Source organism: Panthera pardus, unplaced genomic scaffold (assembly GCF_024362965.1).
Source record: "Panthera pardus isolate Hobbes unplaced genomic scaffold, ASM2436296v1 HiC_scaffold_22, whole genome shotgun sequence".
NCBI lineage: Eukaryota > Metazoa > Chordata > Mammalia > Carnivora > Felidae > Panthera > Panthera pardus.
Window position 1 is genome coordinate 61,503,743 of NW_026526788.1, and position 70,750 is coordinate 61,574,492.

At 48.1% G+C, this 70,750-nt stretch overlaps 1 protein-coding gene and 1 non-coding gene across 2 annotated transcripts; both read right to left on the reverse strand.

The window, feature by feature from the left end:
• Positions 1-895: 895 nt before the first annotated feature.
• Positions 896-52,743, reverse strand: COL17A1 (collagen type XVII alpha 1 chain). The gene is made up of 57 exons (XM_019459353.2): positions 52,504-52,743; positions 47,640-47,702; positions 45,485-45,529; positions 43,988-44,092; positions 42,855-42,986; positions 40,132-40,179; positions 38,975-39,010; positions 37,283-37,330; positions 35,724-35,867; positions 33,460-33,618; positions 32,789-32,860; positions 31,582-31,653; positions 30,746-30,817; positions 29,222-29,383; positions 28,766-28,846; positions 27,399-27,443; positions 26,260-26,457; positions 25,393-25,614; positions 25,044-25,073; positions 24,666-24,692; positions 23,251-23,277; positions 23,088-23,150; positions 22,436-22,540; positions 21,608-21,670; positions 20,949-20,984; positions 20,068-20,121; positions 19,828-19,863; positions 19,306-19,341; positions 18,600-18,662; positions 17,442-17,477; positions 17,126-17,197; positions 16,287-16,313; positions 15,369-15,404; positions 13,318-13,353; positions 12,987-13,067; positions 11,396-11,431; positions 10,784-10,861; positions 9,833-9,886; positions 9,654-9,695; positions 9,443-9,496; positions 8,999-9,058; positions 8,644-8,670; positions 8,366-8,398; positions 8,215-8,280; positions 7,857-7,907; positions 7,251-7,376; positions 6,362-6,499; positions 5,810-5,875; positions 5,397-5,498; positions 4,838-4,927; positions 4,626-4,736; positions 4,036-4,182; positions 3,429-3,782; positions 2,712-2,849; positions 2,403-2,465; positions 2,167-2,247; positions 896-1,811 (listed from the first exon to the last, which is right to left on the reverse strand). The coding sequence occupies exons 2-57, from the start codon at positions 47,689-47,691 to the stop codon at positions 1,759-1,761; spliced, it is 4,491 nt and encodes a 1,496-aa protein (XP_019314898.2). The 5' UTR covers positions 47,692-47,702; positions 52,504-52,743; the 3' UTR covers positions 896-1,758.
• Positions 52,744-54,921: 2,178 nt separating this feature from the next.
• LOC128772548 (U6 spliceosomal RNA) lies at positions 54,922-55,025 on the reverse strand. Its single transcript, XR_008416729.1, has one exon. It is a non-coding gene; the product is annotated as a U6 spliceosomal RNA (small nuclear RNA).
• Between the last annotated feature and the right edge of the window lie 15,725 nt (positions 55,026-70,750).

The following is a 70,750-nucleotide window of genomic DNA, read 5'->3' on the forward strand; positions in this document are numbered from 1 at the left end:
GAGGTACTCAGAAGAGACCACATAGAAAGTAAACTATCCAGACTTTTTTAGAAGGTGGAGGTAGAGAAGTAGATTTATTTTAATCCCATTTTTAATCTAGCAATTGAGAGTCATGGCTTGTAACATTTCACAAGTTGGCCAAGTGTAGCCTCTTCTGAAGTTGAGTGATTTTACTGTGCATTTCTGTGGGACATTTGATATTTGTGCAGTTTTCCTGTTAGTTTCGGGCTTCTACAATCATAACTCCTTTGTGCTGGGATGAATTATTGCATTAATTGCAGATAATCTTGTCGCTCATCTGTTGCATAGGTGTTCATTTCAAATAATTTATGTTCAGGGAAAACCTTTAGATGCTTTGTAACCTGTCCACATTAATAGTTGTAGATCGAGGTCTGCCTATAAAAATCTTCATGATTAAACAAAATGCCAGAGGCTGTGTTCCAAGTACACCTAGTTTTGTTTTCTTGTGTTTATAGTAGTGTTATTATATAGGGCTCACACAGACTTTTTTTTTTTTTTTTACCTTTCTCTCCCCTTTTCTCTTTTCATCTCTCTCCCCTACTTTTTCATTCTATTTCCTTGCATCTCTTTCTCCCTCTCCCTCTCTTCACATCTGCTTTTCTCTTCCTCTTTATCTCTCTTCCCTCTCTCTCTTGCTTTGTCTCTTTCCTCTTTCCCTTTTTCATTTTTATTCCCTCTCTTTCTTTCCTGTTCTTTCTTGTCTCTATTTCCCTCTTTTTCTCCCCACCTGGCCCCCAGTTTTTCTCTCCCCATTTCCCTTCCCTGCTTTGTCTCTCTCTCTCTCTCCCCAACCCCGTACCACCACCTTCCCTCTTCCCTTCTTTTTCATTCTGTCGCTCTCACTTTGATTAGATGGATCACAGTAAACATAATATTTAGAAAAACTCTTTAATTGGAAATTTTGTATCTGAAATGACTTTTCATCTAACAGACCACATACATATTTTAGGTACTGAAAAGTGCTTAAAAACCAACCATGCCCAGTGCCCCATGCCATTTCCCATGTGCAGAACAGAGTGACATCTTTCCTAGCATCGAGTTTCCTATTTTCCCTCCTTCCCCGTTGCCCTTCTCCTCCCCCTTACTGTGATCAAGTTCAGTAGAACCCATCTCTAAAGGCCAGCATGGTGCCGCGGAAACCACAGCTACAATCAGTCAGACGATCTAAGCAAGTGGGAACGAGGTCTGTGGCCAGAAAGGACTATTAGAAACCCCGTCACCATCTTCAGCGGAAGTGAGTTTCTTAATTTTTTCAGTTACAAGAGTTGCTTCTTAGCCAAGTCTTTTCTATGACTAGAGAATGCGAAATGAACGGAGGAAGGAGCAGACGGTGCAGCCTTGCAGCGACAGAACCAGAACACTCCCCATTCCCGTCCTCCCTTTTCTGGTCATTCTCAGGCAAAGCTCAAGGACTCCTGAGCCCGCAGGTATGCACCTGGCTTTCCTGGGTTGCAGCTAGATCTAAGAGCTAAGGAAACCAAGGAGCTCAGGTTGAGCCAGTAGCCAGTCTCGCTCGCCAGCGGAGCAGGTTCAGGTTGGGGGCCTTTGGATACTATATCTATATAGAGAGATGTAGATCTATATAGAGACTGTTCCAGACTAAAACAGGGGTTCTATTTGGCTGTGCTGGCTCGGTAGGAAGTGAGCCTCCAGCTTCTGCCCTCTGGAGAGAGTTTGACAGGAGCATCATAAGCCATCGCATGAACTGGTGCCAGGGGCTGTTTCGCCAAGGGGAGCTCACGGCTTGATGGCGATGCTTCTCTTTCTCCGCCTGCCATAGACTTGGTCACCTAGAAGTTAGAGGAGGAAGTTAAACCTCCGGTGGCCTGTGGGCCTTTAGGTCAGCCAATTATAGCGACTGTTACAACTGCAGAATGGGCTTGTGAAATAAACTCGCTTGTAAGACTCAGTTTCTTGACATGGTTTACCCTATTTCATCAGAGCGGTCCTCTTGTTCTCCACACACGGGCAGTCTTTCTCCCTAGCGGCTCATTGCACTGCCATGCCAACGGTGGTTGGGGCAGCATCTGCCTTCAGTAATTGGCATTCGCCTTCAGTTTTCAGGGTTGCCCCGGAACAAATCCCCTACTTCTCTGAGCATCAGCCAGCCTCCCAGCCCTGCCTGAACTGGCAGCCACGGCTTACCTGGGTCTCCTTTCTCTCCCTTGTGCCCTTGAGGGCCGGGTGGCCCAGGCCGACCTGGTGGTCCTGCAGGGCCCCTCTCACCTGGGAGGACAGAGTGGGGTGTGCTCAGTCAAGTGGGAGCGCAGGACCCGGAGGAGCCACACGGGTCCCTGGATAGCATTGTCAAGGGGTGGCTTCCCAGCCAGAGTGGGTAGTCACAACGGGATCCCGGTAGCTGTCTCCCTGCCACCACTTACCTTTGGGTCCTGGGGTGCCCACCTCTCCTTTCTGCCCTGGGGGACCTGGAATGGTTCCATAAGCTGCAGGGAGACAAGAGTGGTCTCAGACAAGAGGTCACCCTGGAGTTTGGGAGGTAAAGGGCTTTGTTCAGAGAAGCACAGAAGGGAGAGGTACAGCTGGGACCCACAGGAAGAAAACAGAGTTCAGAATTTATCAGACTGTCAGCCTTTCAAGCGTTAATAACTGAAGTTTTTCAGGAGACTTTCTCCCACTTGAGACCAGGCTGCAAGGTAAGTGTTGGGAAAGCGATCACGGGCTGCCCTTACTTCGGAAAAAGTCCATGAGGTCCTCGGTCACATTGCTGTAGGCAGAGAAGACCTTGCTGATGCCGGGGGGACCCTGCGGCCCTGGCCGGCCTGGTGGGCCCTGGATGGTGTAGGCCATCCCCTGCAGCAGACCCTGACCTGTGAAGCACCAGATTGTGGGCACAGGAAGCAGGGTCTCTCGGCCCCTCTTTGCAGGACAAGAGCCCTCGGGTTGCCGAACTCCCGTGCCGTTAACCTAGATGAGGCAGCAGCAAGGGAGAAACCCTGCTGGCTTCCTGTGTCCCTCCCTGCGGACTGGCCCAGGCCTCTGCTGCCGTGGCCTTTCCTCAGAGGCTTTCTGGCGGCAGAGCTGTGCTGGTAGCTACCGGGAGAAAGGACTTCTTAACCAACCTCCCCTCCCCCCCCACCAGTAACCATCATCATCATCAAAACTTCTCACAAGACCAGGTAGCAGGAGTAGCAAAAGTCCAAAGACCAACACGCCCTGTTCCCGGCCGCACTGATCCCGTTCTGACTGGGGCTTCTGAACTAAGCTGGCTGAGAGAACTCGCCCTGGACCACCTGCCTTCCGTCCCCCCACCGCCATCTGATGCCCGAAGTGCCGTCCCCGTAGCCTGGGTGCTCCGTAAATGAGAGGGGGAGTTTCTGGAGCTTGAAATTCAAGCTGCACAAGGGCTCCCACCCAACCTCCCGGCTGCGCTAAGGGTCATGACTTACGCTGCAAGCTCTCAGACACCCGAACAGCCAGCTCGTTGTAGTCCAGACTTCCGGCAAAGCCAGCCCCGAATGGTCCACCTTCGCCACCATACATGCCACCTTCTGCCCCGTAGCCTCGGCCCAGGCCCATGTCCATACCAAAGGCCCCCCCTTCACCCAGGGAGCCTCCGCTGGCTCCTCCTACGCCCATGGAAGAGCTGTAGGAGGTGCCCCGACTGACTGACGAGCTGTGAGAGGAGGAGCCGCTACTCCGACTGTAGGAGCCGTCCATGGACACCAGGCGGCTGTCTCCCGGTGGCCCTTGTGGCCCTGGAGGGCCCGGTGGGCCCACGATGAAGCTGCGTACATCCGGGCCTGTGGGGAGGAGGCCACGTTAGGTGGAGCTCAGGTTTGGGGGTGAGAGAAAGGGAGTCTTGAGGCCTCTCCCAGGGTCTCACGGCCCCAAAACAGAACGCAAATGTCAAGGCACTTGCACGGGAGCAGGCGTGCCGGCTGGGAAGAAGCTGGGCTCTCCTCACTGGAGCTCACACATTTGGCCTCCCGGTGCCTTCCAAGCACCAGCTGCCCTCTCACAGGGAGGAGCAAGGTCTGGAAAAGGGGCACCTACTGGTGAGGTAGCTGATCAGTTCGCTCCGGAAGCTGTCGCTGTTTTCGGCAGCATAAGTCGCCAGGGCTCCAGAGACACCTGGGGGCCCTCGAGGGCCTGGGGGACCAGGAGGGCCTGGAGGGCCAGGGATGGATGACAGGCCGGCAGCTGGAGGGGAAGCCAGAGAGAGGTCAGGGATTGCCCTGCTGGCGCACTGAATTCCCAGCCTGTGCTCAGGGGTGCGGTTCCTGGGAAGGAGGGGGGGTAGGGGAGGAGGGGATACTGGGAGCCCAGCTCCTGCCATCACTCCAGAGCCACTGCTCTGCCTGCCCTCACTCGGTCCAAATCCTGTCCCTTCCCCTGCGCCCTCCTGCCACACGATCATGCACTGCTTGTGAACTTCTCTAAGGGCTGCACTTGGGATCACCGTCTCTCCCACCAGTCCCCCTGTCACGGCTGAAAGCACCTCAAAAGCAAGCGTGTTCCTCTCCAGGCTCAGCCCGGTGTGTGCATCGGGAGGACTGCATTTAACTCTCCATGGCTGCCCTTGCTAAACCATGGGGGCCCCGGAGGCCAGGCTCTGGTCCCCTGCTCTCCTCCCTGAGCCTTACTGTGCAGGTAAGAGGAGAGGTCCTCCACGCTGATGCTGGACCACGCATTGCCTGGGATCCCTGGAGGCCCAGGGGGACCTGGGGGCCCAACGATGCCTCTGTATTCAGACCCTGAGACAGCAAAGGAGCACGGAGTCAGTGGAGGGGCCTGGGCCAAGGCCTGTGCCTTCTACCCCAGGCCACGTGGACCAGTGGCCCCTGTCCAGCCTTACCTTGGAGCAAGGAGAGGAGTTCCTCATAGGATGTTCCTGGCAAGCCGGGAGGCCCCGGGGGGCCAGGAAGCCCAATGCTGATTCCAGAGCCTGAGGAACAAAAGCCCAAGCTGTGATGGATTCTGATCAGACAGGGCAAAGCAGAGGGAAATGCCTTGTCAGAGAGGAAGCCAGGCACAGGAGTGATTTGGACAGAAGTGGGATCCCAGCAGGGGAAGAGGGGCAGCAGGAAGAAACAGGCCGAAAGAGGAACTCAGACTACGGTTGCCATCGACACTGAGGAGCTAGGGCTGTAGGTCCTGGGACAAGTGCAGGTCAGCGTGCAGGGGTGTGTCGGAGGTTTGCATGGGCACAAGTGGGGTGTGTGCAAACTGCCTGTGGCACGGCATCCCAGACACTCCTGGCTTCCCGGGCCAGGCTCGGGGCCTGCTCTTTCCCACAGACCAGGCCCTCTGGACTTGGTCTCTGGACTCTGGACACAGCTCAGCGCCCACCTCCTCCCTGGACCACCCCACTGACCGCCTGCCACAGCGGACAAGCTGGAAGGGTGGGCACTCACTGGACATGTAGCTGAGGATACGAGTGCTCAGCTCGGTGTAGTCCAGAGACTGCAGGGACCAATCCGTCAGGTACTGCCGCAGGGACTGTCTCACGTCCTCCCCTGGAAGGACAGGCTGCGCTGGCGTGGGCCCCACCCCGGGCTCCTGCACACCCACAGACTGGCCCCGAGCTGTGGGTTCTCAGTCCCCCGGGAAGCGGCAAGCCTGCAGGTCCCCAACAAGGCACCCGCGTGGTTACCCGGCACTGGGGACCCTGAGACTTCCGCCCCCTCCCCAGTCAGTGCCGACCCACGGAGGCTCAGAGGCTGGGAGCGAGGAGGAGCAGCACCCCGCCCGCAGCTCTCTCGGAGCTCAGGTGGGGGCGAGCTGGGCCTGCAGAGCTCCCGCCCTCCTGCCCGGGGCGGCCACTCACGCTGCAGGGCCGCCAGGATGTCCGCAGAGGAGATGGAGGCCGAGGAGCTGATGCCGGCCCCCGAGGCTGTCGGGAAGGAAACCTCAGGTTACCTGCTTCCTAGCAAAACCGAAGCAACACCCTCGTTGCTCCAGAACCCCGAAGACCCGGCCAGCTAGCTGTTCCATTTGGGGAAAATGAACGAACGGCGGCATTAGGAGGCTGTTGTGAATGCACGTGAAAGTCAACAGTGGGGCTGTGTTTGTGTTCGTTCGGTAAGAAATGCCGTTTGTTTTCCAGAGTAGGCTTTAGCCTCACTCCTCCCAGATCCTGCCAGTCTCGATCCCTCTTCACATACTCAGGACACTTCTGTCAACCGCAAGAAGTCTTGCTACACGTGGCTGTGCAGGTGGCCTCTGTTCTCGAAGCCGGATCCCAGTGGCCGAGAGCCCCGAGTTCCGAACTGAGCTTCACATCCCGAAGGGCGAAGCAAACAGCAAAGTAAGCAAGGAGGCTCTGGAGCAAAGTGACCACGGGAGGAGGGGGTCCTTGTGGGGGTGGGGACGGGCTTACTCTGTAAGTAGCTCCCGACACGGCTTGCCAGCTCCGAGTAGTCGAAAGTCTCCCCGGCAATGGTGGTGACAGGTCCTGGGGGACCAGGTGGGCCTGGGGGACCCTGAACTCCGGACAGGTAAGACCTAATGCTGTCGCCTGCCAACAAAGAAAGCAAAGTCGTGCCTGTCCCCAAGAGGGCATGACTTCCCCCCCCCCCCCAGAGATGGCCGGAAGCACCTCACCCCATCCATGGCCCAAGGTGGGGCCAGCAGGGAGCCTAGACTCTTAGTTACAGAGAAAAGTTGAGGCCAAGGCCTGTGCTGGATCAGATGCTACTTGAAGACTGAGGACCCACGAGGCTCCAGTCGGCCGCCATTTGGCAAAGTCTGTATGCACATTCTTAGAAATCACACCCAGACGTGCAGCGGGAGTATGGGATGGGGGGTGCACACTTGTGTGAAAGTGTGTGTGTGGCTGTGTTCCTATGGATGAGTGTGTGGGTGAGGACGCACCTGTGTGGGCTGCCATGAGAAGGTGGGTGTTGAGGGAGTCCACGGACATGTGGTCCTGGCTCCCGGGGTGGGTTTCTGACCTAGGCCTGGCCCACAGGCTGCTGTATCCCGCCGTGCGTGCACACACACGCGCACGCACACAGGCAAGCACACACGCGTGTGCACACACAAGCACACCTCTTTGGTAGCCTCCTGGCTCCCACCCACTCCCAGAGCCTCCCCCGCCTTGCCACACTGGTACGGGCAATGGGATCTGTCATGTCTATTCACCTGGGCGGGGAGGAGACTGGAGGCTTCCCGAAATAGCCAGGCTCCACAGAGCACCGGAGATGCCCGGCCGAGCAGACACGTCGGCACACGCACCCACACAAACTCACTCAGATCCCGGGACTCACTCTGCATGTACTCAGCGATGTACTGCTGGACCTCCCGGCCCGAGCTGCTGATAGAGCCTGGAGGCCCCGGCGGGCCTGGCGGGCCTGGCGGACCCGGCACGAACATGGTGCCCGACGACGATCCCCCTGTAGGAGAGAAAGCCTTCCGAGTCTGCCAGGAAAAGCCCACCTTAGGATCAAAGAAGGGCCCAGACACAGCTTCCACAGCACGAGGAGGGAGAAATAGATGGTGGCAAAGAGAAGGAAAGGAGGAGGGGAGTGCCTATAAGCAGCCACTGTCTGGAAAGGGCACAGAGTTGGGATTTCGCTGGACCGGACCCTCCCTTCAGCACCCCACTTCAGCAACTCAGCCCCAGAGGCCTCCTCAACTCCAAACGCCCCTAGCTCCCAGGTCGGTCCTGTTCATCATTCGGCATCGCCAGCCACCTTCACTGTACTGTCCTTCCCTCCCATCTCCACCAACTTGTAACCTCCTTAAAGGCAGTGCAGAGGCCCTAGCACATGGAGACGCGACCTGATCAACACCGAATCATGGGTGTGGGAGGTGGACAGGTGAATGAATCAGCGTCCTTTCTTGAGGAAGGGGAGAAGACCTTTGGTTCTTACCTTGAGAGAGACCACCAGGAATGCCAGGAGCCCCTGGGATACCAGGATCGCCTAGAATCCAACACAAGAAGACCTGTTTGTATCACCTGCTCTAGGAAGCCTTCCCTGGTTGGGCCCAACCAAGTTTATCAGCATGTGACTCAACAACTGTCCCAGGTCTCTCAGTCTTATTTCTGCAACGCTACCACAAGCCCCCTTCAGGCAGAGACTGGACTCACGTCCTCATCCCTCTCTCCCTCCAGCCTCTCCTTCCTCCCAAGCCTTTAACACCAGTGAGTACTCGCTGCCTTCTATTCAGACTCTGCGGGCCATCCTTGCTCTCACGCCCCCTGCCTTCTTGGCTGCTCCCCTCACTGACCTTTGTCACCCTTGGGTCCCCGAGGGCCAGGCGGTCCCTGCAGGTTGAGTCCAAGAGAGCTGGAGCCTGGGAACCAACAACACAGTACAGTCACCCAGGGCTGAGGGGCTCTGGACAGAGCCAGCGGCAGGGGTGGGGGCTCAGCACTTACCTGAGGCTGAGAACCCTGGGAGGCCTTGCTCGCCTGAGGGACACACCCAAGGGGGGACAGTCAGTGGCGCGCTCCTCCCTAGGCCCAGCCCAACGCCACCTCCCTCCCGAGCCTCCCCAGCCCTTACACACACATTCCCAACCCTTCCCAGAGACACCCACTCGGATCCACCCTCATTCATTTGTATCAAACTCATTCATGGGAAGCTCAAGGCTTGGGAGGTCAGCCTTGGCCACCTCACCCCACCCCACATTTTGTTTGATGTCAGCTCTACTGACCTTGGTGTCCTCGAGGGCCTGGGGGGCCTGATGGAAGGAGGCAGACACAGTTGTGAGATGCATACCTACCAGGTGCTGTGGCTGCAAGGGGCCCGTAGGGGAAGAGATGGGGCTCCTGCCGGAGTGTGGGGTCGAGCCACGGCCTGGGGTGCCAGCAGGCCAGCACAGCGGTGGGGAGTCTTTCTGGAGCTTCTAGCCACTGTGCCTCCCGCCATGCTCCAGACCGCCAGGTTCCTCCCGGGGTACGGCAGGAGGATGCACAGATGCCCCGGGTGACCCAACCTCGTCCAGACTCTCCTGGCCACCCCGAGCAAGCAGGGGCACACGGGCTTCTGTGCCCCAAGACGCTACTCACCTTGGTCTCCCTTGGGGCCCGGGGGTCCAGGGGGGCCTGGGGGGCCAGAGAAGAAGGTCTCTGCAGAGGAGAGAAGGACTTCTGAGTGTGAGCACAGTGGTATTTGTAAGGGAGCAGCTGCTAGCATGGAGCCTGGCATCCTGCGGGTGCTCAATTGGTATGTGGCAGATGGGTGGATCGATGGATGGGTGGATAGCGGGAAGGTTGGACCGAAGGATAAAGGAAATAACAAATGGTGGATGAATAAATAGATGGGTGGGTGGGTGGATCTTCCACAAGGGACAAGTTTTCCCGTTCTACGGAGTCTATGCAAACACACCCTGGCGGCAGGGCTGAAGGAGGAACATGGTGAGTCTGTCAGGAAGACCGCAAGCCTGTGACCACAGCGTGTCCCGGAGCTGGGGCTGGGGTGGAGAGCGAGGGGACTGGACTCTGTAACATTACCTGAGTTAGTCAGGAAAGATCCTGGTGGGCCTGGTGGGCCTGGCAGGCCTTCCCCTAATAGGAGAACCACCAAGACTTAGTAAAGCCAAGCTATGGGCCATGAACCCTCTGCCCAGGAGAAGTGACCAGGCAGCCCTTTCCTGAGAGCCAGCCCAGAAGAGGCCGTGGGCGCCATGGTCTCGTATCTCTCACCAGGGAGCTCAGCTCTCACCTGCTGGGCCTCGGGGTCCTGGTGGGCCCGGAATGGAAGGGCCTGCAGAAAAGAGTGAGCAAGAGGCCATGCTGAACTCAGGGAGCTGATCCTGCCCCTGTGATGAGGACCCCGGCTTCCTCACTAAGTGCCCTGTCCCCCACGATTCCCCACCTTCCAGTGATCCCTGAGATGCTCACCTGGAGGCCCAGGTGGGCCAGGTGGGCCGGGGGGACCCCGTAAATCAAGACCTTCTGTGGAGAGAAAAAAACCAGAAATGAGCAAAAGCTCTCATGAAGCTGTTCCCCACCAGCCCTCATTAGGCTCATCAGCGCCAGGCGCCCGGGCTACACCCACACCCCAGAGGCCAGCTCTGCGTCACGGCACAGGGCCCTCCGGGACCCCCTCTGCTAGGGGTGCTCCTCGCTCACAGGCGAGGCAGGACAGAGCTGCCATCAAATGCCCTGATGGCCAAGTATGTGGCTTTGTGTCAGCCCGAGTTCACAATCCTGCTCTGCTACTTCTGGCTGGTGACCGGGCAAGCTCTTGATTTCTTTCAGCCTCAGCTCACTCTACTCTAAACGGCAAGTCTAAGACCTATGTCCCAGGAGCACTGTGAAGTCCCAGAGAGGTCCCAGGACAGAATGTCTAGCACACGGCAGCTGCTGGGCCACGGCTGACTGCTGTCTTTGCCGTCAGGTGTCTAAGTGGGAGACCCAGTGGCATGTCTGCTTGGGCTCCTTAAAGGACTCTGGAAACAGAAAAACCCAGAAGTCACCCTCCCAGGCCGGGGCTGTAGCTGAGAACCCATAGACCCTCGTCATTGCTCCCCGTGGGGGAGGCAGTTCTCTCGCCAGTCATTCTCCCAGCGCCCAGCTCCCTTCAGAGGCCCCACTTGACCCCGGTCCTCCGAGAATCCCAAGAACCTCTCCAACAGCTGCCCCATCCCTGTGACTCACCCCCCCAGGGCCAACAAAAGGCCTGCTGTTCCTTGGAGGCTGGCATGGCCTTTCAGAGGAACCAGTCACCCTTGCTCACATGAGGGCTCAGGATGACTCACTGGTCCAGCTGCTACAGGCCCCAAATGTGCTGCCATCTGTCCCGCTCCTGCCCCAGTGTTACCTCGCCCCAGAGAACATGGGCGCACTCACGGGCAGAGAGGACCTCAGAGATGGAGCTGCTGCTGCCCATGAACGATTCACCGGCAAGTCCTCGCTCCCCGCGGGGGCCTGTGTAAAAGACACGAGTTCAGGGGGGCTCCACCTGCAGCAACCCCTCTTCCTCCCCCATGCTTTCTTCTATAGGGCCTGGGAGGGTCCCGGTGGGTGGGGCGGGGTGGGGCAGAGCGCCAGGAGTGGGCGGGGTCTGGAGCATCAGGAGTGAACATTCCTGTTTGCAGGCCCAACAGCCCAGGGGAAACTGGACCATTTTTTCCTAAGGCTGTTTTCTGGTGTTTGGATAAATCACTGGAAAGCAGCACAATTATCAGGATCTGGGCACAAGAGCCTCGATGCCTATGAAATAGCCAAGCTTGACCCTGATCAGCATACCACAGAGCCCCAAACCCCTGTCCAGAGGACCCCTATCTTCTCAGAAACCCAAGAAGAAGGGCCCTGCAAGGCCCTTGGTGAAGCACCAGGTCACCCCGTGACCTCTCTTCCCAAAATGCAGGTCTCCCACTTAAAGGCGGGGTGCCAAGTCCAGCCGGGAAAGGAAGCCTTCGCTCCCTGAGCCCAGAGTCCTGTGCTTCAGGACTGACGTACCTTGCTGTCCAGGGAGACCAGCTGGGCCCACGGGACCTAGAGATGGAGTTGGGAAGAAAAGGCTTTACCACATCTCTAGGGTCACAGTTCTAGAAGGAACTGAAAACAGGGCATGTCCAAACACACCTAGCTTGCTTACTTGAGAGCAAGAAGCAATTTGAGACCAGACCTGTGGTCCATCCCATGAGAATCATGAGAATTCCTCTGCCAAAACCCGGGCTCTGGGACAGACAGAGCTGCCCTCTCTGTTCCCAGTGTTTAAGAAACTTCTCAGCGCCCCTGTATTCTCCCTCTTACTGGAGCTTAGCAGAAGGGAAGGCTGATCCGTACTTGTGTTGGTTGTGTTAAGTCACCTACTTCGTTTACACATATTATGTTTTAAATTAAAAAAAAAAAACACACATAAGGGCATGTGGCTGGCTCAGTCAGAGAAGAGCATGAGACTCTCGATGTCTCAGGGTCGTGAGTTCAAGCCTTACATTGGGTGTCAAGATTAAATTAAAAAATTAAAAAAAAATAGATATAACAAAATCACAGGTATTTTGGAAAAATATAAAAAAGTATCACCTATAATCCTTTAACCTGTAAACATCTCATTTCCTTACAGCATGTTTTCTTTCTTTCTTTTTTTTTTTTAATGTTTATTCTTGAGAGAGAGAGTGAGAGCAAGGGAGGGGCTGAGAAAGAGGAGACACAGAATCCAAAGCAGGCTCCAGGCCCTGAGCTGTCAGCACAGAGCCCAACGCGGGGCTCGAGCCCACAAACCGTGAGATCATGACCTGAACCAAAGTCAGACACTTAATGGACTAAGCCACCCAGGCGCCTCCAGCATCTTTTATTTTCATCTTGTAAAAGTACAGTTGCAACCTCAGAGCCACACTACTGAGTGTCCTGTACTTTTAAAAACCAGGATGAGGGGCGCCTGGGTGGCTCAGTCGGTTGAGCGTCCGACTTCGGCTCAGGTCACGATCTCGCGGTCCGTGAGTTTGAGCCCCGCATCGGGCTCTGGGCTGATGGCTCAGAGCCTGGAGCCTGCTTCCGATTCTGTGTCTCCCTCTCTCTCTGCCCCTCCCCCGTTCATGCTCTGTCTCTCTCTGTCTGAAAAATAAAATTAAAAAAAAAAGTTAAAAAAAAAAACAAAAAACCAGGATGATCTTCTAGGCTCTAAGTCTTTGTGATTTGTAGGGATGTCACTGTGGTTGGACAATGTGGAGATAGTTTCTCCAAACAGATTCCTAGTAATTTTGTTGCCCTTGATGCATTTTACTCAATTGTTTTCCAAAGGGAAATCAACTGAAGTCACACCCAGGCTCCAGAGGCAGAACCACCTGGGCCCATTCCTCATTCTGCTACTTCTTCGCCCGGTGGCCTTAGGCGAGTCATTTACCTGCTGAACCTCCAAGGGTACCGTGGGGCTTTGTGAAGGGCGCCTGCAGGGTGCTTGGTTGCTCGCTGGGGTGGGATGAGGGCTTGCTAGGCTGGGTGGAGGGGGCTCCTTACTCTTCCTGGGGTTCCTCCCTGGGGTTCAGGATTTGAGCAAACACTGCTGTACTTAAATGCAACCGAACGGCAAAGCAAGAAAGCAACTGACCTGGGGCACCCGGAGGTCCTGGTGGTCCCATGGCTCCAGGAGGGCCCGGGGGCCCTGGGACAGTGATCGTCGATGACCCCTCTGGAAACAGAAGACACATGGAACAGGGACCCTCACTCTTCTTGCTTAGAGGTGCTGGGACCCAGGCCATACTGTGGGCAGGTCAGGCTAGCGCCTCCTGCTGTCATTACCTCTGACCAGAGAGCCCTTCCCTGCCTGCCCTCCAAAGCCCAGACGAGTGCTGCTTGGAGGGCGCTAAGGCAGAGCCAGGGAGGATGTCCAGGACATGGGAGAAAGTCACAGGAAGAAGACCCCTCCTGGGCCTGCCTACCTGAGGTCACAATTCTGCCTGGAGATCCAGGTTCACCTGGGAGGGGAGGAAAAGGAAAACAGTCATTCCCAGGTTCAGCTGGTGGCTCCATAAATCACTTCCAAGGCTACTGATGGAGTTTGAGAGCCACTCCTGTGGCTCCAACCTGGGGCTAAAGGCATTTTAATGAGCTGAAGGGGAGCACACAGGATGCATTAAGCACCAGTCTCTCTGCCAGAGACCCTGAGGCCACATCAAGCTTCCTGGTCCACATTAGCTTTAGGAAAAGCCAGGACTCTGCAGAGGACCGTCCTTGCAGGATGTGGGAATCTGCCTCTCCGCAAGGCCAGAAGGAGGCTGACCTACAGTCAGCCACGCTCCCACACTGGGCCTCTCGGGCTCTTGCTGGGATTTGCCTTAGATGGAAAACTCCCAAGAGGTCAAAGGACAGAGGCAGTAAGTCTGAGGGGTAGAGCCTGGTCTCCAGAGTGCCCCTCAGGATGCCAGTTCCAGGACTGTAATGGGGGTTGTGCAGAGTCGAGGGAGGGTGTGAGTTACACAAAGTTTGACAGGTTTCTCTTCTGCCTGAGTCTGAGAGGGTCGAAAATGCAAACGTGAGTGGAGGACTTCCAACAAGGGGATTTCAGGCTCACACTTCCCCAAACTTTACAGACCACTGGATGCTGCCTCCATGAAGCATCTCTTGGGACTGTAAATGCACAGACTCTGGGGAACTGAGTGAGCAGAGTGGAGGACAGAAAAGCCCTCCCCCGGGGATTCCTCGGGGGCCTCTTCCATAATTTCCCATGGTCTGTGGGCAATTCCATCACTCACACACTGAGGGAGAGTACGAACCTCCTTGGAGGAAGTAGAGGGTGGTCTCTGCTTGCTATGGGCCAGTCCCTGGGGTCAAGGCCAAGAGGAGAAAGCACTGGTGTTTGGCCGGTGTTCCACCACAATCCAGTGTTGGGTGAAATGTCCACCTCTTGTGCACACTGCCCAGGGAGGGTCTACAATCCCTCTTGGACAAGAAGGCACAGGCCCTTGGGAAAGACAGCGTGTCTGGTTTCCTCAGGGTGTCTGGTTTCCCCAAACCTAGTGGTCTCTTACTAAAGGTGCAGTCAATCCATGAGCAGATCTATGGACCCAGAGGTATGCCTGCCAGGGAGGTAGGAACTCAGTTGTGATTATTTTGGAATTACATTTATTTATCCCAGAAGAACTCCCTGGCCCAGTTAGTCACTGGAAATAGTTTCTAGAAAGTAGTAATTTTATTCCTAGGGTCTCCCCAAGATGATAGTGACTGCTCAAGACAGCACAGCTCCGCAGGATGTCAGGACTTGGGAATGTGGAGTCACAGGGACGGGTGGAGAAAGACTGTTTATCCCTGGACTGGCTCAGGGTTGGTATCTAATGGTTACAGAACTGGACAATGGCAGAGGAGAACAGGAGGAGAGCATCTCCCTGCATGTAGGGTTAGCACGCTGGCCCTGGGCAGACCCCTCCCCTGAAGAAGACTTTCCCTCTTAGGACTCAGGCTTTGCCCTCTAAGGGCCATCTGAGGTACTCCTCCCTGCCTGCATCAAAGCCTCCTGAGAAAAGGACGTGGGGCCCCAGCCACACTGAGGCCCCAGTGAATGGAAAGGATGAAGGTGGTCCCTATTCCAGGGAAGGGTCATGCTAGGTGTGGGGGTGGGGGACCAATCCTGAGCCAGGGAGACAGAGAACAGATGCGGACATTTTAGAGGAGATGGAAAGACTTTGAGGGGCTGCATGCTTCCAGATCCTCCTCCAACAATGGCCTGGAGACATCTGGTACCAGGGAGGGCTCAGGACTCTGGGGTCAGGAGGTGGGGGGGGGGCAGGCTGGAGGGAGGGTGTGAGGATTCAGGGCTAGTGATCCAAACAAATCCCTGGTTCCCTAGCTTCCCGGCTTTCTGCTAAAGCCACTAGATGCCACTGTTGATCCAGGCTCTGGCCAGAGAGGGGCTCCCTCCTGCCAGCCTCTCCCCTCCTGCAAAAAAATGGCTAGTTTTGAAAAGAAAGAATATCTGCTTTGGAAAATCACTTACCTTTAGCTCCTGGTCGGCCGGGGGTTCCAGGAAGTCCTGATGTGATTGAAAACAAGTCAGTCCAGGTGATTAAGGCCAGGAGATTCCAGACCCCTCTGGTAGTAACTGCGCTCTGTCACTGGGCACAGCCTTAAGCGCTGCTGAAACATGGCTCTGCATTCTGCTTTAGCCTGGGAGCCCCTCGGAGGAGCCCCTTGCTCTGAGCCCTTCCCCCTCTCTGGGAAATGGAGTGACCGCTGGGCTTGAGGACATGGGCTCAGCTTTGGGGGATCCCAGGGAGTCTGGATTATGAGCCCCTTATAGCCTGCCACTCAGCCATGGTCCCCTCCCTCTGCGGCTGGTGGTGTGCCAAGCTCTACCAGGAGTGCGTGAAGGAGGTCCCTGTGCACTCAGCTTTTGTGGGGAGATCCGTTGCTTGGTGTCATTTTACATCTTTGCCTAATTTCTTTTAGGAGTTGGGGCTGGGCATGGTGACAATCTCTCAAACCCAAATGTCAACACCAGTGCAATCATAAGACAGACTCTGACACTGAAGCTGTCCCAGAGATACTGGGCCTCACATGAGGTGCACTCCCCTCTCCTGCCCCACCATTGCGGAGACCAGGCCTCTGGGAGTCCAGCAGGGCTCCTGTGCCTGAAGCCTCCTCTCCCGGGGTCCTGCACCAGTGACTGGGCAGACAGAATCGGCACATGATTTGGCCTGGTTTCTCCAGAATGGCTTTCTAGATTGTTCTCTGCGTATTTTTCCGTCCTAATATGTTTCTTATGACTCACAGTGAAAGAACCTGAACTAGTTTTTTCCAGGGGAGTGCAGGGAGGAGAGGAAACTCTAAGGTGACTGGAAAGGCATTTGCGGAAAGCTGGAAGCAGGAGGCTGGGCAGGTGGCATCTGGAGGTGGGAAGGGCCTGATGACTCACCCTGAGGTCCCTGAGGTCCTGTGAGACCTGCGGAAAAGAGAACACATGACAGAGACAGAGAGAGAGAGAGAGATATGAAGCGCTGAGGAGCCACACCCTCGGCTGCGGGAGGACAAACTCAGGATGCTCCCCACACTGGACAAAGAGCTGTTCTTTGGGCTTTGCAAGGAAGTGACCACTGCTCCATCAGGCAATGGTTCTTAGCCTGCTTGGAGTCCTAGACTCTCTGGCATCTGAGAGCGATGAACCCAGAAAGCTCATACAGTCATGGATCCCCAATGCTGCCCCCCAAATCCCCTCCCTTGGTGCTCCCCATCTGTGCACCCACCAAAGGAGCCAGGAGGCACCCGTGTTCTAGCAGCCCCCTTGTCGAATGCTGCCTTGCCTCACAGCTCTCTGGCTTGCTTTGGTCTGACCCTCCCGTAGCCCTGCGGCTCTGGCTCCTGCTGGGCCTTCAGGTGGAAACCCTAACAGTGGGCTCTCTACTCAGACTGGTGTTGGTGAGTGTCCAGGTATGGCCAGAGAGGAGGTGGGTGGAGGGGACGGGCTCAGAGGAGCAAGGCATGGAAATGGCCTTAAACTGCAATTTTTAAGAGATTCCTTGCTCCTTTCTAGAACTCCCAGCTTTCTGTTAATTTCTGCTAATTAACTGTGAACCTCTCTCTTCCAAGTTGCCAGAGTTGGTGACCCAGTGGTGTCAGAACCCAGTCACCGAACATAGTACCAGCCAGCTGGTGTGGCCGCTCCCTGCTGAAATGCTGGAGGAAAATGGGCTAAGGCACACACATTCACGTGTACACACACACACAGGCCGTAGCTCCCCTTTGCCACTCTGTTACCTGGCTTTCCTGGGTCTCCAGAAGGCCCTGGTGGGCCACGGGTTCCAGGCATCCCTGTCAGACCCTGTTCACCTAGAGAGAGCATGAGATAAAGAAGGGTTTTCCTTTTAGGAAAGCTGAGCCGGCCGGCACATCTGAGCCTATGGTTTCTGGGGTTTTACTAATTTGCTGGCAGGTGGAAAGGAGAAGGGGAGTAAGACCTGGGCCTCATGGGGGTCCTGCTGCCTTATCATTAAGGGGACTGGGGACTGCATGCTGGGATGTGGGCAGGGCAGGGCCAGGCAGTGAGCACGAGGAGAGCAGATCTGCAACCCACCTCTTGGGCCTTGGTGTCCATCAGGGCCAGCGGGTCCTAGGAAAGCAGAACCACATATCACCAGTTACCCCAAGAGCTACTTTTGGGCCTCCCTCCCTCGATGACCCCACAGGCTTTAGCCAGTTGTCTCCCAGGCGGGAGCCCGTGCAGCCCTTCCCACAGCTGCCGACCACGGATGCCACTTTCTCCCTGGCCTCTTCCCCTAAACCAGGGATTGTGTATTTTCCTGCAGAGAACTAACGGGTCAGCAACTCCCCATTGCATCCCCAGGGCCTACTGCAGACTCAGCATGCACCAGATACTCAATAAATGTCTGCCTCGTTTACTCAAGGTCCTGGAAGTCAAGGTCCTCCAAGTTCTCTCCTCTGCTCTGAGTGTTATGCTAACCTTTGTCCAAAGTGGCGTCCTTCTGGGACCGTATCTTGCGTTCTCCCACCCCTTTGTCTCTCCTCACTTGTGTTGTCTCTGCAGAGACTTTTCCAAAATGACCATGACGAAATCTTCCTTGCTTTATAAGGCCACGTGAAATGCCTCCTCCTTCATTTCTAGTAGGAAGGAATCTCTCTCTGCCATACCCTCATAGCACTCCGTGCCTTTCAGGGCACCTGTCCCTTCTACAAGCTTTATCTCCCCTTGTGGGAGGTAAAGCATTTTACTTGCCCCACATGGCATCCTGCCTACAGTCAGAGCCTCCTCGTTGTGTTACATGAACGGGAAACTGAACATACCACATCCCCACTGGTGGAGCTTAAACCCTTTTGGGACTTGGTGCTAAATGCTCCGCCCTCTGAGGGTTGTTGGTCAGCTTCCAAGTCCTGGCTGACAAGCACCTTGCTAAGTGTCAGCAAAATGGTTAAACCCTGGATCTGGCTGTGACACCAGCTCTGGAGTACCAGGGTTATGCCGGAACAGTGTGGGTCCTAAGGGACCTCAATGCTTATCTGTCCTCCCCAGGGGCCCAAGTGGCCTCGAGGCAGGGACCAGGCTGGATGGGCCACCAACCTCCAGCAGTGACAAACCCAGAGACAGAAACAGCCTGCACATGGGCCCTCAGACAAACTGGAGAACAGGACACGCAGCTCTAGAAGCAGGCTCTCGGCTCTCTGACCTCGACTGGAAGGGGCAAACCCACTGCATCCGTTCCTTTGGGACACTCACCCATTGCCCCTTTAGCTCCAGGCTCACCCACGGCGCCAGGCAAACCTCTCAAGCCGGGCTCGCCTGCAAAGGAAACAGGCTTGCTGACTGGGACTTCCACGATACGCGTGTTCCCCACCCCCAAGACTGCCACCTCCCCAACCAGAGGAGCTGGAGGTAACAAACAGAGGCTGCGGACACAGCCCCTGCTTAGATTCTATGGTCAGGGTCCCCGGGCAGCAGACACAGGCAGGTCCAGAGCCACGTCCGGTCTGAAGGGATGTGCAGATGAATCATTTCCCTGGCAGCACAGAGCTGCCCCTGTAGCCAAAGCACCGTTTCTACGGATTTCTTTTTTAGGCATTCGAGCTGGCAGAAGGTTAAGCAGATGAGAGGCTTGCAAGTAGTGTCAACTCTCTGCTGCTCTGGGAAGAGCCTAATTCCCCCAACTGGATCCCCCCGAAATAATCCAAGACGATCATAAACTCCCTTTCCTGCTCCAAACATTTACCGTCTGGACTATACGTACATTTTGATGCTGGTTCCTACTCCATTCACTGTTTTTTATTTTATCCTGTCTTGTGATTTTTCCCTAGATTACAAGTTTTCCGAAGGTTTTTAGACAGAGCTTCTGCCTCATATTTGTGTATTTCTTTCCACCTCCAGTGCCCGCTGGGTTTACAAGAAGTCTTTAGTGGATGAAATCAGATTCCTGTGCAAGACTGACCTGTGAGGCCTCGGGGTCCTTTCTCCCCCTGGTCACCTGAAACAGACATGGGGCAGGGTGGGGTGGCAGGAGGCAGCAGTCGGAGCAAGGAAAACACCCTCACTCAGTGAGAGGGACCCTGGCTACAAACAGTTCTCACTGTGCCCTTGAGTTGCTGCCAGCAGAATGTCAGTGAGACCCAGGCACTGCTGAGGCCAAGGAGCTCGCTCTCCCCCAGGGTCAGCACCATCACCCCCAAACTACCCCAGCCCCTGCTGTTGTACAGTGAGTGCCATGAGTGCAAGGAGAGCCAGACGAGAGAGGACGTGCCTCAACACTGCATCCAGACCACCCTGCGGGCCACCCGACCACAGTGCTTGTGACATAGGTGCTCGGTTTCCCCTCTTCCTGCCTTAGTTTCCCTATCTGAGAGGCTGGGCTAGAATGAGCTCTCAGGTCCAATCCTGGACCCTGAGACAGGTTCCCATCGGGGCTCCCAGGAGTCAGGCGGACTATGGGGATGTCTGAGCAGTGGCAACGTACCTTTGGGTCCCGGTGATCCCATGGGACCTTTGTCACCTGAAAAGGTAAGGGACAACTCTGTGTAAGGAGCCCCAGAGGGGATGACCAAAAAAGAGCGGTGTCTGTGTGCAGACAGGCTCTCTGCCATCCTGACCTGCCCTCTGCTTACGTACCTGCCAGCCCGTATAGCTGCCCCACCGCCCAGACCTCCTTCTTGAGTGAGTGGCATCTACAGGGTGGCATCCCCTTCCCCAAGCTCACCTTTGACACCAGGGAGTCCAACTTCACCTCGGAGCCCTTGGGGACCTACAGAGCCTGCAAGCAAAGACAACCATGAAGCTAGGTGAGTGGCCTGATGGACCGATGGACATGGACACAGGCACAGACATGCACACGCACACACACACACAGGTACATGCACAGCCTGGGGTAAAGTCAAGGGCTGCTCTCCACAGACTCCTCCCCACAACCCTGCTACATCATCCCAGCCCAGTTCCTTGCCCTAGTGTCACAGGCCCTGATGTAAGGACACCTCATGGGGCTGTGGCAGAAACACTGGTCCGCATTACAGTGTGGGCTACAGCTCAAGATTCCCAAGACAGCAGAAGGGCTCTGGCCCACAGGGAGGAGGTGGCCACAGGGACTTTGCTCAGGTGCAAGCAGGACAGTAAGTGCCTGCTGCTGAGGTTGCCGGAGGGCCATGCGCCCCGAGCCAGGTCAGCACGGATCTCCCCGAAACCACTGGGAACCTGACCTCAGCTTCAGGGGACACATGTATGGACAGGAGTTTTGGACCTCTGGAAGGCTCCATATAATTGCTTCTTTTGCTTTAAAAATGTGTTTCTTGGGGCACCTGGGTGGCTCAGTCGGTTAAGCGTACGACTTCGGCTCAGGTCACGATCTCACGGTATGTGAGTTCGAGCCCCGCGTCGGGCTCTGTGCTGACTGCTCAGAGCCTGGAGCGTGAGCTTCAGATTCTGTGTCTCCCTTTCTCTTTGACCCTCCCCCGTTCATGCTCTGTCTCTGTCTCAAAAACAAATAAATGTTAACAAAAAAAAAAAATTAAAAAAAAATGTGTTTCTTTTTAGTATCCCTTTCTTTTCCCCAGAAACAGCATCTATTTTTATAAGCACCACACTGACCTGGGGGACCCCGTGGGCCAGGAGAACCACTGGAACCTGAGAAGAAAGACAAGACCACAATCATCAGGGGCGAGCCACAGGCCAGGGACACTTGACCCCACAGTAAGGGGCAGGTAGGGGCTCACTTCCAAGTGAGGGCTGTGTGTGTGTGAGCATTGCCCACACAGTGTGGGTTCGTGCCCAGACCCCAAGTCAGTGGGTCTGAGAGGGACCCCAGTGCAAAGTTCTCCTGAGGGAGGACACTACAGCTGGTGGGATCGAGAGACCCCTGCTCCTTCCGGTCAGAGTAGAACATGTGGGCCCGGGCAGCAGCAGGGAGGGGAGATGGGCATCAAACTGAGAAGGCCCCGTTCTCCCTGAGCCGTCCAGACATAATGCTTTTGAAGGAGTGCAATTGGGCAGCTGTCGGGTGAGGAACTCATCTGACTTGGGACTTCCTGACCCATCCACACACTTAGGGGCCACATAACAGGGCCACTGAAGAGAGACAGAAGCATGGTCCCAAAAATTCCAGCCCTGGGGTCAGTTCCAGCCCTGACCCCCCAGGCACTCCTTTGTGGGGGGGGCTCTCTGGGCCCATTGTCCCTGCAGCAGGTTAGGGCTGTCAGGATCCACTTCCTGGACCTCTGTGATCCGTGCCATCCTGGCACTTGACTTACCTTTGGGACCCACAGAACCTGGGACACCAGGTGGGCCCTGAACACCAGGTTCACCAGCAGCCCCTGGGGAGAAAGCAGAGGATGCTCAGTTTGCTCGCCCACCCAGCCTGGCAGTGTCATTTGTGGGCAATACTTCCCAACTGCTGGTGGTCTCTGATCTATCAGATACCTCCTTGAGGCCACAAAGCTGCAAAACACCTTCAGTTTCTACCCCCAGAGCCTTTATAGCCCATGAGGTCTGGCCCACAGGAGCCACTCAATAAATATTTGTTGCCTGGTTGAACAATATTTTTAAGACAAAGAGGAGCTAAAAATAAAGCTCTTGCTCATGCTCTTTTGGCATTATGAGAATTTCTAGCGTCTGTGCTTGGTTTCACCTGATGAAAGCTGACTCCTGGTTAAGAATCTAGTTGTAAAATCTTCCCAGCCTCCTCCAGGGCTGGGCCTGTGTCTAGGTCTTTCTATTTCTCCTTCCCTGCCTATTTCCAGCCCATGAAGGTTTGAGGGCCTACCACCCTTCTCCACCTTTGGTCAGGCTCTGCCCTGAGCCTCTTACCTCAGACCTGACTCTGCACTGCCTATGTGGGACGACCCTTTCTCCTTGTGACCACCTTCTTCGTGGATTCTGAACACTGCAGGGTTCTTAGATTCAGACCCAAACCCACAGCCCAGCCCACACCCCCATTAGAATGTGGTCTTCACAGGGCCTGGCACAGAGCCTGGCTCGAGGTAGCTGCTCAGTAAAGGCCATTGAAAGAAGGAGGGAGAAAGATGTGAGAAGGAAGCATGGATATAGCTAACCCTCCTGGTAAAGGAAGAGCCTCTTACCTCTGTCCCCTTTCTCTCCAAACCCAGGAGGCCCTGCTTCACCACGAGGTCCCATGGGGCCCTCTCGTCCTCTCTGGCCCATGGGACCCTCCATGCCAGGCTCTCCTGAAGAAAGGAACCTCAGAGTTAGGAGCCAGTGCCCATGGCTAAGGGCTCCATTGGCAGCATCTCACATGATCAAGAGGCCCTCTGCTCCTCCGTCTGGACACTCGGGCTTCTGGTGGGCTCTAGCCCGGCCCCCACTGCCTCTTTCTCACTGCTCCTGGGCCACAGCACACCCTTGCCCCAGGGCCCACGGCTGCTCCCTCTGCCTAGAGCATTCCCCCACCATCTCCCCATGCCTGGCTCCCTCACCATCTTCAAGTCTGTTCAAACGGCACCTTCTCAGTGAGGCCTTATTCAAATTTACCCCCTCAGTGCGCAGTGCCGTGTGTGGCTCTGTCTTTCCCGTTTCATGATCTACCTCCTACCCTGCTCTGTACTTCACTAATTTATCATGTCTTTCTCCCCAACCCAAAGATAAGCAGCGATTTCTGTTTTGTTCACCAATGTCTCCCCGGCTCCTAAAACAGGGTCTGGCACAGAGCAGGCACTTAATGAAATGTTTATTGAATGAATAAGGGAATAAGAGAATGGAAAAAGCGGCTCTTACCCACACTGCCTTTTTGTCCCTTTGGTCCTTCTGGACCTGGGTGGCCCAAGAGCCCAGGGATGCCTGTGGACACACAACAACACCTGAGCCCTGTTTTCCCCTAGAACCCGGGAGCCAGGGACAAGCAGCCCGCAATACCAGCACGCCATCAGAGGTTACATACCTGGAGTCCCCGGGAGCCCCCGATCTCCTGTGGGGGCAGAGATAAAAGAAGTCAGACAGAGGACTTGTGCCTGTTGCCTAAAGGAACCACCAGGAGAACATAGGATTGCCACATTTAGTAATTATATGGGATGCTTAGTTCAGTTTGCATTGCAGATAAATACTGAGTAAATTTCTAAGGTAAGTATGTTTAATGTGATATTTGGGACACACAGTGAAAAATTATTTATCTGCAATTCAAATTTAACGTCTTGTATTTTATGGCAACCACATAGTCAGGGACTCCAGGACCAATGGTCCTCCTCACCATCGTGGTCAGGAGGGGTGTGTGGCCTGCAAGCTGGAGCCTTGGGGAAGGGGGCTGATGTAGTTGCCCAGGCTGGGGTGGGGGGGGCAGGGAATCCCCAAGAGAAGTGGATGGCCATCAAGCAGACGAACCCCCAATTCCTGCACTGAGATCTCTCGGGAAGGGAGGTAAAGGTGGGGATAGAGGGACGACTCTGTCTCTTGAACCGTGGCTCTCAGCATGGACTCTGCACCACCAGCCTCAGAACCACCTGGGGCAATCAAGACCCTAGACTCCAGGCCCCACATCTGCCGAATCAGAGGCTCTGGGAGTGGGGCCCAGAGTCTTCTGGCAACCCTCCTACCCACTGAAGTTTGAGAACCCCCCTCAACTAGAACAAGGGGTGCTGCTGTGGTCATTGGGATTGGAAACCTCTTCCACCCGTGGGCCTGTCCCACTGACTGTCAAACCACTTTTCTAAGGAAAGAGATCAATTTCTTACAGCATTATCAATGAGTGTCACACAAGTTAGCACACGATTGTCCCTCAACTAACACTGTGGGGCACCTTTTCCTGTGTATATGTCCTGTCTCCCTGCCAGACTGCCCACCCCTGCAGGTAGGTGGCACTACCCCAACTGGAGTCCCCCCCCCGCCAAGGAGCCCCCCTCCTAAGACCCCTGGGAGCAGGCTCCTCAGCTGCAATGGTGGTTCCTGACCTGCCTCATCAGAATTAACCTAGGGGGAGGAGGATCCAGTCCCAGAGGATCTGATTCCTGGCAGGACCCAGGAATCTGTATTTCTAGAAATCCCCCCAAGTATTGTGTATAGTAGCAGGTCCTCAGGCTGCCCTTTGTTGCTGAGGGAGATGCAGATCCTTGATGCAGATTCCTTGTCCTTGTCCGGGAAGTCCCTAGAATCCTGAGAAGGGACAAGGGACAGTGCTGCCCCAGAGACATAGAGCCCTGCTCTGTCACTAAGCCCTCTGACCTCAAAAGCCCAAGGGTCTGCAAGTCCTACATGGAGGGGAGCTGGCCCGGAAGACTGGGTGTGGGGGAATCAGACGCAGGCTGCTCATTTTAAACCAGCCCTTACTGATACTTTAGGTTAAAATCTCCACATTTGATTTACCTTTAGGTCCTTGACTTCCCATGTCACCTAAAATCAGAAACACACGAAAACCATGAGGTGGGGTGAGAACCCAAGAGCCACTCTCTCCTGGTGTTTTCGGACCCACAAACGTCACTGCGGTGTGGGCGGGCACGCAGCTTGGTGCCCTTCAGTCTCCGACCACGTCACTGGGGCACGTGGCTGGGCCCCTCTTCAGTGATGCCCAAGGTCCCCTCTTGTTCTAAGACATCCTGACTGTAAAGCCAATTCTCAACCCTCCCGACAGACACCTTAAGATCTTTCTACTGCTCATCCTTCAATTTGGAAAGTTTCCACCCAGAAAACCTGTTCCACAGGCAGGAAATGAGAGCAGCATGAGGGCTCAGTCCACCCCAGTACCTTTAGGGCCGGGGCTTCCTCGGAGATTTCCTACGAGAGAAGGTAACATGGAGTTAGCTGCACAGCTTGTATGTGTGTGTCACACACACACACACACACACACACGTGTGCATACACACGACGGGGTGGGGGGGCACCACGGTCTGGGGGAAGACACAGAAGCTGGGACTAGGAACCAGATTCCAAGGGGTGGTAGTTGTGTGATCTTGGGCAATTCTCCTTCACAGACCTCAGTTTTCCCAGCAGTCAGATGGGATCACAATGCTGGTCCCCACTCCCAGGATCCCGCACAGGATGGAGGGAGCACAGGAGCCCGGAAGGCCTTCGCCCTGCCCTGCGCCGTACTCACCGCTCTCCTGTTCCGCCATCAGCTTGCTCTTCAAGAACAGCCAGAGCGCCTCCTGCCCGTGGCCATCAAGCCCCAGTTTCCCCAGGTCGGCCCCGACGCCGGGCACAGCGCCCTGCAGCCGGTCCTTGTTGCTCCGCTCCACCTTCTCGTCGTAGAGCAGCACCCCGCTCCGGCTCTGCTCCAGCTCGGCCACCCGTGCCTTCAGTGCCCTCACTTCCTCCGCTGAGACAGGCGGACAGAGGCCGGTCAGCCAGGCGGGGCCTCCCAGCCGGCGGCACCCTCCCAGCCTGCAGCACACCCCGAGGTGGGCCTGATGTGGGGCTCTGGGGACCTTTGGCCGGAATCTGTACAGAGACCACGTGTCGTGACCACCAGTGGGGGCAGCTGCTCAAAATGGTAACCACGCCCTGAAGAAACCGGGCCTGGGACTCTTCTCACAGGAGGAGGCCACAGAGCAGTCCCCCATCCTCCCTGGGGGCTGCTGCGAGAGCCGACAGAGACCCACAGGGGTGCTTGGAAAAGTTGAAAATCAAAAAGGCCCTGAGTACGCACGGCCTGATGATTACGGGCAGCCAAATGCGTAGCAGGCTGTGACAGGGACGGAGGGCCCTGGGCTGGGAGCCACACCAGAACCCCAGTTCTGCCACCAAGTGGCCGTGGGACCTGGACCGAGTGCCTCCAGTCCTGCCACTGAGTGGCCGTGGGACCCGGACCGAGTACCTCTGGAGCCTGGCTCCCCACCTGCAGTAATGAGGGGTCCTCCCCGATTGCCTCTGGCCCCTGGATCTCTGACATGCGGGACACTTGCCGACTCCTGCCCTCCAGACGGGCAGTGAGGCCTGGTGTCCTGCCACTGTCCTCACGTACCCAGAGCAATGAGGCCGAACAGCAGCCCCAGGAGCAGCAGCCAGGTGAGCAGCAGGCCCAGCAGCCACTTCCACCAGCTGCAGCAGGAGCCACAGGGGCACCAGGCTGGCGCCGCCCCCCATGGGCCCCCTCCGCCGCCACCTTTGCCGCCACCTCCGCCTCTACCGCTGCCCCCACGGTGATTGTAGCTGTGAACATCTGTGGAAGACAAAGGAGGGGTAAGGGGAATGCAGTAGGCTCCTGCCCTCTTCCCTCCAAATTCTGGGGTTTTCGGTGACTTCCTGGGGGCCTGAGTGAATGCTAGTCGGGGCCGGCAGCTCCAAGGCGGGCAAGGCTGGCTCCTGGAACACACACAGGGCCACAGCTGGGGAAGAGCACACATGGGACAAGCCTGGGCTAGAGGCGTATGACCCAGTGGAGGTCCCTTCACCTGTTGCCTTTCTCATAAAGTGGAGTTAAAAGATTCCCCACTTCATAGAATGCTTGCTGATGAAAGGAGGTAAGGCAGGTACGGGCATTAGCAGAGGATGCAGCCCAAAGCACTCAGTTTAAAAATCTTGATGATGAGCATGGATTTTGCTACAACTTCCTGAATTTGGTTATGGCCAAACCCAAAGCGTTCCCACCTCCCTCCACACCTGCATTCCCTTGGGGCCCTCAGCTCCTGTGTAATCCCTGCAGTGCCCGAAATTACACTCAGCACTTAAGGGATGGCTGGGAAGCTGCTGCTGCTGCTTTTTTTTAGTGAAAAGGATTTTTAGTGTCTAAAACAGACTGATAACCCTTGGTCTGTTTCCCTCACAAGACTGTGTAAGCAAGTGAGAAAAGTCTAAAGGGCTAGAGATGTGCGTGGTCTTAGAGGCACCCTGAAGTCCAGGCAGGGGGCTCTGGAAGACGCAGCAGTGGCTCCTCTGTATTGGGAGACCCTGGACCCTGGAACCTTCTGCAGCCCTGCCCCAGCCCCCTGCCAGCCCCCTCCACTGCCCTCCACCCTGCCTCCTCAGGCCTTTAGGGAAACCCTTTAGAGGTGCAGGGCTCATGTGTGCCCTGGTTCCAGGTGAGGGAGTGGTCATCTGTTCTGTTCATCACAACCAGCCCTCTCAGCTCCTGTCACTGCAGGATCTGCTGTGGCTACCTACCTGCGGAGGTGACCTTGCCCTTTGTGGACACAGTCTTCACGTCCCCTGGAAGGCAAACACCAAGAACACAGGTTTTGATCTGAGCTTTTAAATTTTTGTTAACATTTACTCATTTTTTGAGAGACAGAGAGAGAGAGCACGAGCAGGGGAGGGGTAGAGAGAGGAGGAGACACAGAATCCGAAGGAGGCTCCAGGCTCTGAGCTATCAGCACAGAGCCTGATGCGGGGCTTGAACTCACAAACCGTGAGATCATGACCTGAGCTGAAGTCGGACGTTTAACCAACTGAGCCACCCAGGCACCCCTGACCTGGGCTTTTAAGCTGCGGAACCACAGGACAGCCTGTGAGTTGACTTTGGGCAAAACTTGAGGTACATGTGCCATCCAAGCACCTTGAGGAATAGCACCGTATGGGAACGCTCATGGACCCAGTCCTCGCTGATGTGATATTTGCGACCGTTGTATCAATGAAGACATGGCTGGGCCAGCAATTAATGGTGGGTAAAAAGCAGGATCTTAACTCTCTTGTGACCTAAACCTTTCAAGCCCAAGACATTTTTGGAGTTCCATGTTAGGGGTGACATTTGCACTCAACGATAAATATGTTTATGAGAAATGACTCTCGATTTCTTGGTTAAAGGACTTTGCGTTCCTCACCAGGGGTGGAGGGGCAGAGGGCTAGTTCACCAGTCCCTGATGCTATTTGACCACTGAGTGTTTGTGGGCACAGAAGGAATTCTCTGAGAAAACTGTTTACACCTTTCATCAGATTCTGTAAAGGGTCTTTTGGTTCCATAGCCCCACCTCCACCCCTAAAATGTAAGTCTTCAAAGTAGGTACTTCCTCAGAGTCGGGCCTGGTGAAGATCATAAGGGATTTCATTTGCATTTTGAAAAGATGTTCTAAGACCCAACTTTTCAGGGAGGTCAGTAAAGGAAGAGAAATCAGTGATCTGGAAAGAGTACACAGGACCTTGAGCATGTGAAGAAATGCAGTTATCTGGGAGAAAATCCAAATATTTGGGAAGGAAAGAAATAAGTGTAGCAAGTGCTTTGCAAAGCGTTTTCTAATAGCTCTGGAAATTATGGAACAGAGGGGAAAAAACCCACTGTAGACAGCAGGCGTGCCATGGGAAGGCTTCTGCTGCACTAACATGCATAGGAGACGGCTGCAGAGCTGGTTAAAACACAGCCTCTGACTCAGCAGGTCTGGGCCAGGGCCTGGCAGCCTTCATTTCTAACACACTCCCAGGTGGGGCCGATACTGCGGGTCTAGAGACCCAACTTTGAGTAGCCAGGTCTCAGAAGATGAATAAATAACAAGCAGATAGACTAAAGTCAAGGGAACAGTGACCAGATTTCCTCTTACCATTAGCGTCTGATATCAGACAGGTGTCAGCAGTGTAGGCAGCTTGCTTTTCTTTTTTCAGGGTGTCATCTGAAAAAGAAGCTGTGCATACAACCTATGATCACCCAGGATACTCCATCCTCAGTCCCCTCTCTGCCCCAGGGCCTCTCCTGCTTGGATTCCCCAGTAGGAAGAGAGCTCAGCTTCCCTGAGTCAATCTCCCGGATCTGTGCTTGTAGTTAGGAGACTTCCCATTGCCCAAAGACCTCTCTGGGTGTGTTTTGCCAGAATGTTCCTGAATGTTTATCTACATTCAAGGCAGACCCTGGAGCACCCTATTCAGGCAGGTAAATTTCATTTGAATGGGGCAACTCCGGTTTTCTTATTAAAATGTCTCAATCCACCTTGCTAGGACATTCTGTCTCCTATACCATCTGCCTCTCTCCTGAAACCTGCATGGCGTGGGCTCCCTCGTACTTGCGGCGATGGTGGCCGGGGAGGCGGTAAAGACCTTCCCACTGTCCTTGGTCATGATCAGCAGCTCCATCTCCTTCTTGGCTGGTGTGTTGTCTTTCTCCAGGATCAGGAATTTACAGTCCTTGTGCAAGAGTTCATCATTCTGGACGTTTGTGGTGGAGGCTGGGGAGGAAAGGAGCAGGCAAGGAGAAGGACAAGGGAGAGGGAAGAAATGACCAGAACAAGAAAAAGGAAGAAAGGCGGGGGGGGGGGGGGAGGGAAAGAGAGAGATCAGCAGCTGCATCTGAGGGTCTCCTGCTCTCGCTGACAGTGTTTACTAAGAAGCATCCTGGGGAACAAAGCCACCCTCCCCTGCCTGGCTGAGCCTGGCCACCAGGAGTGGGTCAATGTGGGAAGCACCAGGTGGCTGGCCTACGGTACTGTCCCCTCACCTGGACACTACAGGATCTTTAGCCAAAGGGTCAAAGTCCCCTTGTCAGTCATGCCCTTTTTTAACTGATGTGGTGGGTTCATTGCTATCCCTCAGTCTCAAGTGTTACCATCCTGGAGGCACTTTTCCTGACCAGCTGGTCTAACATGAACCCCTGCCCCATCTCTACTACCTCATCTATTTCTTCTAAGTAGGTATGATTTTCTGTCATCTTTTCCTGTCATTTGTCTATTTGTCCATCTGCCTCCTCTCCGGCTGCAATGGTCAGCCTGGTGAAGGCAGGAGTCTAGTCTGTCCTGTTCACGTTCATACTCCGAGCACTTAGAACAGCATCTGTCTCATACAGAGCAGGTCCTCAGTAAATCTTTTCTGAATGAAGGAATTGTTGAATGGAAGGGAACAACAGGATCACAGCAATGGAAGAAATAACCCACTGGGTGAGGAGAGCCCAAGTTGATAAAGATCCTATTGAAAGTGTGTATGGTGTGGGGCACCTGGCTGGCTTAGTTGACAGAGCATGTGACTACTGACCTCAGGGTTATGAGTTCGAGCCCCACACTGGGCATGGAGCCAAGAAAGAAAGGAAAAGGAAAAGGAAAAGGAAAAGGAAAAGGAAAAGGAAAAGGAAAAGGAAAAGGAAAAGGAAAGAAAGAAAGAAAGAAAGAAAGAAAGAAAGAAAGAAAGACAGACAAAGGAAGAAAGACAGACAAAGGAAGAAAGACAGACAAAGGAAGGAAGGAAGGAAGGAAGAGTGTGTGGTTGGGGTGGCAGCTTCTGAGGGGCTCCCGGGTTCTTGCAATGGGTGACACATAACAGGAGCAGGCCAGGGGCTTCCAGACAACAGTAGGGACTGGGGTATGAATACCTGACCCTAAGCTCCCTGCCCCACCCCTTGGCCCTTGAAGGCCAAGGTAAGTCCAGGGGCACACTTATCTCTGCTCTGTCATGGGAACCAGGAGGCCTTTGGGGTGAGTCGTATTTGCAGACCTCAGACCACCAATAGGTTATACCTCCCCCTCCCATACGCCACGTGTCACTGCAGAGCACTTGTCCCCCACACGTGGTTGCCATCGGCAGCTGGCAGTAGCACTCACCTGCGGCGGAGGTGGACACGCCTGCGCTTACAGCGGCAGGGCCCTGGGGCAGGTTTTTCTTCACACCATATGCTATAAGAAAGGAACCACGGAGTCAGCAGGGCCAGTGTGGGAGAGTGGCTCCACAAAGCCTAGAATAGCCTGAGCAATCCCAGCAGGGGGCAGGCTCCCCAGGTGACAGGAAGAGCTTAGTGGCAACTAAATAAAATGAATTATAACAACAAAGGCAACTGTCTCCAGCCACAGGGGCGGCAATGAGTTTAGATGACACTTTCTTTGGTCTAACCCTCATTCTTTTAGGATTGTTCCAAAATTCTACCTCCTCCCTGAAGTTCTCCTAAGACTCCTTCCCTTCAGAACTCCTAACACCTGCTCTGCACAACAGGATTCATGTTGTCGTATAGGACACCTGGTTGTTTCACGTGCATTAGACTTTCTACTCCAAGTAAACCATAAACAAGCTGAGGGCAAAGGCTAAGGTTCACCCCTCTCCTGTTCCACCTCCCCGGGTTTGCACAGGGGTACACCATAAAATCAGCTAGATGATCGAGGTACAGTGACAGGGGACCATCAGGAACGGCAGTGAGACACAGGGGTATACAGATGACACTCCACAGCAAGGGCTCCCCTGTGGTTTCCCTCACATCCGAGCCAGCAAATGATCGAAGTTGACATCTTTAGGTTGGGAGGTGGGGGGGCTGTTTCTTTGTTGGGAAAGGTTGGTTTTTAGGGAAATCTGGTCCCTCTGATTCAGTTACTGGAAAGGAATATTGTGAGTTACAGCTGCAACAAGGCATTACTTCCCAGACCCTAAGCTCCAAACCTTGGCTACTGACCTGTGGAGGTGGTGGCCGCGCCATGGGACAGGGTGGACGAGCTGGGGGCCAGGTTGTTCTGCATGCCAAACACTGGGAGAGGAATGGAGGGCAGGTGAGCGCAGGTGGAGAGGGGGCCCCTTGGCTTGAGGCAGCCCCTGGAGCACCCCAAAGCACTTCCATGATAAAGATCTTGGCACAGGCCAGAGATTCCCCAGATTTCTCAGTTCTCACATTCTCAGTGACACGGTGAGCTCTTCAGGCCCCACCCCCCACTACTGGCCAAAAGCTACCAGCAGTTTCATATATTGGGTAGTTAGGGCCACATAGCTGAATAACAGTAATCTGCACAGGGTCTGACAGATGCCACTGTATTTAAAAATATCCCAGGGGTGGGGAGCCTGGGTGGTCTGGTTGGTTAAGCATCCGACTCCGGATTTTAGCTCAGCATTGGGCTCTGCGCTGAGAGGGCAGAGCCTACTTGGGATTTTCTCTCTGCCTCTCTCTCTCTCTGCCCCTCCCCTGTTCGTGCTGTCAAAAATAAATAAAACATTAAGAAAATGGTCATATGCTTGCGCTGGAAGCCAGGCAGTGACACTGAGCCCCCAGTGAACTACAGTGTTTATAAAAAGATCTAAAGTAAGATCCTTCAGGAGCACCTGGGTGGCTCAGCCTGTTGGGCATCTAACTCTTGACTTCAGCTCAGGTCATGATCTGAGGGTCGTGGGATGGAGCCCCGTGTTGGGCTCTGTGCTGACAGTGGGGAGCCTGCTAGGGATACTTTCTCTTTTCTCTCTCTGCCCCTCCCTTGCTCTCTCTCCCTCTCTCTCAAGATAAAATAAAATAAACATTAAAAAACTAAAGTAATATCCTTCTAACATAAGAGTACTTTGCACCTGAAAACGTCCACAGTGCCGACTCTGCCCCTTTACTTCCATTTCTCCACCGCTCACAGAAAAGAGACCAGAACAGAACAAGTAGGTTCTGGACACCCCAAGCACCCTCCCTCAGGCCTTGTCCTTGGGGGCTGATCTCCACCTAGGACTGAGGGCAGGCACCCCTTGGGCCCTGTTTCTGCATCCCGTGTGCAATGAGGAAAGTCTTCACGCTCATGGGCAGAAAGAACATCTTCTGTGGAAACCCCTCTGTTTTCCTCAGCAGTAGGGAGCATCACTAACTTGTAAAGCAAACGTGCTAAAAAGGGCGACGCAAGCTGGCAAGCACTGACCTGAGGAGCAGGTGCTGACCCCGGGGTGCAGTGTGGGAGAGCAGGATGCCATGTTGTTTGGGACTCCAAAGACTGCAGGGGAGGAGGAGGAAGAGGAAGGCTGGTGAGCGGGACCTCCAGCCCAGAGCAGGGGAAACCACAGAGGCACCAGAAGAAGTGCCAGGATTAAATTTTTCTATTTTGTTACATTTCTGGTTTTAGGGAAATCTTGGGCTCTTGCCTTGCAGCCGAGGACCAAATTGTCCATGGTGTGCCTTGAGTCATAGCCAAGGAATGGTCATAAGGTGGTCAGGCCTCGCGTGGACCCTGGGTCACCCTTTTGCAGAAAAGGCATTTGAAGCCCAGAGAAGTTAACCAACTTTCTCAAGGTCACAGTTAATCCATGTGGAATGAAACTAGGTTCCCTATACACATTTTCATGTTCTTTCCCATTACATTTTTTTTCCTGATACACTGTGCTATATAGTCCTTTTTATAGGGGACCCACCAAAAGAAACACCTTAGAGACTGAATTGAGCTGGGGTTATCAATGGGAAAATCTTGGGATGCTAGGCCACAGAAGACCCCTAGAGAAAGCCTCCGGGGAAGGTAAACAGCAGAGGGGTCGTTCAGCTCCAGGTAAAATTGCAAAGGGTTCAGGGGTGGGAGGGGAAGTACACTGTACCACGTACCCGATCCTGCAGAATAGGCATTGGTGTTGAGGAGGGATGAGCTCTGGGTGGTCACATTGTTGTGATAGGTCCCCATGGAGGACCCCGCCGGCAAGGTGGAAGACCACATATGGGAGGGAAGGTTGGCGTCCAAGATGGTTGTATCATAGGTGCCGGACACTGGAAACAGACAGGCACACCCACACCCCAGTGAGAGACAAAAGCAGCACCCAGTCAGATCGGTGTGCTGGCACATTCTCGGGTTTAGCCCTGAAGGTCCCATGTCCCGGGACCTCCCTCTGTCCAGGGAAGTTGGTCAGTCCACTTTCATCTGAAACTTTGGAGCTGGTGAAAACTTGATCTCTTGTATTAAAGATTCTTGTTGTGGCTAACAGACACATGAAAAGATGCTCAACATCACTCATCATCATGGAAATATGAATCAAAACTATGATGAGATACACCGCACACCTGTCAGAATGGCTAAAATGAACAACACAGGAAACAACAGGTGTCGGCAAGGATGTGGAGAAAGGGAACCCTCTTGCACTGTTGGTGGGAATGCCAACTGGTGCAGCCACCCTGGAAAACAGTTTGCAGATTCCTCACAAAGTTGAAAATAGAACTGCCCTCCAACCCAGCAATTGCATTACTAGGTATTTACCCAAGGAATACAAAAATACTAATTCAAAGGGATACCTGCACCTCGATGTTTATAGCACCATTATCTACAACAACCAAATTATGGAAGCAGCCCAAGTGTCCATCAATTGATGACTGGATAAAGAAGTGGTGTATATATACAACAGAATATTACTCAGCCATAAAAAAAGAATGAAATCTTGCCATTTGCAACAACATTTTTGCTAAGTGAAATAAGTCAGAGGAAGACAAATACCGTCTCATATGTGGAATTTAAGGAACAAAATTGATGAACATATGGGGTTGGGGGGAAAGGGAAACAAACCATAAGAGATTCATAGCAATAGAGATCAAACCAAGAGTCGATGGAGGGAAGTGGGTGGCGGATGGGTTAGATAGGCATGGCAATTAAGGAGGGCACTTGTGATGAGCACTGGGTATTGTATGTAAGCTATGGATCACTGAAATCTACTCCTGAAACCAATAATGCACTGTATGTTAACTAACTCAAATTTAAATAAAAATTTGAAGAGAAAAAAAAAATTCTTGCTGACTCCTGGTGAAATCTGAAGTAGGTCAGTTTTGCTCTGGGGTCTGCCCATTTTTCCAAGATCCCCTTCCCACCTCCTGGTGTGCTGTCCCCTCCCCTGGGACATCCATCGTTGCTGATTCCGCCACTGGTGCCAGGGGGCCACAAATCCCACACAGAATTCCAGGCATGAGGCAGGTGCAGATAGCAAAGCCCCTGGTCCGAGACCATCCCGCACGGAGGGCAGTCTTCTCTGGTTAAACGCTCCTTAAACCTTCCTATGTGCCAACCAGACCCAAGGGGCACTCTGCCCCCAAGAGAGGGGACTTTGGTGCTTCTTCAAATCTGAAGCCAATTCTGCCTCTTCACTATACAAGGGGGAACTAGCCATACAAGTCATAAAACTTGCCCTGAGGTTTGGGTTTATATTTAAAAATAAGAGAAATATCACAATCTCAAGGGTTGTTGTTGTGTTTTGTTATTGTTTTTTTTTTTTCTTCAGGAGTAAGGGACAGAAAGCTTCACAACATAGCAGAACTGGCTTCTCTCCTCCTCCCTGTCCAAGGATCTGCTTATTCATCTTTCTGCCTCCCACAGAACCCACCTTGCACTTGGTAGGCATGTGATCCCGGAGTGCTCAACAATGTCCATCCTACTTGACTATGACCCCCTGGTTATCTGTTTGACTTCCCCCAGAGGCCCTCACCTCCACGAGTGGCCATGTCTCTCCTGTTCCTTGCTTCTCCTCAGTGCCTGCTACTTGGCACAGAGGAAGCACATAATAAATATTCACTGAATGAATGAATGAAAATACAGTTGTCCCCACTATTCTTCATTCGGGGAACCTGGTCAACACATTCCCAAAAGATGTCAAGAATGTCCTGGGAGAGAGTCTCTAGGATTGAGAGCCCAACTACATGCCCGTGGTATGGTGCACCAGACAGGGCGCAGCCCACATGCTCACACAGCATGAAGAGCAGACTCTTGGTAAGTACTCTGTGAAGTCTCTGCCACAACCTTGGAGGCCTGTCGGGGCACTGCTGAATTCCGGGGCCAGGACAACTCTGCCACCTCGTTCCCTTCCCTCCATGGAAGCTGGAGCCCCGGGGCTTACCTGACTGGGAGCTTGCCGTCACCATTTTGGTCTCCACCGTGCCTTTCTTGGGGATGGGGAGTGTATTGGAGCAATTTCGGGTGGGGCTCACGCTTGCAGATCGACTCCCCTTGAGCAAACGTTTAACATCATCCAATTCCGTCCCTGTAAAATAAACCCCCAATTTTCCAATAGGCCCTGGATTCTTTCCTGAGTCCAGCTGCAGTGGAAAAACATATATGGCATTCTGAATGAGGCGGGGGTGGGGGGAATGACATTTGCTTCACACGCTGGGACATTTTTGGTCAGCCTTGTAATTTTTGTATTTTGTCAATTTATAGCATCTATCAACCTGGCCCTTTGTAATATTAATGGCCTCATAAATACAGGGCCTCCACAGGGAGGTCCTCAGTATGTATTTCCTAATTAGACCTCATCAGACAGCACAGGGATAATTCTATGGCTGGAAGACCTGGTCGTCCTAGATCAGGGGGCTGGGAGATTTACACACAGGGCAGTGAAAGAACCAGATCTCTTGAAACAAATGATTCAACAGTGGTCTCATCCCCCACCAGGACACATTGAATGTCAAGTGCCTGACCTTGTATGCTCTGGAGTGTCAAAAGGAATTTGTGGCTCATAACTCCTAAACATTATGCTGCTTTCGTGTGGGTTTGGGGTCCATTTGGCCACTATTATTTGTAGCTAGGTCACCTAGAGGTGTTAGCTCCCTGTGCCTCCCAACGTGGCAAGGAGGAGAGGAAGGAGACATCATAGGAGGGTAGCACATAAGAGGTCTACAGACAACGTGTCCTAGAAGACTGCCCAGGCACCCCCTTCCCTGAAAGCTCCATCCTTTGGCTCAGCCCTGCCAAGCCTGGAAGGACTCTGGTGAGATAGCCTCAGACCCCATGGCGCAGGGCCCTGAGCTCTTTGCGCCAGCCCCAATCTCTGATTCCTGGGCCAAGTGGCCTCTTTCTCCTTCTGCTCTTTATACTTGGCTCTCACCCTATCGGTTGGGCTCTTTTCAAAATGTCAAGTAACTTCTAACAAGAACAATAGGAGTGAAACAAAGTCAACAGACAGACTAGGGAATCCCTGACATTTGAAATAAAGTTCAAATTCTCACACTCGACTTGCTTCTGACTCTTCTCCAATCTTAAGTATTCTATCGTGTCCCCTCTTTCTCCTTTTCCTTTGGCCACACTGAACATTCCTCCAACGTGTGGGCATATGTTCCTCAAATGTGTCATGCCAGCGTATCCCACAGAGCCTAAATGACCCATCCTTCGGTCCCCCTTCAAGGCACATGGACCCGAGAAGGCTTCTTTGACTCCCTGCTCCTTCAGCTCCCTGAGATGTCATGGTTGGTTGGTTTACGATCTCCCTGTTAGCAGCAAGGAACGTGACTTACTCAGCTCCTCATCCCCAGCACCTCGCCAAGGGTCCCTCTCACAGAAGGCCCTTCAAGACGTTTTATGACTGAGTGACCACACACACAGACACACACACACACACACATATACACACTGGTGACCCTGGACTCCTAGATCCTTTATTTTCAGACAGTGACCACTTACATCGGGTAGATGGGGATGCACTCTGTAGTCGAACTCGGATTTCGCTCTCTGTCAGGGAAGAGATGGAGAAAGTGTGAATGAAGGAGCTTGGATCACAGTGCCTGACACTGAGCTCTGAGCAGCAGAAAAGATTTTGGGCTGTGTCCTAAGAACAGGAGGCCTAAGTGTGCCCAGAACAAGTGCTATTTAAAGGAGAGGTCCTTGGGGCGCCTGGGTGGCTTGGTCGGTTAAGCATCCGACTTCGGCTCAGGTCATGATCTCACCCTCGGTGAGTTCGATCCTCGCGTCAGGCTCTGTGCTGACCACTCAGAGCCTGCAGCCTGTTTCAGATTCTGTGTCTCCCTCTCTCTCTGCCCCTCCCCTGTTCATGCTCTGTCTCTCTCTGTCTCAAAAATAAATAAATGTTAAAAAAAAAATAAAAAAAATAAAAATAAAAAATAAAAAAAAAATAAAAAATAAAAAATAAAAAAAAAATAAAGGAGAGGTCCTTGGGGCGCCCGGGTGGCTCAGTCAGTTGAGCGTCCGACTTCAGCTCAGGTCACGATCTCGCGGTCCGTGAGTTCGAGCCCCGCATCGGGCTCTGGGCTGATGGCTCGGAGCCTGGAGCCTGCTTCCGATTCTGTGTCCTCCCTCTCTCTCTGCCCCTCCCCCGTTCATGCTCTGTCTCTCTCTGTCTCAAAAAAATAAATAAACGTTAAAAAAAAAAATTTAATTTAAAGGAGAGGTCCTCTCCCCACATCCCAACCTGCCCACTGTACACATCCCAGTGCCTGGGGATGCCCTGATGAAATCACAGGCTGAGCCGGGAGGCTCCATCACTATCAGCATTGACCGAACCCCTTCCCAGTGCCTGTCTCCCAACTGCCCAAACCAAGCTGCTGTCTTGCCTCCTGGGTCTCTGGGTCATGAGAGAGAGAGACTTCTAAAACCCATACCATTTACTTAGCCACTTGGGCCTCCTTTGGGCAGGAAATGGATGGTTTCACGTTATTAGTTAGCTTCAGGTAGGCCATTGACATCTTTCAACTATTAGCCTAAAGTTGGTAGCTGGTATGTTCCTAACTTTGAAGTTACTGATGCAAAAAGGCGCTGGGAAGTCTAGACTGATCAGTGAGAGCTACAGCAGCCCAGCCCATGAGGAGCCCTGCCTTCAGCAAGGCCCTGACACGCCGCTCCTCCCCACCCCCACCAGATCCATTGGGGCCGCTTTCCCCAGGACCACATTTCCCTCCTAGAGCCTTCTCCACAGGCAGACGTGGACAGTGCAAAACTGTCACGCAGCCCTCCGTGCCCTGGAATAATTTGAAAAAGAAGGGCTTTTGCTCATTTCTCGATGCATCACGATAATTACAGCGGCTCTAGTTAGTCAGCCAGGAGACTACAAGTGAAGTCAGGTGTGGCGCCAGCATCATCAGCTAATCCGCAGCAGGACAAGCTGCTCCCCAGCTGGCTACCATGTGATTTTAGCCTTGCTTCCACTCGCATGCTACGTCACCGCCAGAATCTACCCCTCCCATCCTGATGGGGCCGGCAAAAGATTCCCAGGAAGCTGTAAGCTCCTCGGACGCAGAAACCACGCCTTATTTATTCTTCTCTGCTTCTCATATTTTCTGGCTCAAGGCTGGGCACCCGTGTTAGATGCTCAGAAAAAACTTGGTGAATGAACTGAAATGAACCCAGCAACAGACTCACCTCGTGTTTGGCTCCTTCCTCTGGTTGAAGAAGATGCTGAGAAACAAAGACAAGTAATCTTAGGCATATGTAAGAGGTGGGATGCTAAATAATTTTCACCTGGAAGTAGGTCTGTTTGAGTGGGGGGTGGGGAAGAGACGGTTTTCAGTGTGCATTTATATCCAGATGGGCACCTTTCTCTTTGTTTCTACTAATGTGTCTTTGTAAAGTCTTTGCAAACTGAGTGTCCTGCCCTTCTTCCCTGAGCTCAAGTCCTGTGCATCCCAGTTCCTACTTGGTGCCCCCACCCGGAAGCTGAACCACCAGCTCTGCTTCAGGATGAAATGACTGAACACGTCAGTCCATGTGGAGGCCTCCTCCTGGCTCCCCTATTTCAATCACTGGCCCCACAGTGAACCCAACCACCTGGGGTTGGCAGTGGGTGCTTAATAAATGATGGCCACATAGCCAAAGGGCAGAGAAAGTTTTGCAAGGCTCCAATGCATTTAGGGTGTTAGCTAAATGAATGTTAGGTTAGCTCACACTTAGAGTGTTAACTAAGGTAATCATTTGGAAGCAAGGTCATTAGGGCTGGCTGTCTACACAGATGAAATATATTTAAAACAAACAAACAGCCAGATCTCTTTAGCTTTTTGTTAGAGACTGCCTTGGACTTCCAGCCATAAGCAAATAAATAAAATTATAATCACTGTACAATCATCATATCAATTCAGACGCACAGTGAGAATCCAAGAACATGGACCAAAAGGTTAAGGCCAAATGAAGACAGATCCTTGGGTTTCACTTGGCATAAAGTGTGCCCCTTTGCAGCCAATCATGGTGGAGGTGATGGGATGTGTGGCATTTGTGCGTTCAACCCCCTGCTCCTCTTTGCTGGGAGGTCTTTGTGTGTCCTGTGGAAGGAAAAATCCTGTAATTGTTGCTTGGCCTTAGGGGCTTCTCTGTCCAAGCCTGAGCCCTGTGTGAGTAACTTGCCACTTCAGTAGTGCCAGGAGCAATGGCGAATACCAGCAAGTTAATGTGGAGGTCAGTCGCCTTAAGATGCTTCAGGATAAGGAAGCGAGGGGTCAAACTCCTTTAGAAGAATCCATTTGACTCCAGGCATTTCCCCAGTGCCTCATTTGACCATTTCTTCAGAAAGTAAGGAAAGGACATACCAAATTCCTTCCGAGGGTACTCCGGAGAAGAGTTGCCGCTGGAGCTCCCTGCAGAGGGAGAAAACACTCAGCACACAGAGCCAGTCCTCCCAGAGAAAACACTCAGCACACACATGGCCGGCCCTCCCAGAGCTGCCCAGGGGAGAAGGTGCACTGGGCACCCCCTACTGAACCTCCCGGCCCAGCGCCCTGGACGGCAAGTGCTCTACAGCAGGCTTGCTGTGGAAATAGGACACACCTCCAGGACGCAGCCGGGGCATTTCGCTGTGACCACTGATCTATTTCACGTGGCGAAGGGTTAGAACAAAGGAAAGCAGGACGTTTTCATTTTTTTTTTGTTTTTACGTCCTTGACTGAGTGTGCCCTATGCCAGTGTTGGTGCAGGTGACCTGTCCTGGTCATACAAATACCGGCAGTGTCACTCACCTTGTGAAGCCAGTCCCAAATGTGGACCCCGTTACAATGAAGGCGCCAGCCCCCAGGAAGGCCTAACATCAGAAAGCGCTGTGGTGACACCCTGCCTGGCCTGGATTTTGGCTCCCCACCCCCACCCCTGCCATATGCCAGCTCTGGGTCTTAACTCACTGGGGAACTCAAACCCTCAATCCTGCTTCTCCACCACCACTACCCGTCTCCATTCAGTATCAGAGCCACTTGCTGCCTGGCTGGGCTGTTTCCCACCAAACCTGCTTCTGCAGATGACCAGGCACTGCAGTGACCTGAGGGGCAGGACCCAAACGTCTTCCTCCCGCCTCCTGCTTCTTGACCCTGAGCACCTCCCTGCCTCACTTCCATGTCTCTGCCTGGTCCTGCTCTCCCCAGCCGCTCACACTCTTCCTCCTCCTCTGTCTTCTAACTCTTCGTTCCCTTTCATCCCCAATGTTCTCTTTCTTTGCCCCTTTCTGCTCTCATGCTCCCTTCCTTGGCCAGTTCCTGAGGTTTCCATCTTCTACTAACTAACACCTCTTCATAAATGCCGCCAAGCTGGGTATCCTGCCCGACTTCTCCCTGAGCTCAAGTCCTGCGCACCCCTCTCCCTGCTCGGTAGCCCCACCGGGAGCTGTGCGGCAGCTCCGCTTCAGGACACATCCCCGAGCTCGTCAGCATGGGGGCCTCCACCTGGCTGCCCTCTTTCAATCACGGGCACCACCATGGCCCCAACCACCTGCGCTTCAATCTCAGACTCTTTCTCCCCCCCCTTCCTTAGTACTTAATCAATTGTCAAACATCAATTCTGTCTGCAATACATCTCACCTCTGCTCCTCTTTTCCACTCCAAATGCTGCCACCCTAGCCCCAGCCAAGTTTTCCCTTCCTTGACCATGGAGCACCTTCTAACTTGTCACCACGTTCTGCCTCTTTCCTCCCCATTCTTCCTGCACATGGCTTCCAGAGTTCTAGCCCTAGACCTCAAAGATGATTGACTTTTTATTCAAAAATCCCGGGGGCTTCTCACTGTGACAGAACAGAATCCAAACATCGTAGGCCAGCCCTGAATCTGAGCCCCTCCAGCTCTCTTCACGTCAGCACCTGCTTGCTAGTGAGCCCTGACTGCTGCCCGTGTGTGGCCCCTGCAGGCTGGAGAGACCCACCTCTCCACTGGGCGTCACACATCACACATGAAGGCCCATCTCAAATGCTACCTCCACAAAGAGTCTTCCCTGAAGACTCAGCTGGAAACCATAATCCCCTTCTACTTTATATCATAGTTTTTAACTTATCATCTTAGCTTATCCAGTAGACTACAGGCAACTTGAAGCAAGATCCACATCTAAGTCATTTCAGTATCATTAGGGAGGAAGAATTTCCTCTATCCTTCAAGATCCTTCTAGCTGGACCAAGAAGCAAATTGACATGAGACAGATTAACAGGAGAAAAATCAAATTTAGCTTCTGAATCCACACAGACATGGAAATTCCAGAGACTGGCAACATGATGCTCATTTGAGCTAAGGATAGGGGTAGGGGCTTGAGAATACAAAGGAGAGAAAGACCCTTAGCAGGAAGGTGAGAGGAGATGGTTGGAAAACAAAGGTTGCCTTATTATGTAAGTAAATTTCCTAAGTAGAGGAGTTTCTATTAATAGCTCTCTTCTTGGTACAAGCAAGCAACTGAGGGGGAGGTAAAGAGCTTTTCCTGAACCTGCTGGGTTTTGATTGCTCTTAACTCAAAATACCTTTCATGCCAAAGTGACCCATTTGGGGGCAGCCTGCCCTTGGCCCCTAGAGCGTCCACTAAAACATTCCAAAAGGTGTTAAATACATGGTAGATGCATGATAAAATGCTAAATGAAGGAATGAATTAAGGGGGTGGGTAAATCAATGAAATCTCTAAGTAGCATGAGTCTGTGAAAGAAAAGAAAGAAGAGTGAAGACACGGCAGAAACAGGTAAATAAGGGTGGCCAATAATTTCATCCTCAAAAGATGAGCGAAGTATGGGGCGCCTGGGTGGCTCAGTCGGTTAAGCGTCCGACTTCAGCTCAGGTCACCATCTCGCGGTCCGTGAGTTCGAGCCCCGCGTCGGGCTCTGGGCTGATGGCTCAGAGCCTGGAGCCTGCTTCCAGTTCTGTGTCTCCCTCTCTCTCTGCCCCTCCCCCATTCATGCTCTGTCTCTCTCTGTCCCAAAAATAAATAAACGTTAAAAAAAAAATTAAAAAAAAAAAAAGATGAGCGAAGTTATCTGGGGAAGAGAGCAGCGCTCTTGTAAAATCTGTGGGACCAATACCTTCGTATGTTCCGTGGCGGGTGATGTGAGTCTTCCTCTCAAACGTGGAGCCTGGTGAATTGGGCAGAGTGGAGGCAGGGGAGTGAGCCCTCCTGTAACTGGAGGTGGAGGCATTGCCCCGTGTGCTTCCACCTGCAAGCGGGGGAAAAGCGTAAAGTCTCCCAGGGCTCCAGTAGACCTGCATGTGGTCACACTAAGTACACTCAGGCTGCTCAAAATAAAAAAGGGCCCCGTGGAAGGCCAGAGGACTTCTGGAGAACATTGCTGGAAGGGTTCACCTTGGCATTCCAATGGCCACTCAGAAATGGGAGATGGAATCATGGCTGCTGCCCTTCCCCAGCTGACCATGGCAGGAAGGCAGGGGGCCCCTCTGTGGATGTGGTTACACATGGCAGCTGAGAGGCTTTGGCAGGATTTTTCTTGAGACGTGGCACTTCATTGTAGCTCACTACTGGATGGACCAGAGTATAACTGGACATGGGAGTGTTCCTTGAAAGCAAACAGCGACCACTCCTCTTGGTCAACCCAATGTTTTGTGTGTTTTGGGTCTTCTTTTTCAGTGTCAGTCCAAGACTTTTTAAATGGCTTCAGGGGTTAATGTGTGCTTGTGTTTTATTTGGTTTGGTTTTGCCTTGCTTTGTTTTGTTTCAGTTTGAAAGCTACCCTGAAAGAGTCTTTCACTGGGAACAATAGGCCTGTGTTGGATGCTTGCCCAGTGGAAACTCCGTGTGGGATTGTATGTCACTAGATTCCCTAACAGAGTAATCCAGTCCTAAATTTCTTTTGTTGTTGTTGTTAATTGAAATTATAAACCCTCATGCGTGCACACCCTTCCCTAAAAGAAATGGCTTAAAGAGAGTGATTCAGTGGGGAAAGAGCTACCTCCCTATGAAGCATTCTCGATTACTGTTATTTATACTGGGAACTTAATGAAAATGGATCCCACTGTAAGTAGGCTTCGAATGTGGCCGATTTGAAAGTGTCACAGTGGCTGGGACATGTGTCAGTTACATAGTAATTTTGGGCATTTGGAATGGATGACAAGCAGTTGTGACCCTTCCTCTCCTTGTAGGACTCCCTCTCTCCCTGTCCATCTGTTCTCCCCCCAACCCCATTCACCCCCAGGCACTTACTTGAGTTTATGTAGCCACTGCTGCCATGTGTCAGGCTGTGTTTCTCCAGACGGCTCCCTCCACTAAGAGAGCCTGTTTTAGCATAGCCGTTGCTGGTTCCCCCTTCTGCAGAAACAAGAAGCAGGTGACAATTTATGGGTGGAGTCAGGCCAGGGGATCCCCTCCTCCTCTGCTTGCAGAGATCACCCCTGGCTTATCGCCCATGACCCTCTGGTCCCTTTGCAAGTGCAAGTTGCCATACTGTCATTTTTGATAGAAATATTGAGAACAAATATTCCACCCAATTTAAAAGCAAAGTCTTCTGGGCAGAGCATAGCAAGTTGCTCATTAGAAAATTTAAATATTAGAAAAGGCAGTTGAGTGAGGAAAAGTTCTGCGAGGCCAGGGCATGGGTTGGGCTGGCGTTTTTGAAATTGCCTGGTCAGTGCCACAGACATGCCAGCCACTAGACTCGCTGAAAGGGTGAGTGACAGCTCTGTGTTGCTGGTGTTCCATGTGGCAGCCCATGGTGCTCTGACCTCTTGTTCCCACCCTCTGTGAGCGAGGCTCCCTGGGGAGCAGGGGTAGCTTTAGGGCTGCGTCTCCATTATAGAATCCACTAAACCTGAAGACCTCCTCAGGAAAAAAAGTGGATTCAGAGGCCTGACTGGTGGTTCCCTCCTCCCACCCTGTGCTCAGGCTGGATAAGGTTTCTGCCAGGAGTGTCCAGATCAGGTCAATCTAAAAAGAGAGTAGACTTGTAGTTCTCAGGGGAGAGGGGAGAGGGGCAGGAGAATGGGGAGTGACTGCTTATGGTCATGAAGTTTCCTTTTGGGGTGATGGAATCTTTTAAAATTAGATTGTTGCAATGCCTGCACAACTCTGTAAACATACTGAGAACATTAATAAAAGGAAAGGTCACTAAAGTGAATTGATGCTAAGGGGAGGCTGAAGGGGAAGCCATGCCACTTAATGTCAATTTCAGGAAGCACCTGTCAATTGCAGACCCAGCTGAAGAATCCTCAGAGGGAAAGTATCCTCAATTACAGGCCCCAACAGGAAAAGATATAGGTTGCATGCCTGCAGGAAATCTCCGCCTGCAACTCAGCCAATAAGAAGCCATCCATCACCCTGAACTCTTGCTTTTCTCCAACTACTTTAAAACAACACCTCCCAGCTTCTTCCTTCTCCATAAAATAGTCTTCCTTTCCTTTGTTTGTTGCTCTTGCTTGTGGTTCTGCCTTAGTTTGTTCCAGTTTGCAATTTCCCAAATAAACCTGCTTTGCTGGTAAAATGACTGGCAGTTTTATTTTTAACATTAACAGTACTAACAACCATTGAATTATATACTTCAAACTGGTGTGTTTGGTGATTCGTAAATTAATGTCAATATAGCTGTTAAAAAAGAGATTTCAGATCTTTTGGATTTGCTCAGCTGAAGAGTACATAGAGAAAAGGTTACATGTGGAGTCCTTCATACATGCCTTACTGAGAAGGAAGCTCTTGGTAGTCACTTACTTGGTGGTAAGGATGTAAGTCTTGTAGTTACTGTTTCCGTAATAACTAGAAAAAGACAATAAAAAGATAAGATCTTATATAACACACTGAACTCCCTGTATGAGGTCTAACATCTCTCATAGGCTCAGCATCTTAAATTAGGTTCAACATAGATTTTTGTATACTTGTGCTTTAAGGTATGTGATCTGACCCACTGTCTGTGAAAATATGTGCAATAACAATGGGGTTTAATTTACCTGGAAAATAAGTTAAATCCTTTTGGAACCAAAAGTAGTTACCTGATGGTTTGAGGGATGACGTACTTACCTTGACGTCTATGGCTCTCATTTAACAATTAGATCCAGTCCAGGCCTGGATTCACCTTTGAAGGAGGACCAGGGCCTCAAATCACTCTGAAGTGTGCCAAGTCACACTCTGTCTGCACTACCTTTTCCATATGGTCACCCCATGCGGCTGGGGCCAACACATTATCCTGGCTGATTTCACTGTGAAGCGGATAATTATTTTATACTTCTTTATCAACTGGGGGTGTCCCAAGGACATAATTCATTCCCAAATCATCAGGGCCATTCCTGAGAGTAAGGAGGTGTATGTAGGAAGGCGGGGGTCAGTAAGTCACACTTGGTGCTGGGTGAAATTGGGGATAGATGAACATCAAAGTCAGACTTGAAGAACCAGTCCCTTTGCCTCCCCAAATTGAGTTTCTCTAGACTCCAAGTCATGGTGAGTCTATGGAGGTAACAAAAGCTTCCAGTATGCTTTTTGTTTGTTTTTTGTTTTTTGAGAGAAGAGATAGAGAGTGAGCAGGGAGAGAGGCAGACAGAAAGTCCCAAGCAGGCTCCATGGTGTCAGCACAGAGCTAGCACCGAACTCAGGAGACCATGACCCCATCAGAAACCAGGAGTCAGATGCTCAAGCCACCCAGGCGCCCCACCTTCCAATATGTCTTAAACACCAGTTAGAAGACCTGTTGCCTTTCTGAATCTCTCTCTCCCCTGCAGCAACATGGGGAGGTGGGTGGATTCCTAGAACCAAAGTGGGGCCAATGTTGTTCTCTGACAGTGACCATCACTGCCTCCTCCCTCTGTGTGGGATATAAAGGAGTACCGATATAGCTGAGATCACGGGTCTTTAACAGCACACTTCTGGGGTGCGTGTGTGTGTGTGACGTGTGCGCACATGCCCGGGTATATGTGTGTGTGCATGGTGTACATGTGTGTGTGCATGTTGGAAGAGGTGGTGAAAGGGGAAAAGGTGGAATTTCCTTTGTGCCACTTTAGGCTCTCCTGCTGGCTACTGCTCCATCCCACACCAGTTTTGCTGCCCCAACCCCCTTCCTTCTTCACACTGTATTTTCCTAACTGATTTCTTGTCCTAGCAGGAACCACATTCCATGCATAACAGGAAATGGTTTTTTAGACTAAAATGGCAGCTTGATTTGAATAATAGTCCTTGAGCTTTCACTAGACCTCTCACTGTGTGGACCTTTGGGATTATTGGACACATAAAAATAAATTATTTCTTAACCTAAAGTTCCAAGTCTGTGAAGCCAGAATATTTTCATTAGAGATATATGAAAGTCACAGGATAAATGAAAGAGTTAGAACTGTTTAGGGGACAGTTTAAATGTCTCTGAATTTATCATTTGGGCAGTTTCACAAAAGAAATGTGTCTGTTTTCAATTTCACTGTCGACTGCAACTGTGACACTGGTGTTACTCTAACTCTGTCCCTGCAGTAACTGGGATGTTATTCTTTTGGATTCCTGCTGCCCTGTATTCTAAATAAAGAAATGGTTAAACAACTTATGACAAATTCATTCAACAGAATATTATACAGCTACGGAAAATGCTAATTTTGAAAACTGTACATCAAAATGGTAATTTTCATTTTTGAAGAAAAAGCAGAACACGGTTTGATTATAAGTAGGTTAAAATAAAAATCAACAAAAGCCATCTTATGGGAAGGAATAAAGTCTACTTAGGAAACATTTTAAATGATACATTGAAAAAAAAAGCAAAAAAAAAAAACCCCAAAGAAAACTAAAAATAAATAATTTAGAAGTGATATAGAAGTTGTGATGGAATTAGGAATGAATTATTTACTCTTTCCAATTTTTTTATTACTTTCATAAGGATAATATATTGTTCTCTTACTTCTTTCAGTGACTTCGGTGCCATCGCGCTTGTTTTTCTTGGTTACATCCATACCATAGCCACCTACAGAAAAGCCAGAAACCACGATCAGCCATGACTCTGACCATCACTCTTAGGAAGGATAGGTCCCTACTATGCAAGCTGAGAACCAAAAACACTTGATCACTAGAATTCAAGGCATAATTCTTTCATGTACATATTGTTTACAAGTCATTTCCACTTCTTGATTCAGTTCTAAGAAGCAATAATTTAATAGTTCCACTTTGGATTCTATTCTTTTGTGTGGAAAGCTTATTTTTCAGGATCTCATTGACCAGGCTGCCCCCTGATGAGCATTAAAGGGATTACATGGAAGATGTGGTGTCCTGACCTTTGACTATAAAACCTCCATTTTTTGCCAAAGTAACAAACAGCTGAAGGATATCTGTCAGGGCACTTGCTGCTTTTAACAAACTCATTTTGATGTATCCCATAATTTTCAGTGTTCTATTGGAATTCTATGACTATAAGACATTCATGCTTCATTATTCACAGTTTAGATGGGAGAATGATGTTGGAAGGATTGAAATTAGGGGGAAAATCATTGTGTCGTTGGTACTTGTATGGAACTTAGTACTTTTCACAGTATGAAATTTTCCCTTTGTAACAAGCTAGCCCATGATGCTTATTTGCAGACATGAGTAGGAAAAATATATGAAGAAAATGTGTAAAATCTACAGAAGTACATAGGAAAAGACATATCTGTGTGTTATCTATGTTGCCCCTTCACTCACTGCTTCTGGAAGGGAAAATCATTGAGATCTTGTCCACTGTGTCCTGAAACATAGATGGGCTGAGGCCACTTGACAGCAAGAAGCTGGGTGGGGGTTCAGGTTTAAACACACAGGAGACACAACAGGGTTCACCACCCACCTGGGTTCTCGTTGCTGTGCTTCTCAGTCCCATGTTCTGGGAGGACGTGAAGTCTGGCTTTTCCTGTGGTTCTCTCTCCTCCCCCTAACCTTCCCTTCCTCTTTTGGATGCAGTTCAAATTGGATTCTAGAATTCTGGGCAAGCCACTCTGCCCAGGATTCCCCTTGCTCGAAGATTTCTCCTTTCAGTCTTTTTTACCTGCCCAGTGATTGTAGGGTCAACTTATCCATTAGGCATAGAAGGCACAGTGCCCAATCCTGTCATACTTTTAGGCACCTACAAAAGTGTTTCAATTTCTTTTTAAAAATCAGAAGAGAAATGAACACAATCCAACCTGGTTCATATTCTTTCAATGCAGTTATAAAATATAACTTTTAAGATGTTTTGTTTTGTTTTGTTTTTAATGGATGAAGGGGTCCACAAAAGAACAAGCATCTAGGGCCCATGAACGTCAGAATGCAGGCCTGGGTGACTTCCCCACTGAAAACCAAGACCACAGGAAGGAGACAAGCTAGCTGCTCAGCTATCCTGTGGAATGAACCAAGATCAGCACAGGTAGCCTCAGGGCCTGGGTGAATGTGCCAACTTCTTGCTCACTGGAGTTTCTTAAACAGAGCTCTAGGCAAAGAATGAGGCATCATGGAAAAATTCCTGGCTGGATCTGAGAAGCCACAGAAAGTCTTTGCAGGTATGTTTCCTAGAGCCAAAAAGGAGGGGCTCCATAAATAATTTCACAAGGGAGACCAGCGTCATTAGAAGGCCAAACCTGGCCTATGTCTGTGTCTGCCTTCTGGCTATAACTTATATGACTATTGTCATGCAAACATACATGTAACCATACATTGTCTTTGAAATCTTTTGTTTAAGCAGTAATTGCCTTTGGTACCTCTGAAGCCTGCTCCACCTTTTTTTTCTTTTTTTGATTGGTCATTACCTGTGGACCAGGAGACATTTTGGAGATTAAACATTCAAATGGACCTGGCTGCCAGTAGAGAGCCACTGAGGGGGACACCTGAATTGGTATGAAATGTTATCCTGAAAGGAAGTGTTTATAACAATCCAGGGAAGCTTTTACTTCCTGCAAGTTATTGCTTATTTTAATCTGTTAAAGCAAGCTGCTGTCAGCAGCTATACATATGGGTTTGGCTGGGTTTATTTTACTTGCAGCCATCAAGGCAGACTGATGATAGCTCCAAGTGATCAGGGTCTCGGTGTCCAGGCAGCAACCCCAAGGAGTGTTTTGTTGTTCTTTCTGTAACCAGGAAAATAACCCACTTTCCTAGGCACACTCATCTTGTTCTTAAGTTCCAAAGATGGAGCCTTGAGATGTGCTGCAAAATGTAAAGGGTTCCTCAGCTCCCGAAAAGCACAAGGACATCACCTGCTAAGAAATCGGATACCCTCCTCCAGGGCCTGGGGGATCCTTACTAGAAGGTACTCTGGGAAAAAATGTGCCCAAGGTGGGTGCAGGTGGATGGACCCCTGCCTCTTGGCCTGAAGCCCCTCAGATGGCTGTGTCCCATGGCCATACAGAATGATTTCTTAGGCCTGGAATACAGAGGATGGAGTTCTGATGACTGTCTCAAAATCTGAGACAGACTTTGAGCTGGCTCCCAGACTGATAGTCTGAAGTGGCAGGGATGTGCTAGGAGACAGATTCCTTTACACCAAAAACTTAAGATGAAATTTTTTTAAGTGATTTATCAAATGGAAAGCAATGGGTCGAGGCACAAACCTTGACTGGGATGGTCCCATGGGATCTACAGCATTCCCAAAGGACTTCCTTTTCAAACATTTTCAGTGCAGATAGTTTTAAGAGGTGCAACACTGGGGAAAGGAGACTGGCAGGCCTGGGCATGTGCGGAGGCTGCCTCTTCTGGGCGTGCTCACCCACTGTGCTTTTCTCCAAAACACTACTTAATGGAAGCACTGTCAAGTCACATAATTTTTAACTCCTTAATTTTAACTTCTTTGATGTTTGGGCCATTTCATTAGAATCAAGGAAGGGCAGATCACTAGGTTCTCAATTCCAAAACTATGCTAATTTCCATCCATAGTTCTAAGGGGCTGCTTTGTGATTATTTCATAGTTAATGATCTTTTGAAGATGTTTCTTTTTTCTACTTTTTTGAATTTTCTTTTCTTTCCACTTCATTTAAATGTCACATTCACCTAAAACTATTCCCAGGATGACGTGGAGAAAGACCCGCACACACAAGGACAAACTGCTATCAGGGGTAGTAAACTATCACACTGACCTTATTCTAATGACCCATGAGACCCTTGGTCTTTAGTAAGGAAGGGAATGGAGAAGCTAAGTGTTCTTATTTTAGGAATTAATCTTTCTATAGTCTGCTAAGGAATCGCAAGTAATTTTTACAGCTTCTATTACTCCATTCTCTGTACACTTCAAATTTTAAAACAAAGCAACAAAATGGTCCAAATGTGAGAAAACCATCCACTAGCTATGATCTGTTAGCACAGAAGGAGCGAGCAGTGTGACGGCCAGGAAAACCAATGTCCTAGGGTTGATGATCTCAGCGGTTTTTATCTCTGCAACATCTCGGCAATGGGTGTGCCACCTTTGCTACATTTGGCATCCTTGATTTTTATCACTTGAGGTTGGGGGATTTGGGGCACCAGCTTTGTGATCATGCCTCTTGGTTACAGCCACATTTCGTTAAGTCCGGAGACCGTTAACAATAGCAGAAAAGCCCCAAACCACGTAGACATAGACTCCTTTTGGCCAGACCTAATCTAAGAATGGGGTTAGTTCTTAGGTGGGATCAGTTTCATGAATCGGAGTTTCCATCCAAGATTGAAGCAAGACTCTTTAACTGCCCCCCATGTAAACTCTGATCGGATTTGTGTGGGTGTTTGAAGGGGCTCAGAGTACAGCTGGACACTCTGATTCTCTGAGGGGCATACATCAGGGGCCGGATGTCCTCTCTAGTCTAGTTCTGACTTAGATCTGTGACTTAACTCCAAGAGAGAGCAGATAGGGGTGAGAATAAACAATTTTGCTTTTCAAATGGCTATCTTTTAAAAATCGCACTATATTTTATGGATATTAGCAAATTCAACTATTTGCTACTCAAAGTGATGTGCCAGAGGCTTTGCCTATCCTTCAGAAAGCAAAGTGGCAATTTGTCTTTGAGAAGTTAGTGCAGTCCAGTGAGATACTGAAGTTGGTAAATTCTCACACCAAAATGATTTAGGGGTGGGGACAAATTAACCAGTAAAAGTGTGTGCACAGACAAAATTTTCTCTCTCTCTTTTTTTTCTTGTTCTAAGTTTGACACCAGGAAATTCCTGGATTAATCATATCATTTCAGATATTACACTTTACTTTAGATTAGCGGCAGTAGTATTTTGAAAGTGTGGTAAACAACAATGTCCATCCATACTTTCGAGTTTAATCGGAACCTGCCAGCACAGAGGTCCCCTGGCAGCCCCTCACCTCTCAGAGCTGAGGGGCTGCTTTGAGAAGCTCCCACTTACCGACTCTTTAACTTCCCCCTCTGAGCTGTTGTCTGCTGTTGAGGGAAGAGAAGGAAACAGAGGTAGCAGGAGAGTGAGAGGCTGAGATTGAAGGAATTACCAACTCTGTCATAATCTAAATGAAACAACTCAACACAAGCCATTTGCAATACTGAAAATACCAAAAAAAGAAAAACAAACTGGCCACTAGAGTCCAAGTTATCTAAATTGGCCTTTCTCTCCTTCCCGCTGATGAATCTTTCTTCTCGTTCCTTTGAAAGACCTGCCCCGAGCAGAGCAGAACGCAGAAACCAAAGTAACCATTTGTGATCAATTAATCACTTCAAGCACAACACTTGAACCTTAACAACTCACTCTTATTTTCTCCCAACAAATACTTGAGTTCTAAACAGCCAATGTCAAACCAAAGTCCCAGAAGAAGGGAGAAAGGGCAGATACCTCCTGTTACTTACCTCCTTTGAGATTTGGAAGGAACTGGAAACAACTTTGAATCAACCCCTCTCTCTCTTTCTCCTCCTGGTGTTTTCTCCAAGATGTTTGCAGGCCCCACTTTTTTTATCCAGACCCAGCTCAGGTGTGTTAGAGCTGAGTGATCTTTCAAAAATGTTCACTTCTCCTGCTCTACCCCTTGTTCCTTTCAATTCTTTGCTCCCTAACAAGTCCTGACAAAGGTGTGTCGGGGTTTACAGTGACTCCACCCTTCCAATTATCTGACACTTGCTGCATTTAAAAAAGATCTGCCTCCAGGAACCAAACTTCACAGGAGGCAGAAAGTTTCTCCTACAGGGGTAGGCCCATTAACCATTTATGGGTCCATGGGGAAAAGGGAACAAAGGTAAAGGAAATGCCCTTTATTACTTCTCCTTATCTTCCATAGCCAGAGAACTGCCACAATTTGGTTTTCCCTTTCCTCTCTGCCACAGAATAGTAAAAATCCCAAAATGCATGACTCATGGTGTGGCCAAGCTTCTGGGGGGCCTGTGGTCAACGGGCCCGAGCCCGGAAAACCTATGAAGTTGGCATGGTTTATATTCAAGACCTGTTTCTCCTGTAGATGCCTCTGCCCTCTTCCCTGCATTCTGACCCAAGCAGGGTCAAGCCCACCTGGAGGAAATGGGCCAACTCATTCAGAATAAGATGTTAGTGAATGCAAATATGGCACAGTTGGTGGCATAGGGATTCATTTTTTTTTTTTTTAAAGGGGCAGCCAGGTAGAGTGGTGTTTACTCCAAAGAGTGACATATTAGTGACAGGACTTTAGGCATTTAGCTACTAAATAATGGATAGATACTGTTGAGGATGGTGAAGGACCTTCTTGCCACTCAAATCAGGCAAACAGTCTCCAGATACCCAAAGACAAGGGTGGATGCCTAGAAACTCTGTGGCCTCAGCTACGTTCCATGGACCCATTAGACTTCCCTAAAGGGTCAATTTATACCAATCTATATACTTCTCTTGAAAGCCTGCTGAGCATCTGGCTTTTCAGGACCCCTAAAGACTAACTTGAGATTCTTGGTATTGGTAATATGGGAGGTCTGAACCTGGGACTCGCTTAGGTGGTATTCCCAGTCCTGAGGAGAGCCGTAGGATTCCTGGAGTATAGCACTAATGCATGTCTGTGCCCTGCCACTGTGGGCACTCACACCACTAGAAGGGTAGCAGGCCACCGAGTACCACCTGCAGCCATCTCATTCCTAAGCTCCCAATATTCTGTGCTGGAATAACCCATTTCAGAATCCTTTCAATGACCTAGAATGTGACACTACTGGGTTCTTGTATCTGGGATGTTCCTACTTACCCCAAATAAATACTTACTCAACGTGTCTGCCCTGGATCTCATGGGAAAAGAGCACTGGAGAATCTGGAAGATGGAGAGCTTTCAGCATAAAATTGACATAAGCCTGCATCATTCATTCATTTATTCATTAATTCATGAGTTAAACGAAAACATGTTGGCTCCTGCTTAGAGCCAGACATTATTTGTTGAGAGTTCAGTGGTGAAATGTAGACATATTCTCTGTCCTTATGGAGTTCACAGTCTGGTGGAACAAGATAGGTCTTAAACAACATATTACTCTACTAAGTCTGCCGGAACAAAATTCTAGTGGCTTACACAACAGAGATTCATTCTCTCACAGTTCTGGAGGCTGGAAGTCCAAGACCAGATGTGGGCAGCTTGGGTTTCTCCTGAGGTGTCTCCCTTGGCTTGCAGAGGGCTGTCTTCCTGCTGTGTTCTCACTTGGCCTTTCTGTGTGTGTGTGTGTGTGTGTGTGTGTGTGTGTGTGTGCACGCGCGCTCAGCATCCCAGCTGTCTCTCTCTTGCTACATATCCTAATCTCCTCTTACAGGGACACCAGTCAGATTGGATTAAAGCCCATCCTAACAGCCTCATATTAACTACTTCATTAAAAGCCATATCTCCAGGGGTGCCTGGGTGGCTCATTCGATTAAGCTTCTGACTCTTGATTTCAGCTCAGGTCATGATCTGAAGGTTTGTGGAATCGAGCCCTGCATCAGGCTCTACATTGACAGCGCAAAGCCTGCTTGGGATTCTCTGTCTCTGTCTCTCTGCCCTTCCCCTACTCATGCTTACTTGCTCGCTATTTTTCTCCCTCTCTCAAAAATAAATAAACATTAAAAAAAAAGCCATATCTACAGATTGTGGTCACATTATAAAGTAAGGGGGGTTAAATTTCACCATCTAAATTTGGGGGTGGGAGACACAATTTTTTTTTTATTTTATATATAAAATTTTATTGCTTAAAAAAAATCAAGTACTGCCAATTAGCATCATATCCATTCATACGTTATTTAAAACAGATGGAAAATTTTGTGGATTTTTTTTAACGATAGAGTATACCATAAAAAAAAAAAATATGGAACGCTTCACGAATTTGCGTGTCATCCTTGCGCAGGGGCCATGCTAATCTCTGTATCGTTCCAATTTTAGTATATGTGCTGCCGAAGCGAGCACGGGAGACACAATTTATAACAGATGGTGTGCGTACCCCAAACAATTCAGCGCAAATAAAGAAAGAATTCTGGATACTACCAGAGAAGAGAAGAGGAGAGATCATTCAGAGGAGAGGTGGAAGGACAAGTCCTGCTCAGAAGGTAACATTCAGACTGACAGAGGAAGGTTAAACAGAGGTCATACAGGTGAAAGGAGGGATTGAGAATGTTCTAGAATCTAGACAGGGAAGAAAATATTTGAGAAGGCTATGAAGTAGAAGAAGCATGATGAATTTGAGGAAAAGTGATGCCAATCTATTTAACTGTACCAAATGAAGGTAGGGTGGCAGTGGGAGTGAAGCTACAGGGAGAACAGGGCCTCATTAGTCAGGGGAGGGAGGTGTTTTAAGGTACATGGAAAATGTTCTTAAATGGACATCAGGAAGCAACTCTACACTGGTACTGTATCAGTATTTGGATTATTAAGAAAGAAGAGAGACTGGAATTAGTGTTTTCTAAGGTCTATTGTGTGCCAGATATTTTACATATGGTATTTTATTTAATCCCTATAGAAACTCTAAGAGTTGCTCTCATTTTATAGCCGAGAAAAGTGAAACTCAGGGAGGTCGAATAATGAGGCCAAAGATTTTACACTTAATAAGTGGCCCTAAATGGAGTTGATGATTGATCATAACTACCTGATAAAGCCTCCATACAAAACCAACAGTATGGGGTTCACAGAGCTTCCAGGTTGGTGAACATATCCGCGTACCAGGAGGGTGACACATCCCAGGTCCACACGGACAGAAGCTCAGGTGCTCAGGAATGTCCGAGACCTCACCCAATGCATCTCTTAGTCTGGTTGTTCATCTATATCCTTTATCATGTCCTTTAATAAACTGATAAACATAAATAAGTGTTTCCTTAAGTTCTGTGAGCTGCTCTGGCAAATAAGTGAATCCAAGGGGGAGGAGGTCACAGGAACCTCTGATTTGTAGCCAAGTTGGACAGAAGTTGTGGGTAACCTGGGGACCTATGACTTACAACTGGCATCTGAAGTGGGGGGCAGTCTTGTAGCACCAAGCCCTTACCCTGTGGGATCTGACTCTATTTCCAAGCAGACAGTGTCTGAATTGAGTTAAATTTTAGGACACACAACTGGTGTTGCAGAGTTGTCTGATGAGGGAACCCCCCTCCCCCCACTGACTTTTGGTGACCTAAGCATCCAAAGTGTTGCAGGCTTGGTAGTGATGTGAGAGTAAAGGAAGGCACAGGAGGAGGAGTGGGTTTGTTTTTTTTTGTTTTTTTTTTTTACACAGTGGCAGAGCCTATATTCCTCCAACCCTCATTACCCATTGCCTTGTGTATCATTAAAATTTAAATATGCCCATGGCTTTGGGATGAAAGAAAGTAAGCAATATCAAAATAGATCAGGCCTGAGAGCAAATGACAACTTAAATCAGAACAAAAACCATCTGAATAGTGGGGATATTTGCAGTCAAGAGCATTATGGTGTTGGTATAGTTTATTGATGCTTTTAGATAAAAATCTGTCTATTAGGACTTGGCAATCATGGACCAAACAGTTATTTAACTATAACCAAATATATAAATATAAAACCAAACATGCTACCCAACCATTGGAATCAGCATGGCTTTTTTTTCCCTCTCCCCTTGGGGTCCTATAATAACATTGGTACTCTCCAGGGACAATGGAAAAGTCAGACCCAAAATAGATAAACCCTAAAGTAATTCATCCAAGATCCTCTAAGCTAACTCAATAGCTAATAAGCCTGTGTGCGTGTGTGTGTGTGTGTGTGTGTGTGCGCGCTATTTACACAGTCCTGTACTAGGCACTTTGGGAAAGAAGGAAATTAAAAGAATTCAAGTGTTTATATTCTACTCAACGTTCACCATTTATTGTGCTTGCAAAAATCATTTATTTATTAAAAAATTTTTTGTAATGTTTGATGGAGAGAGAACATGAGCAGGGGAGAGGCAAAGAGAGGGAGACAGAGTTGGAAGCAGACTCCACACTGTCAGCACAAAGCCCTGTCGTCTCAAACCCATGAACCATAAGATCATGACCTGAGCCAAGGTCAGACGCTGAACCAACTGAGCCCCTTAGCAAAATCATTTATAAGAAGACATTACCTTGGTACATGGAGTGAAAGAAATCTTATATTCATTCAACATTCATGAATTAAGTTCCTACCATACTCCTGGTACTAAGGGAGTTGTCTTTTACATGTTTTAAATTAACCAGAAAACAACAAAATCCTTGCTAAAATGAAGGAACAAAGAGTCAAGGTTAGGAAGTAGCAGTGACTAAGACACCGGAAAGGTGTTTCTTGTTCCCTCCTCCATTCAGAGCTTTGTTAATGAGTCACATTTCATCAATTTGTGATGGACTAGAAAGAAAATTTCCTTAAGAGGCAACCGGAAAAATATTCGTCCACTCCAAATTATCTACTGACTTTTAAATAGGTTGGGGAGAAAGGGTGTCTGTTCACGTGTAGCCCAGATTGGCACCTGGTGCCCAGATTCTCATCACTTGCTGAGCAACGTGAGTGTGGGTGGACCCTGTTTTACATGGTTGCCAAGTTTCTGAAAAGTGATGTGTAAATCCACTTTTTAGTAACAGGGTGAGTGTTTTTTGTCAAATGACTATTCACTGCTTCATTAATCTTTGTGAACACAGAGTTTTCTTTACTTACTTGGCTTAAAGGAATGTACCCTATCAGTGGATTTCTACCAATTTCGTGACCCTCTTATAAAACATCACATGGTAGTGATATGTTGTTCTCATGAAACTTTCATCCAGGAATCCTGAGGCTTTGGGATATGCTCGCCTTGCATTCCTAAGAGACAATAAGAAATTCACTGAGAAGGAGGTGAGAGAAAATCATTTTATATTTAATGAGATAATTCCAGTATCTACAGTCATTGATTCAGCTCTTTTGTCAGATAGTAAACCCACTAATTAAAAAAAAAAAAGAATTCCTACATATTAAAATAAAAACGATACAATAATTACTTGTTGCAGTTTGCTACCATCTTTCTAAGACTAGAAGGACATATTTCTGCCTAACTTTCTCTTTGGTTGCATGTACTCCTGGATAAGAACTCCCTGTAAACAATGATGACAATAGCATATGTCAGAATTATGGAGCAAGTTGGCTTTTGGGAGAATGCAGCTGAGAAATAGTACCAACTCCTGCCCTTCCGCATGTGGGCTTAAGGTCTCCATCTGCTTTTCCTCTCTCTAATAGTTCTTGAATTGTTCCCAAACTGTGTTCCTTGCTGCCTTTATTATAACAGAGCACCTGGTTTCTTTCCTTCCATTTCTAATTTCAGATCTATTTACTCATTTACCCACTCAGAACCCATAAACATTTGTTGAATGAATAAACAATTACCTATTGTCTACTGTGAACATGGCATTGGGTGTATAGACACAATTGAGGATGAGATGTAAAACATACCTTTAAGGAATTTACAATACAAAAAAAAAAAGATATATGGATATCCAGCTGTGGGTGTCACCTAATGTTTCATGAAAGAGATGTCATTTGAGTTGGACTGAAAAAGATGGGTGGTATTAAGAAGCTGAAGGTGGAGCTGAAATTTCAAGCACAGGATCCAGCATGAGAGGCACAGACACAGGAAAGAGTAAGGCTTGGGTGGAGGATGGTAAAACATACCATGAAAAAGGAGGAGATACGGAGAGGTTGGAGGTATAGGGTGTGCCAGCTGGATCATGGGGAATCTGAAATGCCAGCCTGAGGAATGTCTACATCGTTCCATGGGTGAGAGGGATTTATGGGAAGTCAAAAAATGGAATGATGAGAACTTGGTGGAACAAAAATTAATATGGTGACAATGTAGAGTGGACCAGAAGAGATGAGATAGTGAGACCAGTAAGGACACTAGGGCAATAGTTTAGGTGAAAGATAAAGGCTGAAGTTTAGCAGGGCAAAGATGAAAAAGGAAAAGAACCAAAGGGGCCAATATCAGGGAGGTTGGGCAGACACATTGCGTTTAGTGATTGCTGCTAGGATGACAAAGAGAGTAGGGCTTAGGATGACACTGAGATTTTTCCAAGCCAACCACTGACCACAGCAACTTTCCTCCTTTTCTCTCATTCAAAAGGCCACCTTCTACCTTCCTCAAGATGCCATCTGTTAGAGCTTGCAGGAGGATATGGGAGAAAAAAAGATCATTCCCTTGGTTTGGACTTTTCCCTGCTTCCATTTTTTTGTCCTATGTTCATTACCTAACACATGGGAGGTATAAAAAATGGCTTTATTTTCTGTCTTGAAGAATTTAGATATTAAGACAATGGGATAATACTGGAATATATTACCTGTAAATAATATACTTAATTAGTTTAAAACCATCATGTGTTATTGCTAACACATGCCCTACTAAATTATCTATAATTCTTTTCATTTTTTTCACAATAATTATTTATTTAAGTAATCTCTATATCTAATGTGGGGCTTCAGCTTACAACCCTGAGATCAAGAATTGCACGCTCCTCTGACCTAGCTAGTCAGGCGCCCCTGTAACTTGTTTCTAATAATAAATATTTATAGATTACTTTTTATCAAAAGACAGCAATAAGCCAAAGAAAAATATGTGAAGTGTTACTCTTAGCAGTTGCTTCCCTTTCATAATCAGAGAAAATATATACCTTAGATTCCAAAAGATTCCCCCATTTATGGAAGAAATGAAAATCCTCCTATCTGGGCTGGAAGTAATTCCTCTGTTTGGAACTGTTTACCTGCCCACACTGGCAGTGTTAAACCTCTCTAAGAGCTGGGGTAAGCCAAGTTATTCATACTTTATTTGCTCAGAAATTACATAGAAGGGATGTCAGAAGCATCAAGGAGATTATAAGTTCAATATTGCTCATAGAAAAAAAGATGAGCTCTCAAGAATGAGTAACCGAATGTAAATAGACTAGTTGTTTAAATAGACCAATATGTTAGGCCTGATCCCTACTGGGGAGCAAGGAAAAACAATTCAACAAAATAGCAGGAAGCCACATGACAGATGGATTTACTACTGGATTTTAATGGCCTTTAGCCCAAAGATCTGAAATGTCTGCATCAGGTGATGAGCATTTTCTTGTACTATATTCCAAGATTCAGAAGATGGGCTTGGCTCTCATAAAACATGTCCACACAAGGACCATCTTCATTCAGATGAAGACCACACCCTGTTATCTAGTTTGTGGTTACCACTGTTTTCCTCATGGGTATATCTCTAATATATAGACTCACACTGAAATCAGGTCTTGTTCCCTGACATGCTCATTGACTCAACATTCCAGTGATTATAACACTCATCTAAAAATTTCCAAACTATTCTTACATCAGTGGTTCCCAGCTTGTGTTTTGGGGCCCTTGGTGTTTTAGCCATTTGCCAGAATCAGACGTAAATCAGATCATTTAAGTCCAGTAAAGTTTACCCTTTTTTGTGCCCCATGAGTTTTCACAAATGCATATAGTTGTATAGCCACCACATTCAAGATCTAGAATAGTTCCATCCCATCCCCAAGTTCCATTGTGTACCATTGTAATCCATCCCCATCTAGAGCCCCTGTCAACTACTAATCTGTTTCCTATTGCTATGGTTTCCTTTTTCCAGGTTGTCATGTAATGGAATCCTACAATACATAGCCTTTTGAGGCTGGCTTCTTGGACTAGAACTTGAGATTCATCCGTGTTGTGAACATTAGTTTGCCTCTTTTTATCACTAAGTAATATTCAATTTTTTGGATATACAATTTTTATACATCCATATGTTGATGGCCATTTGAATTGTGTTCAGTTTTTGTCAATTATGAATGAAGTTTGCTTTAAACATTATGTACAGATTTTGTGTGAACATAAGTTTTTTATTTCTCTTGGACAAATACCTAGGTGTGGAATGCTGACCTAGGTAAATATAGATTTAATTTGTTAAGAAACTAGCAATTGTTTTTTTAAAATGTTTGTAACATTTTGCATCTTCACCAGCATGTATGAGAGCTCATATTGTTCTATGTCTTTGTCAGCTGTTGGTATTGTACATTTGTTTGATTTTCATCATTCTAGTAAGTGTGGAGTGGTATTATGTTATGGCTTTAATTTGCATTTCTCTGTTGACTAATGATGTGGATCATCATTTCATGTGCTTATTTCTCATTCATTTATTTTCTTTGGTGAATTATCTGTTCAGATCTTTGCCCATTTTCCAATTGCATTGTTTTCTTATTATCGAATTTTGATAATCCTATATATATTCTGGGTATAAATCCTCTTTGAGGTGTTTTGCAAATATTTTATCCTAGCCTGTAGCTAGACTTGTCGTTTTCTTAATAGAACACTTTGGAGAGGAAGTCCAATTTATCATTTTTTTCCTATTATGAATTGTATATTAAAGCCATGTTTAAGAAACATGCCCAACCCAAGTTCATGAGGATTTTCTCATATATTTTTTCTAGAAGTTTTATTATTTTCAGCTTGAAATTTATAACTGTGAATCATTTTGAGTTAATTTCTATGTGAGAGGTATCTATTAAGGTTTATTTATTTTTTTTATATAGGGTGTCCAATTGTTCCAACACCATTTGTTGAAAAGATGATCCTTTCTCCATTGAATTACCTTTGCAAATTTGTCAAAAAATCAATTACTTATATAAGTATTGGTCTATTTCTGAGCTATTATGTGCCATTGATCTATGTGTCTGCATCTATTGACACAAATATGTGATTTTTCTCTTTTAGCCTATTGACGTGATGGATTGCAATAATTGATTTCAAATGTTGCACCAGTCTTGCATACCTGGGATAAATTCCACTTGGTCATTGTGTACAATTCTTTTTACACATTGATATGGTTGATTTGCTAAGTTTTTAAAAAAAATTTTAATGTTTACTTGTATTTGAGAAAGATGGAAGACAGTTCATGAGTGGGGGAGGAGCAGAGAGAGACTGAGACAGAATCTGAAGTGGGCTTCAGGCTCTGAGCTGTCAGCACAGAGCCTGATGTGGGGCTTGAACTCACAAGGGGTGAGATCACGACCTGAGTGGAACTTGGATGCTTAGCCAACTGAGCCACCCAGATGCCCCTGATTTGCTAATTTTTTTGAGAATTTTTATGTCTATATTCATGAAAGATATTGGTCTCTAGTTTTCTTATAGCATTTTTGTCTGGTTTTGGTATTAGGGTAATTCTGGCCTTATAGAATAAACTAGAAGTATTTCCTCTGCTTCTAATGTCTGAAAGAGATTGTAGAGGATTGGTATAATTTCTTCCTTAAATGTTTGGTAAAAGTCACCAGTGAATATATCTGGGACTGATGTTTTTTTAAAATAGGTTATTATTGATTCCATTTCTTTAAGAGATATAAGCCTATCCTAATAGTCTATTTCTCTTTGTGAGTTTTGGCAAATCATATCTTTCAAGGAACTGGTCTATTTCATCTAAGTTATCAAATTTGTGGGTGTAGAGTTATAGTGATTCCTTAAAAAAATTTTTTTAAAGAGTTTTTTTTAAAGTAAACTCTATACCCAATGTGGGGCTCAAACTTACAACCCTGAGCTCAAGAGTCACATGCTCTACCAAATGAGCCAGCCAGGCGCCCTATAGTTTTCTTTTATTATCCTTTCAATGTCAGTAGGATCTGTAGTAATGTCCTCTCTTTCATTTCTGACAGTAGTAAATTATGGAGTCTCTTTCTTAGTCAGCCTACTACAGGCTAATCAATTTTATCGATCTTTTCAAAGAACCAACTTCTGGTTTTGTTGATTTTCTCCATTGGTTTCTTGTTTTCAATTTCATAGATTTTTGCTATAATTCTTGTTATTTCTTTTCATCTGCTTCCTTTGGATTTAATTTGCTCTTTTTCTCATTTCCTAAAGTGGAAACTTAGATGATTGATTTTAAATCTTTCTTCTTTTTTAATATTAGCATATGATGCTATCAGTTTCCCTCTAAACACTGCTTTAACTGCATATCACAAATTTTGATAACACATATAGTGTTTTCATTTAGTTCAAAATACTTTAAAATTTATCTTGGTATTTCCTCTGATTCCTGTGTTATTTAGAAGAATGTTGTTTAATCTCTAAGTATTTGGGATTTTCCAGTTATCTGTTGTTTTCTAGTTTAATTCCATGTCATTGAAATCAGACATGTCATTGAGACCATCCCCCCTCCCACAACCCCTCTAGTAACCCTCAGTTTGTTCTCCATATTTATGAGTCTCTTCTGTTTTGTCCCCCTCCCTGTTTTTGTATTATTTTTGTTTCCCTTCCTTTATGTTCATCTGTTTTGTTTCTTAAAGTCCTCATATGAGTGAAGTCATATGTTTTTTGTCTTTCTCTGACTAATTTCACTTAGCATAATACACTCCAGTTCCATCTACATAGTTGCAAATGGCAAGATTCCATTCTTTTTGATTGCTGAGTAATACTCCACTGTATATATATACCACATCTTCTTTATCCATTCATCCATCAATGGACATTTGGTCTCTTTCCATACTTTGGCTATTGTTGATATTGCTGCTATAAACATGGGGGTGCATGTGTCCCTTGGAAACAGCACACCTGTATCCCTTGGATAAATGCCTAGTAGTGCAATTGCTGGGTCATAGGGTAGTTCTATTTTTAGTTTTTTGAGGAACTTCCATACTGTTTTCCAGAGTGGCTGCACCAGCTTGCATTCCTATCTTTTTTTTTTTTTTAACATTTATTTATATTTGAAAGAAAAAGAGAGAGTAGGGGAGGCGTAGAGAGAGAAGAGACAGAGGATGCGAAGCAGGCTCTGTGCAGACAGCAGTGAGCCAGATGCAGGGCTTGAACTCACAGACTGTAAGATCATGACCCAAGCCTAAATTGGACACTTAACCAACTGAGCCACATAGGTGCTCCTGAATCTGTCCATTTCTGATAGAGGCATGTTGAAGTCTCCAACTATGATAGTGGATTCGTCTATTTCTCTTTGAAATTCTATTGCTGTTTGCTTCATAATAGTTAGATGCTCTGGTTTTAGGTGCATATACATTAAGGATTGTCCTGTCTTGTTCTACAATTGACTTATTCTTTATGCAATCCTCTTCTTTATCTGTGATAATTTTCCTTGCTTTGAAGTCTGATTTGTCTGAAATTAAAAAGCTATTCCTACTTTCTTTACATTAATAATAGCATGGTATATTTTTCTCCATCTTTTTATTTTTCATCCATACTTTTGATCTATATGTGTTTTTATATTTAAAGTAGTTTTCTTGTAAACAACATATAATTGGGTCTTGTGTTTTGATCCACTCTGACAACTGTGTCTTTTAGATATTTAGACCATAGACATTCAAAGTGATGATTAATAACAGCTGGGTTAATACCTATCATGTCTGTTACTGTTTTCTTTGTTACCCTTTTTCTTTGTTTCTATTTTTGTCTTCCATTCTTTTTCTTGCCTTTGTGATATTAGTTGAGTGTTTTATATGATTCCAGTTTCTCTCCTTTCTTGGTTATACCTCTTTTTAAAAGTTGGTTTTTTGTTTTTGTTTTTTTTTTTTTTTACTGGTTGCCCTAGAGTTTACATTTACAAGTAAAGTCCACTTACACATAATACTATACCACTTCATGTTAGTGTGAGTATCTTACAATAGCAAAATAATTCCAACTCCTCCTTCCTGTCCTTTGTATCATTGCTGTATTTCATTTTACTTACCTATAAGCATATATTATATACATAATATATGTACATAATACATATATGTATTATACATACACACATATGTTGTACACATACACACAAAATATATTTTGAACAAACTGTTGTCTGTTAGATAAATTAGTAATAAGAAAAATAGAAGTTTTTATTGTACCTTCATTTATTCCTTTTTCAGTTCTCTTCCTTACTTTATGTAGACCTGAGTTTCTGACCTATATAATTATCCTTTTTTCTAAAAAACTTCTTTTAACATTTCTTAAAAGACCTGTCTATTGACAACTCACTCCCTCAATTTTTTTTGTCTGAGTAAGTCTTTATTTCTGACTGACCTCTTTTATTACTATTCTTGTAGCAGACATCGTTGGCAGTGATGGTATCCAATCATGATCTCTGTGATTTCATTTGAGACTGGTTCAGTGGGCAGATATCTGTTTTTTCAGTAGCAACATTAAATATTAAGAAAGCATGACATGTGCTATATGTTGCAGTATTTGACATTTATCCTCAAGAAAAGCACACACAAGGTGATTTGCCTTTATTTGATTTCTTTAATCCACAAAAGAATACAAATCATTAACAGTGTGGTGAGTGTTATGGACTTTGGTGTAATGGATAGGATTTGACCAAGCATTTCCAGAGTATTTGCAAGGAGAATCGGGCAGTACATGTCAACTTATTACCATGGCTCTGTGCATAGTCTTCTGTATAGACTGGGAATGTATTATCTGTTATAGTGGTCATGGTGGCAGCTTCTCAATTCTACCCTGACACTTTTCCTTTTAACCTACTGCCCTTGTTAATGATGGATTTAGGAAGGAACTGTGACCCATTTCTTGCCAATTGTACATGAAGAAAGCCTATCTAGGGACTTTTTGGGAGAGGCTTATTGCTTCTAAAGAGACAAAGAAGAGATAAGCCTTTTCTTTTTCAGGATATTGTTATGTCTGGATGTGATGTAGAATTGTTAAAACACTACAGCCACAAGAGCAAAATCACCACAGTGAGGAGATGAGAATTGAAAACATCCTTGTTCCTCAATGACAACACTGAGAGCCAGAATAAATAGTCATGGAGCCACCCTATCTCTGGATTCCTTGGATATAAGATTATAAATTTCCTTATCTTTTTAAAAAATATTTTACTTATTTTTGAGAGAGAGACAGAGTATGAGTGGGGGAGGGGCAGAGAGAGAGGGAGACGCAGAATCTGAGGCAGGCTCCAGATTATGAGCGGTCAGCACGGAGCCAGACAGGGGCTCCAACTCATAAACCACAAGATTATGACTTGAGCCAAAGTCAGACGCCCAACTGACTGAGCCACCCAGATACCCCATAAACTTCCTTATCATTTAAGCCAATTTGAATTGGTATTTTCAGTTATTGGAGTTGAAGGCATCCTCACTGATACATAATAATATATAATAATATTGTCCAAACTTACATACATAATAAGTAATGAATTCTCTAAATCTACATTGATGGTGTTGTGAATAATAAAATAAAAAGTCATTTTAAATGTTAATGAAGTCAAAATATCTCTCTGGCATTGCCTAATTTTTTAATCATTTGATTCCAGAAGTACACATATCATCATGTGGAACTCTGTAAAATATTTTGACCTTAAGAAGAGATATTCACATTCAAACGTTGAGAATGATTCACTCCAATGTAGACTCAAATGTAGCTCCCTCATTGTCAAGACCACAAACACCCAAGACTTACAAGTACCAATTCTCAGAAGATGCAAGAACCTTTGAGACTAATTTTAGTAAAAATGGGCATCATTCTAATGTTTTAACTTTTTTAAATGTTTATTTAATTTTGAGTAAGAGAGAGACACAGCAGGTGTGGGGGAAGGGAAGAGAGAGAGGAAGACACAGAATCTGAAGCAGGCTCCAGGCTCTGAGCTGTCAGCACTGAGACTGCTGCAGGGCTCGAACCCATGAACTTCGAGATCATGACCTGAGCTGAAAGTCGGCTGCTTAATCAACTGAGCCACCCAGGCACCCCTTTTTCTTGTTATTTTTTAAAAAATTTTTTTCTAATGTTAGTATCATAAAATCTTGGAGCTCAAAGAGGTCTTAGAGATCACCTAATGATAATGCAAATGAGAAAATTGAGATCCAAATAAACTAAATATGTTATTGAAGGTCATCTATGGTAGAGACAGGACTGAGATGTAGGTTTTTGTTTGCTTGTTTTGCTATGGCATTTGGGGAACTGTTCAAAATGCATTTTGAGGCTCTTAACTATCCTAAATACTGAGGAACTTGAAGGATTATCAAACATTGTAGACCAGGCATGTTCTTCTAAAATCTGGTGCAAGTTTTAACAATTCTCAATGATGAACTTAAGTAGAATAACCCTGATCCTGATGATTTTTACCATCCACTCATTTCTCTTGGGAATAAGAAGTAAGCTTAGCCATTGTACATACTAACAAGATACTTGAACAGTCAGGATAGTTAGTGTGGCATAAAATCAAATGTATTTTATAAGGTAATTTTTTTTGCCATGTACTCTGTGTTTATCAGATTATGCTTGTTTCATCTATATTGAATAAAGCGGCCACAGGAGGAATAGTACCTGAAATGGGGTACTGAAATTTTAAAGAAAATACTTTCATTTCTGATTATCTCAAATCCCCCAACTCTTTGGCCTGTTACTAGAGGACTTAATTAAAATTTTAAATAGCCACAAAAATGATAAAGATCCAATAATCTGATGCTAAAAACATTAATGAGCATCAGGGAAATACAAATCAAAACTACAATGAGCTATCACCTCTCACTTGTCAGAGTGGCTAAAACCAACAACACAGGAAACAAAAGGTATTGGTGAAAATACGAATAAAGGGGAACCTTCTCACACTGTTGGTGGGAATGCAAACTGGTGCAGCCACTCTGGAAAACAGTATGGAAGTTCCTCAAAAAGTTAAAATTAGAACTATCCTCCAACCCAGCAATTGCACTAGGTATTTATCCAAAGAATATAAAAATACTAATTCAAAGGGATACATATACTCTGATGTACATAGCAGCAGCATCTATAATTGCCAAATTATGGAAAGAGCCCAAGTGTCCATTGACTGATGAATGGATAAAGAAGATGTGGTATATGGGGTACCTGGCTGGCTCAGTTGGTTGAGTGGCTGACTCTTGATTTTGGCTCAGGTCCCAGGGTCATGATTTTGGCTCATGATCCCAGGGTCGCAGGATCGAGCCCTATGTCAGACTCCACTGCTGACTGTGGAGCCTGCTTAAGCTTTGTCTCTCTCTCTCTTAAATGAAAAAAAAAAAGAAGAAGAAGAAGAATATATATATATATATATATATATATATATATATATATATATATATCTCCACACCCACACAATAGAATATTACTCAGCCATAAAAAAAGAATGAAATCTTGCCATTTGCAACAACATGGATGGAGCTAGACAGTATTATGCTAAGTGAAATAAGTCAGTCAGAGAAAGACAAATACTATATGATTTCACATCATAATTTAAGAATTTAAGAAACAAAACAAATGAGCAAAGGCAAGAGAGAGAAAAAGAGAGAGAGAGAGAGAGAAAGAGAGACCTTCTATAGAGACCTAACTATAGAGAACAAACTGATGGTCACCAGAGGGGAGGTGGGGGTTGGGTTAAATAAGTGAGGAGATTAAGGAGGGCATTTGTTGTGATGACACTGGGTGTTGTATGGAAGTATGGAATCTTATATTGCATACCTGAAACAAATATTACACTGTATGTTAACTAACTGGAATTTAAATAAAAACTTAATAGAGAGAGAGAGAGAGAGAGAGAGATCCATTGATGCTTCTCTTTCCCCACAACTAACAAGAAGGAACTTTCACTTCACTATAATGATTTCATAATAATCCTGTGTAACTTGCAAGAGTATCATAAATAAGGTTCAGGTCATCAATAATAATATATTGCCATAATTGAAATAACATTTTAATAGGTAATTTTGGAAGGAAGTAGACCTTCTAAATCCAAAACCTGGAAAAACAAACCTAGACTGAGAAGAAATATCTGGGTTAATTGCAGTCAGACTGACTTAACTGTATATAGAACCTCCCACCAATGTTCAAGGCTGCCTGTTTTCTTAGCAATAACTTGTGGATAGAGAACAGTGTTCTTGGCACAGGAAAAGCACAAAAGGGGACTTTTCCATTAAAGGGATAAAAATGCAGCAGGTATGTGACCTTTGGGTTTCCATTTTTGGTTTGTCTGAGTTAACTCAGACATCTGAGAAAGGGCTGGGAGAGTTAAGTTGTTTATGTAAACCTTAACTCATTTAATCAGACTATGAGGATTTTTTTAGGTTAGGAGACAGACAAAAATGGGTGTTTGATGAAAGATGGGAGAATTTACTCTGATGCTCAGACAAATGGGGTTGGGAGTAGGGTAGAATGGGAGGGAATTTCCATTAGTTCAAGATCTGATAAGTTGATCGTCAAGGGGGATTTTATCACAAAAGCTGGGAAGGGATTTTGAAATAGAAAGTTGATTTGATCGGATCTCACATGACCAAAAAAACCCTCACAGCAATTATCTACTTGTACTCTCAGAAAGTTCTTGCAGTCCATCAGACTGCCAGCTTTACTAAAGTCTGTGCACTCAACCCAGAACACCATCAGGCTTGTTCTAGAGCCCAGGAAATGCATAGGAAGAAAAGCAAAAGATCATTGGCTATTTTGAAAAATCAGCATAGTGTTAAGCCTGACAATAAAGCTAACGACTTTAGGTTTCTTGTAACAATTTGGGAAGAAGGTCTTACATGTAGTCACAGATTTCTTTTCCCCATATAGACATGGAGACTCTTCCGCTACCGGGAGGTCAGTGCCCAGTTAGAGAAAGAAGAACACAAATCAGAAAAGCAAATCTGGGGCGCCTGGATGACTTGGTTAAGCGTCTGACTCTTGATTTCAGCTCAGGTCATGATCTCACAGTTTGTGAGATGGAGCCCAGCTTGAGATTCTGTCTCTCCCTCTCTCTTTGCCCCTCCCCCTCTCATACATATACACACTCTCTCTCTCAAAATAAATAAACATTTAAGAAAGAAAGAAAAGCAAATCTTTTCCCATGGGCAAGACTGGCTAGAACAATTTGGTATCAATAGAACTTCAAAGGCCAGCGGCAAATTGAATGCCTATGGACACCATCCTGGCTGGCCTGCTTAATGAAACCGAGGGGCTGACTTTCCTCATTCCCCACATAGGACATCTGACCACTTGTCCTTTGTACCGCTTCTGCACCCGCCCACACTTTTTCTGCACCTCTAACACTTGAATGCAGCTGTTTGTTTTCTTAAAAGTCCTTGGATAAATGGGCTGGGTTTTATCTTTTCACTGTATTCCCACCAGTGAACACAGTGTCTATAGTACAACAGGCATTCAATAAATCTTCCTCCTTTCTGAGCTCCTGACTAGCGTTCCCAACCAGTGCTGTCTACCTCCAGGGATATCCTGTTGGGGCTTCAACTTCCATATGTCACAAACCAGACCTGTCACGCTCCCCCTCTATCCTCCCCTCAGCCACGTCCCTGGTGCTGTATTCATCTTAGTGTCTACAGGGCCTGGTCTGTATCAGGCTCGCTGTAGTATTTAGAAAACGTTCATGGAATGAACGTGGAATGAGAAAATAAGGAAAAAGAGAACAGAAAAGAAGTATGAGGGGGAAAAAAAGTAAAATGAAGAAGGGAATCATGAAGGTAACAAAGCATAGGGAACTGAGAAGGATAATTGAGATTGGTTTCCCCCAAATCAGGAGGGATAGGATGCGTCTAGATCCCTCAACAGAAGAGCTAGAACACTCTTCAATTTATTCTACTTCTCTTCCAGCATTTTCTTCACTGCTTCCAATTTGGGTTAGACTCTCAATGTTTTGTGAATGTGATGAGAGAAGGGACTTACGGGCACGTTTCCACCTTCTCCACCATTCCTGCATACACAGGTCATATCAACATCTGGGCTCTTTCCCACTATGAAGCATGGCAACAGTTGGT

Bases quoted from the DNA above. Each gene is read 5' to 3' on its own strand.
- COL17A1 (XM_019459353.2), bottom strand. From the start codon at position 47,691: ATGGATGTAACCAAGAAAAACAAGCGCGATGGCACCGAAGTCACTGAA. The intron at 25,074-25,392 runs GTGAGTACGGCG...CTTCTCTCGTAG, and splicing joins GATGGCGGAACAGGAGAGCG to GAAATCTCCGAGGAAGCCCC. The intron at 9,887-10,783 runs GTGAGTGCGCCC...TTCTCTCCACAG, and splicing joins CTCTGAGGTCCTCTCTGCCC to AAGGTCTTGATTTACGGGGT.